The sequence below is a fragment of the Eleutherodactylus coqui genome, chromosome 10 (genome assembly GCF_035609145.1).
Source record: "Eleutherodactylus coqui strain aEleCoq1 chromosome 10, aEleCoq1.hap1, whole genome shotgun sequence".
Taxonomy (NCBI): domain Eukaryota; kingdom Metazoa; phylum Chordata; class Amphibia; order Anura; family Eleutherodactylidae; genus Eleutherodactylus; species Eleutherodactylus coqui.
This window is the reverse complement of record NC_089846.1, coordinates 123,713,343-123,785,431: the sequence shown is the minus strand read 5'-3', so window position 1 is coordinate 123,785,431 and position 72,089 is coordinate 123,713,343.

The window sequence follows — 72,089 nt, the reverse complement described above, 5'->3', positions numbered from 1 at the left end:
GACACCCACCATCACTTTCTTTTGCAGTGGTGTAATGAACAATAAAACTGGAATGCTATGGAGAGGAACCAGGTTGTCTTCAGCGATGAATTCCAGGTTTGTTTGGTCACTAAGGATGGCATTGTTCATGTCTGGAGACCTAGAAATGAGCACCTCAATCCTGCCTTTGCTGTGGGGTTCACACTTCCCCTATTGCTGGTGTGTGGGGGCAGATGTAGTGGCCTGGAGTAGGAACTACATGATGTAATGTGGTTATGCTGTTGTGTGTATATTTGTTTTTACATTTATGTGATTATGATGATAAGGATTATGGCAATTGGAGAAATAAAGGTTAATTAGAATGTACCTGACAATCACCATGTTCCCAGGGAAACAGAAACAAAAACACAGTTACATCTAATAATCAATTGATGGAGACAGCAGGGGTGAGGGTCCTGCTCCAACGAGCTTACACACTACAAATAATGGGGTGATACAGAAGGTAAAGGGTCTGGAGCTGTGCACAGTATGGCGAGGTGGAGAGGGAGGGATGCTATACACATAGATAATGGTCAAATTGAGCCGTATAGTGGCCAAGTTGGTATGACCGTAGGGGGTGCTTTGTATATCTATCTATCTATACAAAGAGAAATCTAGAAAGATTATATATGTAAAGAAAAATAGAGAGCTGATATAGAATTTATTTAAGTAAAGAGAAAAGCACTCCAATCTTCAAACTCCAAAAATGATGTACAGCATGCCAACAGCCTACATGAAAATTGTAAACAAAAGTGAAGTTATATTGTTTTACCCATTAACTTGACTCTTGGAGCTTCCTTGTCACCCAAGACCACCTGCACAATACTGAGTACTACACCGCCCCGCAGGGGAAGGGACTATAACCCCCAACAAACCCTTTTTCCCTTAAAAAATTTGTCACAGACTCAGGCCTTGCTATGGACTGGCATGATCACAATCAATAACATCATTCCTGCTCGACTACGAGTAGTGGTAGTTTTCACCAACTGTCAGTCGCTGCCATTTTGGTGAAAAGCCACTGTGAACGAACGTCTGGCTCTAAGACTACTGATTGCATCATCCACAAAACAACCACCACCACAACCCTCTCATTCTGGCTATGGCACGCCGCTACACAACAGTCGGTCATCCCTAGTAGTGCTACAAAGGACAATGAGAGCTCATTGATATGTTCAGGACATTCTGCAGCCACATGTGTTGCCTCTCATAGCAGGGCTTCCAAGAAGCACCTTCCAGCATGATAATGCTCAGCCGCACACAGTAAGGTTGTCCTGGGAATGCCACCTCAACATTGCAACACTTCCATGGCCTGCCAGCTCAGTAGATTTATCACCAATAGAACATGTACGGGATCATCTGGGATGCCAACTTCAATAGCCTATGAGTTTGACAGGGTTAAGCTCGCTCATTTTGACTAATCATAGATCCTCTTCTGCCCATTTTCAATAGAGGTATCAGATTAGGACATTAACTTTGTGGTAAGAAAATTCAATCTCTTGTCGGTCAATCAGCGAAACACATAATTAATAGTTTTATATCGTTATGCCTTCAAATCTGTGCTAAATATGCACTTTAAGGGTTCAATTCTCTGATTTGTCCTGCCTTAATATTCTCACTTGTAATGCTCAGCTTGTCATTGAAAAGGTAGAGTGGAACAAAAGTATGGAAAAGGTAAAGGCACGATGCCTGACTTTATTTGAAACTAAGACTTATAGTAAATGCTGTGACTGTTATTGTACATAGTCTATTGTATAGGCACTGATATATTTGCTTTTATTTGAGCACAGTATGTGTTACTGGGAATTGAAGGGGATTTATTTACCTACGGCATAGCTGCATTATCGTCAATTCTGTGACTATTGTGGTATAAGCAGGTTATAGTTTATTTAAGCATATGCTGCTGACAGTAATATATATGCACTATTGTTGGAAACATTATACATCCTAAATATTATAAATACAATGACATTAGGATTGCAGGTATTATGTTTGTATTAGAGAGGTATAAGTATGGAGCTGTCAAGGTTAGAAAAAAATGGTCATATTATCACACATCTACAGTATATTTCTATACTCTTTTATGTAGGGGAGGCTAGGATGGTGGCAGAGCATCTGCCCCAGATGCCACTTGCCCCTCTACTTTAATGAGGGTATTAAAGTGACCCTCTGCTTTTTCGACTCTTTGCTGTACACAGTGCATTAACATAGATCTGTATTCTAAGGGCAAAAACACATGGCCGTATGCGCAACTTTGCTCGCTGCTATGGAGTGCAGTTGTGCATGAACAAGTTGTTTTTTTTTCTTGGGCTGTTCAAACTCCATGCCATAGTGCACAATTTTGATAAAACATTTAATCAAAATTTACTTAAATTGGTGGTACATGACCTGCAGCTAATGGTGGAAAATGTATAATTTTGCTCTGCTTGCAGCACTCATGGGCAGCAGACACCTATCAGATAAACCCTCGCAGTCACAGCTCTACTCCCTGAACCCACCAACTCACGTGTAAGATAGGAGAGGGGAAGAAATAAGAAGAGCCCAGCCAAATTGACAAGGTTCTTCCTGGCCAGCAGGGGTACCTAAGAAAACAAAAAAAATTTAAGACACGAAGGGTAGAGGCACGTGAGTGCTTGCAAATGGGCCAAGGCACGTGAGTGGTTGCGAACTGGCGGAGGCATGTAAGTGGTTGCGAACAGGCGGAGGCATGTAAGTGGTTGCGAATAGGCAAAGGTACATGAGGATTGGGATCTAGTTAATTTTTGTTACTTCTCTAAGTAAATTTATAGATCCCCACCAGAATGTGCTCCATGCTTGACAATGCCATCCAGTGTGCTATTTGTGCAATGTATGTGGTCCTTGAGCAGCCAATCGAGGTTGGACACTGAGGTGCAAGATGCATTCACGTCGCACATTTGGAAGACTAGATCCTGGATCTAAATGAGCGACTGGCAACATTGAGATTCATTGACAATATGGAAAGGAGCTTGCTGCTCACTGAGCAGGCAATTGCTGGGGTAGATGTGGGAGTGGAGGGTAGTTTGTGAGTGCAGGACAACCTGCCTAGCCTAGCCCTATGCTCCCTTTCCCCTTCCTACTGGAGTAGTCATCTCCCTGGCATTCAGATGGCATGTCGTGCTGCAGTGGTGCTGACCCTGTAATGGCATTCCCCTCAGCTGCCATCTTTGCATACTGGTTGGGGTGTGCCAGTTCAGTACTGGCTTCCATGGTTCTCTTCCCTATAGTCCTAGCCTGCCAGAGTTCTCATCACTAAACAGTCCGTCAATTTTTTCTGGGGCTGTGCAGAGCATCTCACATCTCCCATTTGCTGTGTGCGGTCAATTAGCCAGAGTTCTCATCGCTAAACAGTCCGCTAATTTTTACTGGAGCAGTGCAGAGTATCTGACATCTACCATTCGCTGTGTTGGATGAAGTAGCTGCAGTTATCAGCACTATCCACTGGGTTAATAGTTTTCTGCCCCTGTGCAGAGCATCCCACAATACCCTTTCCTTGTGTGTGGTGAAGTAGCCGCAGTTATCAGCACTATCCACTGGGTTAATAGTTTTCTGCCCCTGTGCAGAGCATTTCCCGATACCCTTTCCTTGTGTGCGATGAAGTAGCCGCAGTTATCAGCACTATCCACTGGGTTAATAGTTTTCTGACACTCCATATAGCCTCTCTTATCTACAGGTCTCTGTGATCGGTAAATTACCCCTAGGTATCAGCGCAAGACAGTGGTTTAATTTTTTTCTGTCACAGCATAGAGCCTCCGCTATCTACAAGTCTCCAAGTGCCGGTGAAGTAGCCCCAGTTCTTAGCGCTATACAGTGGGTTAATTTATTTGGGCCCTGCTCTCTCTTTCATCCGACATGATGAGGAGTAGGGGTAAGGGTCGAGGACGCAGACGCGGGCGTCCAAGTGAGGGTGTGGGCACAAGCCGAGATCCTGGGCGGGGTGAATCACAGCTGGCTGCTGAGGAATTAGGAGAACGCCGCGTCTCTCTGCTCCCCAGCTTCATATCACAATTTGCTTGTCCGCATGGCAGACCTTTACTACAAGCACAGCAGTGCGAGCAGGTCCTGTCGTGCATCGCGGATAACGTGTCAAGCAATGTATCGAACCCCCAGTCTTCCATGCAGTCCACTACTACCAGGCTAGGGACTGCACTTCTGAATCCTCTGATGGCTCCTCCTTCCTCCCAGCCTCATCACTGCAGGGAAATGTCATACTCTGAGCAGGCAGACTCTCAGAAACTGTTCTCGGGTCCCTGCCTTGAGTGGGAAAAAACGGTTCCTCACCCACCTGAGGAGTTTGTCGTGACCGATGCTCAACATTTGGAAATTTTTCAGAGTCCGGGTAATGAGGCTAGGGACTTCCGACAACTGTCTCAAGAGATTTTTGTGGATGAGGATGATGAGGTAGTAGTAAGGGCAGTAAGTGAGAGGGAGGAGCACACAGAGGATTCGGAGGAAATACTGCTGGACGATGAGGTGACTGACCCCACCTGGCTTGCTAAGCCTACTGAAGACAGGGCTTCAGAGGGGGAGGCAAGTGCAGCAGCAGGACAGGTTGGAAGAGGCAGTGGGGTAGCCAGGGGGAGAGGCAGGGCCAGAGCCAATAATCCCCCAACTGTTTCCCACAGCACCCCCTCGCGACAAGTCTCCGTGCAGAGGGCTAGGTGTTCAAAGGTGTGGATGTTTTTAGTGAGAGCGCGGATGACCGACGAATAGTGGTGTGCAACGTGTGCCTCACCGAGATCAGCCGGGGAGCCACCACTACCAGCCTCACCACCACCAGCATGCACATGCATATGATTGCCAAGCACCTCACAAGGTGGGACGAAGGCCATTTATTACCTCCAGGTTACACCACTGCCTCTTCCCCTGTGCCACTGTTACCATGCAGCAGTTGCTGGTCCTCATGGGGGGACGGCATGCGGGGCCCCGCGGTTGGGGTGCGTCCCCCGGCTTGTTGTCCGGTTGTCGGGGGCCTGGCCAGAAGCCCAGAAAGTTGGATTGATTTTGTCCTTACTTCGGGGTCCCCCCCAGATATGGGCCTACTGCTTACCCGAGAGTTCAGCTTGCCTGCAGTCAGTTGATTTGTTTTTTCGGGAACTTGGAGGTATTTTTGATGAGCTGGATGGTGTGGGGTTGGCGATATCTCATCTCATGTCTCTATGTCAGGGGCAGCAGTGGGTAGAGGACTGTTGTTCTAGTTTAGACAGTATGCAGGTGAAACCTCTTGGAACGATAGCGCCCTTAAAGACGTGTTTTTGTTGGGTCTTTCTGATGCTGTCAAATATCTACTTATTTCTTATCCCGCCCCCGTGACACTCAATGATGCGATGGAATTGGTATTCAAAGCTGACAGGAGGCTGAGATCTAGAAAAGAGGAACATCAGGCCTGTAAAGCTAGGGAATCCAGCAGACCCGCTCCCACTTCTCCCATGCCAACTTCTGGTGCCGAGCCTGTGGAAGTGGACCAGCTAAGTCCTGAAGAACGGCGATGGTTCCTGATGACTCATCATCTCTGCCTCTATTGTGGGAAAGCTGGACATCATGTAGCGACCTGTCCTATGAAGCATCTGCAACATCAGTCTGAATCAGTGGAAAACTTTAGATCCTAGGCGATTTTTGGGAGGATCTCCTAGGATCACAGGTACTCCCTAAGTTGTTGGTGCCTTGTCAGATTGGCTTCCGGAATTTCACTCGGTCCGGTCAAGCTTTTATTGATTCAGGTGCGGCCGCCAATTTGATTAAGTTTTGTCAGACCTCTGATGACTGAATTCTCAGCGTTAAAGGTTCCCATACGCTTCACTATTATTGATTCTACCCCTCTGTCTGCAGGTGTTGTACAATGGAGGACTCCCATTTTATAGTTCACTGTGGGTGTTCTCCATTCTGATAATCTGTCGTCCTTGGTAATGGGAAGGATGTCCGTTGATGTAGTGCTTGGCTTGCCCTGGTTGGCACTGCACAATCCCCGATTTGATTGGTCCACTCTGGAATTGACACATTGGGGGTTGTCCTGTCATAGTCACTTAGCTACTATATCCATGTGTTCAGCAGATACCATATTTATCCTGGGGTATTTGTCTGATTTTCATGATGTATTTTCCAAGAATCTGTCTGAGACTCCCCATAGGGAGTGGGACTGTGGTATTGATTTGATCCCTGACAGTCCCATCCCTAAGGAAGCCATTTTCAATTTGTCTGGGCGTGAGCATGAAGCCCTTAAGTCCTACATCTCAGAGTCTCTGGCAAAAAGTCATATCAGGCCATCCAGGTCCCCTGCTAGGGCAGGTCTCTTCTTCGTAGAGAAGAAGGATAGGACATTGAGGCCTTGTGCGGACTATCCGGCTTTGAATAAAATTACAGTGAAATAACAGTGCTCCTTTTCCCTGATTCCTGACTTATTAAATCAGGTGGTAGGGGCTCACTGGTTTTCAAAATTGGACTTAAGGGGGACTTACAATTTAATTCACATCCGAGAGGGAGATGAGTGGAAGACCGCGTTCAACATCCCGTTAGGACATTTTGAAAGTCTAGTCATGCCTTTCGGACTTTGTAATGCCCCCGCTGTGTTCCGGGGATTTATGAACACGGTCTGTCACGACTTCCTGGGGGTATTTTTGGTCATATATCTCAACAACATTCTGGTGTACTCTCCAGACTGGGATTCACATGTGCGGCACCTGAGGCTGGTCCTGACCCATTTGCATGAGTACCAACTTTTTGTCAAGTTGGAGAAATGCATTTTTGGTACTAAACAAGTGTCTTTCCTTGGTTATGTGATTTCTCCCATGGAGATTCAAATGGAGTCTGATAAAGTAGCAGCAATCTCCCAATGGGTCAGACCAGATAACCTGAAAGCTCTCCAGCGGTTTTTAGGTTTCGCAAATTTTTACCATAAATTCATTAAGAATTATTCTGTTATTGCTCAACCCGTGACTGATCTTACCAAGAAGTGGGCCTACTTGGTAAGATGGTCGCCAGAGGCCCTAGAGGCTTTCATCTTCTACTGGCGTTCAGGCGTTTACTGCTGCTCCGATGCTTGTAGAGCCTGTCGCACAGCGACCGTTCTTTATTGAGGTCGATGTGTCTACTGGCAATGTCATCCAGTGTGCTACTTGTGCAATGTATGCGGTCCTTGATCAGCCGATCGAGGGTGCATACTGTTGCGCAAGATGCATGCACGTTGCACATTTAGAAGCCCAAATCCCGGATCTAAATGGGCAACTGGCAACACTGAGAGCCATTGACATCATGGAAAGGAGTTTGCTGCTCACTGAGCAGACACTCGCTGGGGTAGAGGCGGGGGCGGATGGTAGTACGGAAGAGCAGGGGGAGCAGGCAAGAAGCTGGGTGACAGAAAGAAGGAGGGATAGAGGGAAGAGAACCAGGGAGGCTAGTCCTGAACTGGCACAACCCAACAAGTTTGCACGATTGGCAGATGACGGGGAGCGTAGGGCAGGCTAGACAGGTCCTAGTGGTGGGTGACTCTATTAGGGGGAAAGATAGGGCAATCTGCCATAAAGACCGGGATCGTCGAACGGTGTGTTGTCTTCCTGGGGCTCGAGTTCGACACATCGCGGATCGGATTGACATATTACTGGGAGGGGCTGGTGAGGATCCAGCAGTCATGGTGCACGTTGGCACCAATGAACAAATTAGAGGTCACTGGAGGGCCCTCAAAAATGATTTCAGGGACCTAGGGTCCAAGCTTAGGGCGAGGACCTCCAGGGTGGTTTTCTCAGAAATACTGCCTGTACCTAAAGCCACACTAGAAAGGCAGCAGGATCTTAAGGAGGTAAACAAGTGGCTCCAGAGTTGGTGTAAGAAGGAGGGATTTGGGTTCCTGGAGAACTGGGCTGACTTTGCTGTCGGCCGCAGGCTCTACCGTAGGGACGGGCTGCATCTTAATGGGGAGGGTGCAGCTGTGCTGGGGGAAAAGATGGCTAGAAGGCTGGAGGAGTGTTTAAACTAGGGACTGGGGGGAGGGCAAAATGATAAATAGTGGCGTAGCCAGTGAAGCTAGCGACCTGGGCCAAAGAAATGGGAATGGGGGTCAAGCAGGGGGGCGGGGGGTTAGTACAGTTAGAAATGTGAGGTCAGCCAATAGTACGAGTAGCAACAAAACAAATTTAAAAAAACAAAAATAACGATATCAATTGTATGACCACAAATGCACGAAGTCTGATTGGTAAAGTGGGTGAGCTTGAAGCAAGAATGACTGATGAGAGTTATGGTATAGTTGGAATAACGGAAACATGGCTTGATGATAAGTGCGATTGGGCAGCGAATTTACAGGGGTACAATCTCTTCAGAAGAGACCGAAGGGACCAGAAAGGGGGAGGGGTATGTCTGTACGTCAAATCGAACTTAAATCCGAGACTACGGGAGGACATAGGGGTAGGAGAGGAACAGGTGGAATCTCTGTGGGTAGAAACACAGGGAAGAAAAAGTAACAAAATCCTGATAAGGGTCTTCTATAGACCACCAAAAGCAACAGAAGAAACTGAAAACTTAATATTAAGGCAGATAGAAGAAGTGTCAAAGCGCAACGAAGTAATTATAATGGGGGACTTTAATTATCCAGATATAATATGGGAAAATGAGACCTGCAAATCTCACAAGGGTGATAAGTTCTTGAGAGTAATTAAAGATAATTACCTGAACCAACTGGTGCAGGAACCAACAAGAGGGAGGGCCATTCTGGACTTAGTACTAACTAACAAACCGGACCGAATAAAGGGGGTACAGGTTGAGGGGCACTTGGGGAACAGTGACCACAATATAATCAACTTCCAGCTGTCATTCAATAAGAAGCCTTATCAGGGAGTGACAAACAAACTAAACTTTAGTAAAGAAAAATTTGATCAGCTTAGATCTACTATCGGTAACATTAATTGGGACAACATCCTCAAAAATGCCAGTACGGAGGACAAATGGGAAAAGTTCAAAAGGATCCTAATCACCTCATGTGAGCAGTTCATTCCCTTTAAAAATAAAAGAATCTCAACTAAAAGGAAACCAATGTGGCTCGACAAGATGGTAAGAGGGGCAATAAACGATAAAAAGAAAGCGTTCAAACTACTAAAGCAACAAGGCAGCGAAGAAGCGCTAAAATCGTACAGGGAAAAAAACAAAATTTGCAAAGATACGATCAAAATTGCTAAGGAGGAGGCGGAAAGACTGATCGCCAAAGAGAGCAAAAACAACCCAAAACTATTTTTCAACTATATTAACAGCAAAATAATTTGCAGGGAGAGCACTGGCCCTTAACAAATAATGCAGGAGGAATCATCGAAGATGATGGAGGGAAGGCAAATCTATTAAATAGTTTCTTTTCAAGCGTATTCACAAGCGAAAAGGAAATGCCACACGAGATACAGGGGAATAAAATAAACCCCTCACAAAATATGTCATACCTAATGCAGGAGGAAGTGCGGAACAGGTTAAAGAAGATTAAAATCGATAAATCGCCAAGCCCAGATGGAATACACCCAAGGATACTAAGGGAACTAAGCGATGAAATAGCTAGGCCGCTATACCTAATATTTCTAGACACTATCAAGACCAGTGTTGTACCATTGGATTGGCGCATTGCCAACGTGGTTCCAATTTATAAAAAGGGGACCAAAAGTGAGCCTGGTAACTACAGGCTGGTAAGTCTCACCTCAGTAACGGGAAACATTTTCGAGGGGATTCTGAGAGACGCCATCGATGAGCACCTCAAGGAGAATAAGGGAATAACTCCTCACCAGCATGGATTCATGAAGGGTCGCTCATGTCAGACAAATCTGATCAGTTTCTACGATGAAGTAAGCTCTAGGCTGGACCTGGGAGAGTCTATTGATCTTGTATATCTGGACTTCTCTAAAGCGTTTGACACCGTGCCACATAATAGGCTAATTTACAAAATGAGACAGCTCGGATTGGGTGAAAACGTGTGTAATTGAGTTAAAAATTGGCTCAATGATAGAAAGCAGAGAGTGGTAATAAATGGTTCATATTCTGTTTGGGCCACAGTCACTAGTGGGGTGCCACAGGGTTCAGTATTGGGCCCCATTCTGTTCAATATATTTATCAACGACCTGATAGAGGGGCTGCACAGTAAAATATCAATATTTGCAGATGACACAAAATTATACAATATAATTAATGCAATGGAGGACAATGTGCGGCTACAAACGGACCTAGATAAGCTGGGGGCTTGGGCAGAAAAATGGCAAATGAAGTTCAATGTTGATAAATGTAAGGTTATGCACATGGGCAGCAAGAATGGATGTTACCAATATTCACTTAATGGGGTACCGCTAGGGAAAAGTGAAATGGAAAAAGACCTGGGGGTACTAGTGGATTGTAGACTAAACTGGAGCAACCAATGCCAGTCAGCTGCTGCAAAGGCAAATAAAGTTTTGGGATGCATTAAAAGAGGTATAGGGGCGAAGGACGAGAACATTATCCTTCCATTATATAAGGCACTTGTCAGGCCTCACATGCAATACTGCATACAGTTCTGGTCACCGGTGCTCAGGAAAGATGTTACAATATTGGAGGGGGTTCAAAGAAGGGCAACTAAACTAATGCATGGAATGACGGGACTGGAATACCCAGAGAGGCTATCCAAACTGGGATTATTTACTCTAGAAAAAAGAAGGTTAAGAGGCGACTAAATAACCATGTATAAATACATGAGGGGACAATACAAGGATCTCTCCCAGGATCTGTTTACACCCAGGACTGCAACAGTAACAAGAGGACATCCGCTACGTTTAGAGGAAAGCAGGTTTCATCACCAACATAGAAAGGGTTCTTTACTGTTAGAGCAGTTAGACTGTGGAACTCTCTGCCTGAGGACGTAGTGATGGCAAAATCCTTAGAGGAGTTTAAAAGGGGACTTGATGTCTTTCTGGAGAGGAAGGATATTATAGGCTATAAATCTAAGGTTATTTGTAGAGATGAGCGAACGTACTCGTCCGAGCTTGATACTCGTTCGAGTATTAGCGTGTTCGAGATGCTCGTTACTCGTAACGAGTACCACGCGATGTTCGAGTTACTTTCACTTTCCTCTCTGAGACGTTAGCGCGCTTTTCTGGCCAATTGAAAGACAGGGAAGGCATTACAACTTACCCCTGCGACGTTCAAGCCCTATACCACCCCCCTGCAGTGAGTGGCTGGGGAGATCAGGTGTCACCCAAGTATAAAAATCGGCCCCTCCCGCGGCTCGCCTCAGATGCGTTGTGACTTAGCTGAGGGAAAGTGCTATCGTGTTGGAGCTGCTATAGGGAGAGTGTTAAGAGTTATTGTAGGCTTCAAGAACCCCAACGGTCCTTCTTAGGGTCACATCTAACCTTGTGCAGTAGTGTGGAGGCTGCTTTTAGCAGTGTTGCACTTTTTTTTTTTTTTGGTATATCGGCCGTGCAGAGCATTGCGCCCTGCAGTAATACTCCAGGGACAGAATTGTGTAGGCAGGGCCAGAAGACATATTAGATTGAATATACGCAGTGGTCCTTTTGAAAAAAAGATTTTTTAAAAATCTATTTGGCCCGCCTGTCACTCTGCTCAGTGTTCTGGGTCCGTGTCTGCTGGGGGTACTATTTCTCAAAATAAATACGCAGGCAGCTAAGTGTTACAGCAGGCTTGCGCCAAATTATTTCCTGGCTCTGAAATCACCGTTCTGTTGCACATTAATAACAGTGCAGCACTGCAGTTCCGTCACACAGTCCAGGGACAGGATTGTGTAGGCAGGGCCAGAAGACATATTAGATTGAATATACGCAGTGGTCCTTTTGAAAAAAAGATTTAAAAAAAATCTATTTGGCCTGCCTGTCACTGTGCACAGTGTTCTGGGTCCGTGTCTGCTGGGGGTACTATTTCTCAAAATAAATACGCAGGCAGCTAAGTGTTACAGCAGGCTTGCGCCAAATTATTTCCTGGCTCTGAAATCACCGTTCTGTTGCACTTTATAACAGTGCAGCACTGCAGTTCCGTCACACAGTCCAGGGACAGAATTGTGTAGGCAGGGCCAGAAGACATATTAGATTGAATATACGCAGTGGTCCTTTAGAAAAAAATATTTGGAAAAAATCTATTTGGCCTGCCTGTCACTCTGCTCAGTGTTCTGGGTCCGTGTCTGCTGGGGGTACTATTTCTCAAAATAAATACGCAGGCAGCTAAGTGTTACAGCAGGCTTGCGCCAAATTATTTCCGGTCATTCCGTAAGCAAACTCAGCCTCCAACCACAGGCCAATAAGTGGCACATTTAATTACAGTGTTGTGTTTCTGCATTTCTGGTAATACAGCATGCTGAGGGGTAGGAGTAGGCCTAGAGGACGTGGGCGCCGCCGAGGACGCGGAGGCCCTAGTCCGGGTGTGGGCACAGGGATTAGGAGAGAGGCACGTTTCTGGCGTCCCCACATTCATAGCACATTTAATGGGTCCACGCGGTAGACCTTTATTAGAAAATGAGCAGTGTGAGCACGTCCTGTCGTGGATGGCAGAAAGTGCTTCCAGCAACCTATCGTCCACCCAGAGTTCTGCGCCGTCCACTGCTGCAACTCAGAATCCTCTGGCTGCTGCTCCTCCTTCCTGCCAGCCTCCTCACTCCATGGAAATGAGACATTCTGAGGAGCGGGCAGACTCCCAGGAACTGTTCTCAGGCCCCTGCTCAGATTGGGCAGCAGTGGTTCCTCTCCCACCAGAGGAGTTTATCGTCACTGATGCCCAACCATTGGAAAGTTCCCGGGGTCTGGGGGATGAGGCTGGGGACTTCCGGCAACTGTCTCAAGACCTTTCAGTGGGTGAGGAGGCCGATGACGATGAGACACAGTTGTCTATAAGTGAGGTAGTAGTAAGGGCATTAAGTCCGAGGGAGGAGCGCACAGAGGATTCTGAGGAAGAGCAGCAGGACGATGAGGTGACTGACCCCACCTGGTTTGCTACGCCTACTGAGGACAGGTCTTCAGAGGGGGAGGCAAGGGCAGCAGAAGGGCAGGTTGCAAGAGGCACTGCGGTGTCCAGGGGTAGAGGCAGGGCCAGACCGAAAAATCCACCAACTGTTTCCCAAAGCGCCCCCTCGCGCCATGCCACCCTGCAGAGGCCGAGGTGCTCAAAGGTCTGGCAGTTTTTCACTGAGAGTGCAGACGACCGATGAACAGTGGTGTGCAACCTTTGTCACGCCAAGATCAGCCGGGGAGCCACCACCACCAGCCTCACCACCACCAGCATGCGCAGACATATGATGGCCAAGCACCCCACAAGGTGGGACGAAGGCCGTTCACCGCCTCCGGTTTGCACCGCTGCCTCTCCCCCTGTGCCCCCACCTGCCACTGAGATCCAACCCCGCTCTGAGGACACAGGCACTACCATCTCCTGGCCTGCAACCACACCCTCACCTCCGCTGTCCTCGGCCCCATCCACCAATGTCTCTCAGCGCAACCTCCAGCCGTCGCTAGCGCAAGTACGCCACCACGCACCCGCACGCTCAAGCGTTAAACGTGCACGTAGCCAAATTTATCAGCCTGGAGATGCTGCCGTATAGGGTTGTGGAAACGGAGTCCTTCAAAAGTATGATGGCCGCGGCGGCCCCGCGATACTCAGTTCCCAGTCGCCACTATTTTTCCCGATGTGCCGTCCCAGCCCTGCACGACCACGTCTCCCGCAACATTGTACGTGCCCTCACCAACGCGGTTACTGCCAAGGTCCACTTAACAACGGACACGTGGACAAGCACAGGCGGGCAGGGCCACTATATCTCCCTGACGGCACATTGGGTGAATTTAGTGGAGGCTGGGACAGAGTCAGAGCCTGGAACCGCTCACGTCCTTCCCACCCCCAGAATTGCGGGCCCCAGCTCGGTGGTGGTATCTGCGGCGGTATATGCTTCCTCCACTAAAGCACCCTCCTCCTCCTCCCTCTCCTCCAACGCAACCTCTGTCTCGCAATCAAGATGTGTCAGCAGCAGCACGACGCCAGCAGTCGGTGTCGCGCGTCGTGTTAGCACAGCGGTGGGCAAGCGTCAGCAGGCCGCGCTGAAACTACTCAGCTTAGGAGATAGGAGGCACACGGCCCACGAACTGCTGCAGGGTCTGACAGAGCAGACCGACCGCTGGCTTGCGCCGCTGAGCCTCCAACCGGGCATGGTCGTGTGTGACAACGGCCGTAACCTGGTGGCGGCTCTGCAGCTCGGCAGCCTCACGCACGTGCCATGCCTGGCCCATGTCTTTAATTTGGTGGTTCAGCGCTTTCTGAAAAGCTACCCACGCTTGTCAGACCTGCTCGGTAAGGTGCGCCGGCTCTGCGCACATTTCCGCAAGTCCCACACGGACGCTGCCACCCTGTGCACCCTGCAACATCGGTTTAATCTGCCAGTGCACCGACTGCTGTGCGACGTGCCCACACGGTGGAACTCTACGCTCCACATGTTGGCCAGGCTCTATGAGCAGCGTAGAGCTATAGTGGAATACCAACTCCAACATGGGCGGCGAAGTGGGATCTGCCAGGTCCTTCAAAACTTTGAGGAGTCTACCCAGGTGGTGAGCGGCGATGCTGCAATCATTAGCGTCAGCATTCCTCTTTTATGCCTCTTGAGAAGTTCCCTGCAAAGCGTAAAGGCAGACGCTTTGCACTCAGAAACAGAGCCGGGAGAAGACAGTATGTCGCTGGATAGTCAGAGCACCCTCCTGTCTATATCTCAGCGCAGTGAGGAGGAGGAGGAGGAGGAAGATGAGGAGGAGGGGGAAGACACAGCTTGGCCCGCTGGTGAGGGTACACATGCTGCTGGCCTGTCATCCTTTCAGCGTGTATGGCCTGAGGAGGAGGAGGAGGATCCTGAAAGTGATCTTCCTAGTGAGGACAGCCATGTGTTGCGTACAGGTACCCTGGCACACATGGCTGACTTCATGTTAGGATGCCTTTCTCGTGACCCTCGCGTTACACGCATTCTGGCCACTACGGATTACTGGGTGTACACACTGCTTGACCCACGGTGTAAGGAGAACCTTTCCACTCTCATACCCGAAGAGGAAAGGGGTTCGAGAGTGTTGCTATACCACAGGACCCTGGCGGACAAACTGATGGTAAAATTCCCATACGACAGCGCTAGTGGCCGAAGGCGCAGTTCCGAGGGCCAGGTAGCAGGGGAGGCGCGGAGATCAGGCAGCATGTACAGCTCAGGCAGGCCAACACTCTTTAAGGCCCTTGACAGCTTTATGGCTCCCCAGCAAGACTGTGTCACCGCTCCCCAGTCACGGCTGAGTCGGCGGGAGCACTGTAAAAGGATGGTGAGGGAGTACGTAGCCGATCGCACGACCGTCCTCCGTGACGCCTCTGCCCCCTACAACTACTGGGTGTCGAAGCTGGACACGTGGCCTGAACTCGCGCTGTATGCCCTGGAGGTGCTTGCTTGTCCTGCGGCTAGCGTCTTGTCAGAGAGGGTGTTTAGTGCGGCTGGGGGAATCATCACAGATAAGCGTACCCGCCTGTCAACCGACAGTGCCGACAGGCTAACACTCATCAAGATGAACAAAGCCTGGATTTCCCCAGACTTCTCTTCTCCACCAGCGGACAGCAGCGATACCTAAGCAATAGGTAGGCTGCACCCGCGGATGGAAGCATCGTTCTGTATCCCCATCAAAAACGGGGACCTTTTCGCTTCATCAATCTGTGTATAATATTCCTCCTCCTCATCCTGCTCCTCCTCCTGAAACCTGACATAATCACGCCGAACGGGCAATTTTTCTTAGGCCCACAAGGCTCAGTCATATAATTTTTGTAAACAATTTTTATACGTTTCAATGCTCATTAAAGCGTTGAAACTTTCACCTCCACCAATTTTTATTTTAACTGGGCTGCCTCCAGGCCTAGTTACCAATTAAGCCACATTAACCAAAGCGATTAATGGGTTTCACCTGCCCTCTTGGTTGGCCATGGCCAATTTTTCGGATGTACATTAGTACTGTTGATACAGCAATTTTTGTGGGCCCTCGCCTACAGTGTAATCAAATGAATTTTTAGCCCACCTGTATTACAGCTGACGTTACATCCGCTGTGTTGGGCAATGCAATGGGATATTTTTATGTACCGCCGGTGGGTTCCAGGGAGCCACCCATGCTGTGGGTCCACAGGGAGTTGTAAATGCATCTGTTTCCACTTCTAAAGAAGCCCAGTCTGACTGGGGCATGCAGTGTGGGCCAAAGCCCACCTGCATTAAACATGACATTACTACCTCAGCTGTGTTGGGCAATGCAATGGGATATATTTATGTACCGCCGGTGGCTTCCTGGCACCCACCCATGCTGTGGGTCCACAGGGAGTTGTAAATGCATCTGTTTCCACTTCTAAAGAACCCCAGTCTGACTGGGGCATGCAGTGTGGGCCGTAGCCCACCTGCATTAAACATGACATTACTACCTCAGCTGTGTTGGGCAATGCAATGGGATATATTTATGTACCGCCGGTGGCTTCCTGGCACCCACCCATGCTGTGGGTCCACAGGGAGTTGTAAATGCATCTGTTTCCACTTCTAAAGAACCCCAGTCTGACTGGGGCATGCAGTGTGGGCCGAAGCCCACCTGCATTAAACATGACATTACTACCTCAGCTGTGTTGGGCAATGCAATGGGATATATTTATGTACCGCCGGTGGGTTCCAGGGAGCCCGCCATGCTGTGGGTCCACAGGGAGTTGCAAATGCATCTGTTTCCACTTCTAAAGAACCCCAGTCTGACTGGGGCATGCAGTGTGGGCCGAAGCCCACCTGCATTAAACATGACATTACTACCTCAGCTGTGTTGGGCAATGCAATGGGATATATTTATGTACCGCCGGTGGCTTCCTGGTACCCACCCATGCTGTGGGTCCACAGGGAGTTGTAAATGCATCTGTTTCCACTTCTAAAGAACCCCAGTCTGACTGGGGCATGCAGTGTGGGCCGAAGCCCACCTGCATTAAACATGACATTACTACCTCAGCTGTGATGGGCAATGCAATGGGATATTTTTATGTACCGCCGGTGGGTTCCAGGGAGCCACCCATGCTGTGGGTCCACAGGGAGTTGTAAATGCATCTGTTTCCACTTCTAAAGAACCCCAGTCTGACTGGGGCATGCAGTGTGGGCCGAAGCCCACCTGCATTAAACATGACATTACTACCTCAGCTGTGATGGGCAATGCAATGGGATATTTTTATGTACCGCCGGTGGGTTCCAGGGAGCCTCCCATGCTGTGGGTCCACAGGGAGTTGTAAATGCATCTGTTTCCACTTCTAAAGAACCCCAGTCTGACTGGGGCATGCAGTGTGGGCCGAAGCCCACCTGCATTAAACATGACATTACTACCTCAGCTGTGATGGGCAATGCAATGGGATATTTTTATGTACCGCCGGTGGGTTCCAGGGAGCCACCCATGCTGTGGGTCCACAGGGAGTTGTAAATGCATCTGTTTTCACTTCTAAAGAACCCCAGTCTGACTGGGGCATGCAGTGTGGGCCGAAGCCCACCTGCATTAAACATGACATTACTACCCCAACTGTGATGGGCAATGCAATGGGATATTTTTATGTACCACCGGTGGGTTCCAGGGAGCCACCCATGCTGTGGTTGCACACAGAATTCCCATTGCGGAGTTGTACCTGCCTGTGACTATATATAAAAAAACGCGGTCTGACTGGGGCATGCAGACACCTTGACAGAATGAATAGTGTGTGGCACATAGGTTCCCCATCGCTATGCCCACGTGTGCAGCTCCAGATGGAGGTGGCACAGGATTGGATTTCTCATTGCTTCTGTACAGCATTGTGGGCTATCGCCCCGCCCCTTTTAAAGAGGGTCGCTGCCTAGCCGTGCCAACCCTCTGCAGTGTGTGCCTGCTTTTCCTGTGGCAGATGCACTTATAAATAGACATGAGGGTGGCATGGCATGAGGGCAGCTGAAGGCTGGGCAGGGACAGTTTGGTGTGCGCTGTGGACACTGGGTCGTGGGGGGGGGGGATTTGGCAGCATGTAACCCAGGAGTAGTGGCAGCGGAGTGTCATGCAGGCAGTGATTGTGCTTTGTTGGAGGTAGTGTGGTGCTTAGCTAAGGTATGCATTGCTAATGAGGGCTTTTCAGATGTTAAAGTTGTTGGGGGGGGGCCCACTCTTGCTGCTATTGTGGCTTAATAGTGTGACCTGTGAACTTCATATGCAGCCCAACATGTAGCCCCTCGCCTGCCCTATCCGTTGCTGTGTCGTTCCCATCACTTTCTTGAATTGCCCCGATTTTCACAAATGAAAACCTTAGCGAGCATCGGCGATATACAAAAATGCTCGAGTCGCCCATTGACTTCAATGGGGTTCGTTACTCGAAAAGAACCCTCGAGCATCGCAAAAAATTTGTCTCGAGTAACGAGCACCCGAGCATTTTGGTGCTCACTCATCTCTAGTTATTTGTTAATCCGGGTATACAGGCAGGTAGGAACTATTAGGGGTTGATCCAGGGAACAGTCTGATTGCCATTAGGGAGTCGGGAAGGATTTTTTTTCCCCAAAAGGGCTATTGGCTTCTGCTCTTGGGTTTTTTTTGCCTTCCTCTGGATCAACAAAACATGAGGCTAGACAGGCTGGACTAGATGGACATTGTCTTCATTCAGCCTTACAAACTATGTTACTATGTGTCTGAGGTGGGGGCGGGGCTGTATTGTCTCAGGAAGTCAGCAGGAGATCTGGGAATAGCCTATGTACGTTCTTCTCGCGGAAGTTCAGTTTGGCGGAACGTAACTACGACATGAGTAATCGTGAGCTATTGGCGATTAAGTGGTCTCTAGAAGAGTGGCATCACCATCTTGAGGGGCTAGGCTTCCCATTACCATGCATACTGATCATAAAAGCTTGGTATATCTTGCCAATGCTAAGAGACTCACAGCTCGTCAAGCCAGGTGGGCGTTGTTTTTCACCAGGTTAAACTTCGTCGTTACATATATTCCAGAAGAGAAGAACATGAAGGCGGATGCCCTCTCACGGAGTTTCGCTTCGCCAGAAAGTGAGACAGTGACTCCCGAGAATATCTTGGCACCTGGGGTGGTGGTGGCAGCTGTAGAATCTGATCTCGTTCCTCATCTACAAAATTGTCAGCAGGACGCTCCCTCGGGGGTGCCGGAGGGCAGAGGGTTTGTGCCAGAGACCTTGCGTCTCAGAGTCATTGAAGAGTCTCACTCATCTGTTCTCGCGGGCCATCCGGGGGTTCAGGGGACACTACTGGTGCCGAGGCATGTCTCGGGGGTTCCGCAACTTTGTTAAGGGATGCTCAGTCTGTGCACGCAGTAAAAGTCGTCGTCGGCGTCCAGAGGGGTCTCTGAGACCGTTACCGGTGCCCTCTCATCCGTGGTCGCATTTATCGCTAGATTTTATCACCGATCTACCCGAGTCTCAGAAGTTCACCACTATCCTAGTTGTTGTAGACCGTTTCTCAAGAATGGCACATTTCATGGCATTAAAGAAGCTACCTTCTGCGAAAGCGTTTTCCAAGATTTTTGTAAAAGAAATCATTTGTCTACATGGGGTTCCCGAGAACATTGTATCTGATAGCGGTTTCAGATTGTTGCACAATTTTGGCGAGCTTTCTGTAGAAACCTGGGAATGTCACTTTCCTTCTAGTCAGCATTCCACCCGCAAACTAATGGTCAGACTAAGTGGAAGAACCAGGATTTAGCGCAATATTTAAGGTTGTCTGCTAGGGAAAAGGCTCATCAGTGGGCAGAATTCCTGCCCTTGACAGAGTTTGCGCTAAACAGGAGTACTGGTTCTTCAACTGGGGTATCTTCATTCCTTTGTGTATATGGTCAGAGTCCTCGCTTGCTTACAGCTATTGCTACTCCATCTGCCTGTCCTGCAGCTGATGTCGCCACAGATACGCTGCAGGGGGTATGGAATGAAGTACAGAAGAACCTGGAAGCAACGAGGGCTCGTATGCAGCTGCGTAGTGGAAGGAGTCTGTCAGTATCTGAACCTTACAGGGTGGGATAGAAGGTATATTTGTCTTCTAGAAATCTCAAATTGAAGGTTCCGTCTTTGAAACTGGCGCCGTGTTAGGTGGGTCCCTTTGTCATCACGCGTGTAGTGATTTGCCAGCTACATGGAGGGTTCATAGGGTTTTTCATTATAGAAAACTTTTGACCCTTCGGTGAGGCCCACCTCCGGTCCCCCACCACCTACCCTGGTCCGGGGTGAAGTTGAATATGAGATCCAGGAAATCTTGGATTCCCGTCTGCGCCTGGGAACCTTGCAATATTTGGTGGCCTGGAAAGGCTTTGGTCCTGAAGATCATTCCTGGGTGGCTGCACGTGAAGTTCATGCTGCAGTGTTGGTGCAGCATTTCCACCGTCTATTTTCGGATAAGCCTGGACATGATGGCGGGGTTCTGGAGGTCCCCCATCAGAGGGGGGGGGGTAATGTTACTATGCGGTGGTTACTGGTCCTCCCAGGGCAGCGGCGTGCGGGGTCCCGCGGTCGGGCGCATCCCCCCCGGCTTGTTGTCCGGTTGCCGGTGGCGGGGGCCTGGCCAGTGTGGTGCTGCTGGCGCGTGCGCACCTGTGATTGCAGCTGCCATGCACAAGCTCCCTTTCATTATGATCTGTTGGGAGTGGGCTGTCTCCCTCTCTCCGCCCCTGGGCTGAGGCTTTTGCTTAAAGGTCTGGCAGGGACTTGCAGTCACTACCAGTTATTGGTTTCCCTCAGTGTGCTAGCTAGTCTGCCACTGTAGGTCTCCTGCCTCTATTAGCTTGTCTGCTATAGTTGCTATCATCTGTCAGGGTTTTCCATCTGCCTCGGTTCTGATTAGTTTGCTCATGTTGGTTGCTTTTCATCTGCCTTTTCTGTCAGTATTTTACCCTTCCATCAGGTATGCCAGCATATTTTCTCTGTCCCTAGTGAGAGTAGGGACCGCCGCCCAGTTGCCCACCTAGGGTTAGCCAGGAGTAAAGGCATGCAGGCAGAGACAGGGGTTGTGGGTGAGATCCACGGCAACCCGGGCTGGCATATCGAGGGTGGTATACCGTAACAGCCACAACCTGGCACACAGATCCAATCCCCCTCCCAGGACGAAGGTACGAGCACCTCCCGGTCTGCACCCACACCCTCACATCCACGGTCCTCCATGGCCTCTAGCAATGTCTCGAAGCACAGCGTTCAGCTGTTGCTAACACAAGCATTGGAGCGAAAGCGGAAATACGCCGCCACCCACCCAGTTGCACAAGCTTTAAATGTGCACATTGCCAAATTATTCAGCCTGGAGATGCTGCCATACAGGCTTTCAGAAACAGAGGCTTTCAAAAACATGATGGCGGCGGCGGTCCCGCGCTACTCGGTCCCCAGTCGCCACTGTTTTTCCCGATGCGCCGTCCCTGCCCTACACCAGCACGTCTCCTGCAACATAAATCGTGCCCTCACCAACGCGGTTACTGGGAAGGTCCACTTAACGACGGACACGTGGACAAGTACTGGTGGGCAGGGCCATTATATCTCCCTGACGGCACATTGGGTGAATTTGGTGGAGGCTGGGACCGAGTCAGAGCCTGGGACCGCTCACGTACTACCCACACTGAGGATAGTGGGTCCTACCTCGGTGATAGTTTCTCCGGTGTATTATGCCACCTCCTCCAAACTCCCCCTCCTCCTCTTCCGCCACCTCCACCTCTCACTTAAAAAGTGTGAGCACGTCGCCAGTAGTCGGTAGCGTGCGGTGCGGCAGCACAGTGGTGGGGAAGCATCAGCAAGCCATGCTGAAGCTAATCAGCTTAGGTGACAAGAGGCACATGGCTCCCGAGCTGTTACAGTGTCTGACAGAGCAGACTGACCTCTGGCTTTCGCCACTGAGCCTCAAACCGGGCATGGTCGTGTGTGACAACGGCCATAACCTGGTGGTGGCTCTGCAGCTTACCAGCCTCACACACGTGCCATGCTTGGCCCACATCTTCAATCTGGTGGTAGAGTGGTTTCTGAAAAACTACCCCCACTTGTCTGACCTGCTCAGCAAGGTACGCTGCGTGTGCGCACATTTCTGCAAGTCCACCACAGATGCTGCCACCTTCAGGACACTGCAACATTGGTTCCAGCTGCCAGAGCACTGACTGCTGTGCAACGTGCCCATATGTTGGCCAGGCTTTATGAGCAGCGTAGAGCAATTGTGGAATACCAGCTGCAACATGGGCGGCGCAGTGGTAGTCAGCCTCCACAGATCTTCACAGAGGACTGGGCATGGATAGCAGACATCTGTCAGGTCCTTGGAAACTTTGAGGAGTCTACCCAAATGGTGAGCAGTGATGCAGCCATCATTAGTGTTACCATCCCGCTGATTTGCCTGCTGAGAAGTGCACTGCTAAGCATAAAGGCCGACGCTTTGTGGTTAGAACAGGACATGGGGGGTGCCAGTATGTCACTTGATAGCCAAACAACCCTCATGTCTGTATTTCAGTGCATTTTGGAGGGGAAGGAGGAGGAGGAGGGGGAAGAGACTGCTGGCCACACTGCAGTGGGTACCTATGCTGCTTCCCTCTCATCTGTTCAGCGTGTATGGGCTGAGGAGGAGGGGGAGGATCATGAAACTCATCTGAATGGATGACTGAATTTTCTACTGAATGGTTTGAGGAGTTCACCTATACTTTTGCTACAGAAATGTTACTAGGGTCCGCCTATACTCTTGCTACAGGAATGTTACTGGGGTCTGCCTATACTTTTGCTACAGAAATGTTACTGGGGTCCACCTATACTCTTGCTATAAAAATGTTACTGGGGTCCGCCTATACTCTTGCTACAGAAATGTTACTGGGGTCTGCCTATGCTGTGGGTGCACAAAAGGCTTTCCATCGCGGTGTTTTACCTATCTGGCACAAATACATTGACTGACTTGGGCAGAAATGTGGGCCAAGGCCGAGGTCCTTGGCGGGGTGAAACTCTGCCATGTTTGGGCACTTTGATTTCTTCCTGTGTAATACCATCTTTGTGCACCGACAGCATAGGCGAGCCCAAGGAACTCAAAGACTTCCCATTGCGGTGTTGAGCTATCTGACACCTACACAGAATGAATTGTGTGGGGACACATGGATTTTCCATTGCTATGTAACTCGCGGCACCTTGGGTCACACAAGGTGGAGGCTGGGACCGAACCTGACCCTGAGTATTGCTGCATTGTGGAGATGTGTAGAAGTGCTGGGACCTGAGTCCCCTTTATGCCCACATTTGCGGCTCCTTACAATTTTGTTACGGAGGTGGCACGAGATTGGAAGGATGATTGTTAGTCAATTTATCATCAATTCTCAACAGCATTGTGGGCTATCACCCACACTTTCAAAGAGGGTCGCTGCCTGGACCTGCCAACCCTCTGTAGTGTGTGCCTCCGGTTCCTCCTCATCCAGTAAGCACTTATAAATAGACATGAGGGCGGTGTGGCTATGAAGCGAGTGTGTGGCAGGAGGGCAGCTGAGCTCTGCGCAGGGAAAATTTTGTGTGCGCTGTGGACGCAGGGTCGTGCGGGGGGGTTGGACAGCAATGCCAGCATGTAACCCAGGAGAAGAGGCAGCGGTGTCACCCGCAGGCAGTGATTGTCCTTGGTTGCAGGAAGTGTGGTGCTTAGCTAAGATGTGCCAGCGTGTGTGCCTTGCTAATGAGGGTTTGTCCTAAGTAAATTGTTAGGGCAATGACACCAGACTCTTGCCCCCATTTTGGCTTAATAGTGGGACCTAGGAGCTTCAGATGCAGTCATGCATGCTGCTCCTGCCTTTCCCTATCCGTTTCTGTGGTGTTTCCATGACTTTCTGATGTTCTCCAGTGTTTCACAAGTCATCACCTATGCGGAGCATCGGTCCCATACAAAAATGCTCGAGTCGCCCGTTAGCTTCAATGGGGTTCGTTACTCGAAAAGAGCTTTCGAGCATTACGAAAAGTTCGACTCGAGCAATTTTGGTGCTCGCTTATCTCTATTTATCACATATACTGTTGTTAGCCATTTTTCTATTCTACACTTCAGAAAACAAAAGTTGCTAACCGCCACCAATAATATAGCTGTTTAACATCCACACCAGTACAGTACTCACTTGTAAACAAGGTGTCAGTCTCCACTATGTGTCTGAATCCTGTGAACTACAGAAATACATCAGCATCTATTAAATCCCTCCTCGGATATCTTGCATCCTCCTCAAGCTCCATCTTCTTTGTTCCTCTGCATGTGCCTCAAGCATAAAGTGCTGCTGAAGATATCATTTCTACCAAATTCAAAGGAACTATTTGAACTAGTGATGTTCCTTTAATGATCAGCTGCAGATTTATAAAATCCCCCCGATTTACTAGCTGTAAGTGTTTGTAAACAGTCCAATGTATTCTGATGAGATGAAGCTTCAGGCCCAATGTCCACGGGCAGATTTTGATTAGAAAATCCATGCATGTCTCCCGCGAGGGAGCTCCCAGATCTAGAAGCCCACCACAGGGCAATTTAATGCATGTGGCTGTGATTTTTTTCCCCAGCCATTATCTGTTTTTCTGCGGATCCTGCAGGGATGCCTTCTATTGCAGTCGATGGAAGCTATCATATCTGTCATTGTGGCTGTGCTGCGGATCTGCGGGAGAGCAGGAGATTAAGAAAAAAAAGTGAGCAAGGCGCATGCGTGTGGTATGCTGCCAACGTGTCGGTGCATCTGCTGGGCAGAAGAAAGAAGATCCGGCCACGACGGAGACGAGTCCCGTAGCGTCCGGACAGGTGAGTAAATGTAGTTTTTGGCCTCATGGTTGCGAGATTCTGCATGGGGAAACCGTGCATACCCGTAGACATGAGGCCTCACACTGCTCTCCCCATTTTATGTTTGTAAGCCTTGGCAAAATGAAACATAGAAATCATAAGCAGAAGAGAGAGGACACAGCAGTGTGAAGCTGCATTTTATAGGAAAACACTAAACTCTATGGAGTCTCTTAACTATTTTATAAACTTAAGCTTCATGCTTCTCTCTCCTGCTTCCTCCTTGTTAATATAAATATTTTTTTCCTGTTATCTCTCACAAACAGGGCGCAGAGAGAAAAAGTGTGTGAATGAAGCAGCGTCTTATTGAATACACTATAAACTATACAAAAATCAGGGAGAGCACCTTGCACACCGTAGGGAATAGAAGATGAATAAAATATAAATTCTACTCACTCGGTGCTAAGGAGGCCACCCAATCGTAGCCTGCTTGCACCATCAATCCATGAATGCCTTAAGCAATTCTTTTTTAGAGGTCCTCCAATATCCAGATCACTGGAGAGCTGCAGTATAGGAATCCCCCGATTTCATCGAAAACGGGTTAAAAACAAATAGACATCAAAAAACTATCTGGAATGCACGTAGCGTTCCAACGTCCGAGTCATGTGAGAGCGCGGCTTTCCCAAGAACGAACCAGGTGACGGCGTGATGACGCACTCCGCAGTTCTTCAAGATTGTGCCCCAAGGAACGCATGTAGCTAGATGGTTTTTGATGACGACATGGGGTGTGTATACATCATACATAGGAGCTTAATGGCGCTCCACACCGGCCACATCTCAGAGAAGGAGTTGTTACAGATGAACACATGGTATGTAGATAACTATTTATAAGTGATATTTGCTATATGATTTCATGCTTGAGAAAGGCGTTTATTATGCCGAAACGCGTTGCATGTGGACATTATATCTCTGTCTTGTTTTTGTATCTTGAAAGAGGCTTCTCAACCTTTTATGTTTTTATGAAATAAATTCCCTAAACTTTTAATTGAATGATTACCGAGTAATTCTCTTGGAGGAACGAAGTGATTCCACTAGGAGTGCAGAGAAGGATTATTTTCTCTTTTGCTCTATAAACTATACAGTGCGTGTAAGGAGAGATTTACTAATGCAAAACTAAGTTCTATGACACTGAACTCTTTTACTTGTTGCATTTAGAAATCAGAACAGAGCAAGTGAGTATAATGAGATGCCATCTATTTTCCTCTGAAAAGCTAGAGATATTATGATAAATGTCGGCTGTGGTGATGTAAATTTTTTTGGGGGGAGGGGTTGGACCACATTAGAGAAGATAAGGAAGCCAAGGTCATAGCTGAGCTTATATATGGCACATCAACTAAAAAAGGTATACATAAGACATGCACAGGAACATTTTTGTTTCAAGAGTTTTTATTTAAATTTTAAAAACTACAGCTTATCTCACAAAAATCAAGACTTCATGTAGTTCAGTTGCTGGAAAGATGAAAATGTTATAGGTCATAGAATGCGGCGATGCAGATTCAGTTGTTTTTCTTTTAAAACGTTTTTATTATGCAAAAGTAGTAAAAATAAATAAATAAAATGATGTAAACTTGATATCGTAGTAATTGTGCTAATTCAGGTAAGAAAATTGTGATGTTATTTTTACTAAATAGTGGGTGGCATGAAAGCAAAGCCCCAAAACAATAGTGGAATTTATGATTTTTTTCATCTTTCCTTCCAAAATTTTGTTTTTAATAAGTTATACAACATATTTTATGTACCCCAGAGCGGTCTCTTTAAAAACTTCTACTCTTGTCCAAAAAAAAAAAAATCTTCATATCGTATGTCAACAAGTTAATACTCTTGCAATGCAAGAATGAAAATTGTTGGTCTTTAAAGCAAAAAATAGGATTGTCACTAAAGAATTAGTCTTATCTAATACATTTTTGAAAGTTTTGGTTTATTCTTTTTCACATGGTGGCCAATTCGAATAAAGGAGCCTCTTATGTACGTCTTATGGGCATTCCACAAAACATGAGGATGAAGAACCATTAAAAGCTAAATATTCCTTCAGGTCTTTCTTCAGGTTAGCCTTGTGGCATTCCTGTGATAATTAAAAAATGATTCCTTCGCCAGAATAATGTTGATGCTTGATCATAATGTTCTGCTACTTTAGAGATATTGCCGCATGGTCTGATTATGTAATCGCTTCAATAGTTGTTTTTTGAAAAAGAGAAAGTACATTCCAATCTGTTATAAACATGTTTATATATGTATAGCTGTTATGAACTTGGGAATAAAATGAGTAGTCTCTTTTGGAGCTGTACATAGCTCGCTATACATAAAAAGCTCTTCTTTTCACCAAATTTCACTCAAAGAATCAGCATGTCTGCAAGAACCAGAGGTAGTTCTTATGTTCACATCTGATATTGCATTAAAATGCCCACAGATGATCAATGTACCCTGTTTACATTTAGAAAGCATATGCAGAATTCTATGGTAAAGCACCTTTGTTTTTTGTTTGGGGGCTAGTGTGTATATAGCACATTTACACACTGTCTGACCTTAGATAGAGGCTAGTGTGTATATAGCATAATTTATAGAACAGACTACTATGACATATCTACCTTGTGAATCTATAATTTCTTCTATAGGTTGAAAAGAGTTTTAAAATGCAATCCAAACCCCTCTCAACTTAGTAAAATGGTATTGAAATATTATATTCTGTTATTCTGTTGGTAGTTTTTGGACTTTTGGCTTGAGGGCCTTTTACATGCAACGTTTATCACTCAAAATTTGTTCCAATAGCCGAAAATGAGTGATAATCGTTACATTTAAATGTGGGCATCGTGCACTTTTTGTTTGAACAAAGATTTTAAGATGAACTTAAAAACCATTGCTCAGCTACTGAAAGATAAAGCAAACACATTTATCTCTCAATAGACTGCAGGCTGTTCTCTCCATGGCATGTTTACACTAACCAGGAGAGAACAATTGAATCTGCTAGAAGCCATGAGGAGAACAATGGCTATTAACACTTTATGCAAATAGATCTTTCCATCTTTTAGTCCTTTGAAAGATTATCTTTGCATGCAAAAGGACCCTAAAGGTGCATTTACACACACAGATGATCACTCAAAATTCGACAGAAACTGATAGTTTTAAGAGAACATTTTGCATAGGTACTAATGGGCTAATCAGTTCTTTAGTACTTCATTTGCATATATTTAGAGAACAGTGGGTGGTCTGTTCTCTAAATACATCAGTATTCTTCTCTAGTGGGACAGCAGCTGTTAACAGCTGTTAAAGAATGTTATCAGTGCTGCCCGAAGAGAACTCAGCATGCCTTTCCTCTTATCAGGAACAAGGATTTCATGCTGACCCGAAGTCAGTGATGGATGAAAAGTGCATGGTAAGTGCACGATAGGCAAACATTTACACACAACAATTATCACTCAAAAGATGGCTTTTGAACAAATTTTGAGCGATAATCATTGCGTGTAAAAGGGCCTTTAGAGTCCCTTATCAATTATAGGACACAACGATTCGCAAAACGCGCCTATCTTCATTCTGCGCATCGCTGTGTTCTATATATGTGCTCAATGGGGCTGGTGTCAGCAGCGCCGACCCCATTGAGAACATATACTTAAAGATCGTTCTCCTCTGCCACAGCTGTTACAGCTCTTGCAGAGAAGAACGATGTTCGTCCATTGAATTCAATGGAGCCGGTAATATAGCCGGCTCCATTGAAAGCAATATGCTGCCGGCAAGCGCTGGATGAATTTTCGGGGAAGGGCTTAAAATATAAGCCCTTCCTTGAAAAACATCCTGAAAATGTGTAAAAAAAGAAAAAAAAAAGTATACTCACCTTTTCCCTGCAGCCGGAGTTCAGCCGTGTCCGGCCGGCAGTTCTCCTGAACTGCTCTGTGTAGTATTCAGCTGGCGGGGATTTAAAATCTGCTGCTAGGTGCAGCTTTTTCAGCGAATCGTCGTCCCCGGTCACGCGATTTGCGGATGCGCATTTGTTATGCGATCTGCAAATCGCGGGAAAAAACGCCCGTGTGACCGAGGCCTTTGTCTACTGTTTTTATCATATAAGCGGAGTTGTCATAAAATATAAACAGCTGATCAACCCAGGTCCTGCTTTTGGCACCCACAATTATCAGCTGAATTTAGCCGGCAAAGCCACGGCCATCCAAGCATTTCCTCTGCACTGGCCACCATAGTGGAAATGTAGTAATACTGGACAGCCATTCACATAAATTGCCAGCCTGTAAGAAGAGGGCAGCACAAAGTCTTCCTGAGCAGAGGCTGCTATTACTGAGCAATTCTCTGTTCTAGGTCATAGATGGGTGTCATGGGCAGGGTATCCTGCTCTATGATGTGCTTATATGTCAGGGTAGATGAAAAGGGCATGCCATTCCTGCACAACTCCTGTAATAATAACTTATTGTGCATGTATACAAAAGAAACACTGATGTGCCCAGGAGCACTCTGCCTATATGTCACTTTTAAAAGTTACTTTCTCACATCTTGCCCTGAAAACAGGGTACACTTCAGCTTAGTCTTACTAGAAACCTCCTGCTGCTATATATTCTATTCTTTAAATGCATCATTTCTTGCTACTACATTTACTTGAAGTTGCCACATGCTTGACATTTCAGTAGGTTAAATAGATCATTACTCATTTGGAGCACTTTTCCTAAAATGTCTACTGTGCATATGCAGTTTCTAAAGTAAAGTTGTACAAGGTAACAATGAATCTTTCATGCCCAATGACATTCTACTATTATTTGCATATCACCTGTCAAAAGCAAAATGGCTTCAAGTGCACATAATATTGCTTGACCTTCTTTTTGCATGGACTCCCGCTGTGACATTTACTGCTCTAAGGAGATATTTGTGTCTTTTTTTATACTTTTGTATTAGGATGTATGGAATTTTATATTGTTGTCCTTAGTACATTTTGTTATCCTAAATATATGTATCATTATATAGAATTGGAAGTTTACATAATTCTTTTTTTTTTTTACTTTTAAAAGTGTTTTGCGAATGCTAAAGAAAACGTAGATACTGAACTATGGGTAATGGACGGTGTTTCAAGTGTATTATTTATTTGCATATTTTAAATGCATAAAGTAGATCTGCTTTGCCAGACCCATAATAGTTTAAATTTCTTCAATATAATTTTGATATTTTGCATCAAAACAAATATATATATATATATATATATATATATATATATATATATATATATATATATATATGATTTACAATATAGAGCCTGTATTAGCGCACATTATGTGTGTAATATGCACTAAAATAGGACTTGCTGCTTTTTTCACGTATGTAAGGGCAGTGTCACATCATTGTATTGCAAAATATGCTCTCTCTTGCACAACGAGCGTACTTTGCAGGCAAGATTGTGCACAATACTGTGTGTATTTGCACAGGCACCATGGGTAGTGGAATCGAACCCGCCATGATTTAAATGGCTATTAGCTAAACAAGGTTGCAGTAGGCACGTACATATGTGTGCAATTGCGCACCTCCCATAAACCTCTATGTGCTTCTTTGGTGAACAAATACGCACAAAATAGAGAAGGCCCTATTTTTTGCATCCGTGAGACCCATTGTGCGTAAAAAAAAGAAATGAGAATGAACCTATTAAGATCAATGGCTTCATTCTACGCATTTTGTAAGCAGGATTTTTCCATTCGCAAAAATGTGCAAAAATATGCTTGTATGTAGCCGCTCTAAGATGCCCGTAAGAAAAACGCAGATGTGAGTGGCCCAGTAGTAATCAATGGGCCTTAAGCACTGCATATTACGTACGTGAAAATTACACCCATGAGAGTGACCCCTTACTGCATCCGATGTAAGATACTCATAAGGTGAATTCTATGTAAGAAAAAGAAGCAAGTTGATAGTGTACTATCAATGCAAATGATACTTTTCTTTTACTAAAGCATGATATAATTTAAATCCATTCCATATAAATTGGCAAGTTTTGAGGCTAAAATGTCTTTATTTAGCTCTTAATTAAATGAATATAGCCAAATGCAGTCAAATCTGGAACCAACATTGGTTTATATATACTTCTAGTTTAAATGCAAATATACTGTATGTAACTAAGCAGGAGCTCCACAATAAGTTTTGGTCATATGATGGTAAAATGTTTCTCTTTTGGGTGATTCGTGGGCGAGGTGGAAATTGTTGCAATTCTCAAAAGATGCTTGTTTGGTATTTTAAGAGTAAAACACTGATCACCTGTCATTAAAGGTTTTTTTTCTAGATGTAATGGAGATGTGCAGATACTAGGCAACATGCCACTTGTAGTATTCTCTGTGCTAAAATAAGAAGAAAAGCAGTACTTACCTGTTTCCTGTCTCCACGATCCAGTGTTGATGCCCCACTGTGGTCTTAGTGTTGTGGTGAGAGATAATGCCATCAGATGTCAGGTGACTGATGAATCCAATCAGAGGCTGCATCATCACTGCTTCTTCTCCTAGCATCAGCACTCAAATCCCGAGCACCATGATGCAAGGAGTTTGGGAACATGATGCTGCAGTCTCTGATTGGCTGTAGAGATCACCTGACTACTGGTGATATCAGCAGAAGCCAACACCAGGACTGTGGTGAGACTGTAACATTAAATCATGGCAGCAGGGAACAGCTAAGCACTGCTGCTCTTCTTATTTTAGCATAGGGTGCATGTTGTTCAGAACCAGACAATCTCTTTAAAAAAATATGGGGCTGTGCAACTGTGTAAAATAAAAAACAGAAGACCTCTGCAGCGCGAGCACGCCGGAGCCAGACAGAAGAGGGCAGACAGCGCAAGCGCGTCTAATCCAGGGAGAAGGCAGCTTTAGTCGGCGCCATGGAGACGGGGACGCCAGCACCGGAGGGGTAAGTGTATAACTTCTGTATGGCCAATATTTAATGCACGATGTACATTACAAAGTGCATTAATATGGCCATACAGAAGTGCTTAACACCACTTGCTTTCACGGGACAACCCCTTTAAGTCCTGGAAAACATCCTTAAGATGTCTGTACATAGTACATATCATGTACCTACAGTAGTAAAGCAACTCAGTCCCATTCAAATAACAGAATTAGCGTCCAAATTTTACGTACGTAATCTAATTCTCTCACTTCCTGATGTCATAGAAACTTGAAATTTGGCACAAGCATTGATTCTCTCACTTCCTGATGTCATTTTATATAAAGGAAACGTCGCATGGTTACCTCCGCATGGTGTTTCCTGGGTAACGCAAAGAACCATGCAAAATGGTGAACATATTTTTTTCCTTGGTATCTCTAAAGTAACCACGACTTCATAAGATTTTCCGTGTGAACACCAAATAAACACCAGTACCAAATTAACTCGGGTGAAGCCAGGTATATCAGCTAGTGAAAAATAAAATTCAGTGTTGGTGATACATTTTCCACCCATTCCATGCCTCTAAATACTTCTGGTAAGAATTAGTCCAAGAGGCTAACCATTTTTCGAGTATACAGTGTTCGGCCATTTGATACTCAAACTCTACAGATGGAGATATAGGGGAATTCCAGTGCCTTGCTATAATTGTTTTGGCCATCATGAAAGCGTAGCCTACAAGATATCTAATGGGCCTGGGAAGTTTGTTTAAATTAATTAACAACAGGACCAGAGTGGGGTCCTTTGGGATGGTAGTTTTAAATATTTTTTGTAATAGATCAAACACCCCTCCCCAGAAACTTGTCAGTTTTGGGCAAGCACAAAATATGCAGGAAAGAGGACAATCTCTCTAGCAGAGGCCACCACCTCTTTTTAAGCAATTTGCAATAAGGAGGGTAGAGAAGTACCATTGCATTTGAATCTTTAATTGTGTTTCTACTATGACCATTCCTTAAGGCCTTAGTCACATGGGCGTTTTTTCACGCGATTTGCGCATCGCATGACGGATGCGCATGCGCAAATCACGTGACCGGCCCCGAAAAATCGGCCCAAAAATCGCCCGAAAATCTGCTCCTAGCCGCGTTTCATTAGAAACGGGCCGGAGCTGTCCAGCGCATTGCATTCAATGGAGCTGGCAATACAGCGGCTCCATTGAATGCAAGCGCTGCGGGCGAGTGTGGGATGAATTGTCGGGAAGGGGTTAAATATATAACCCCTTCCCTGCAATGCATCCTTAAATGTGAAAAAATAAAAAAAAAGGATGTACTCACCTGCTCCCGGCAGCTGGAGATCCCGGCGGCCGGCCTGCAATGGGTGTGAAGGAGGTGTGACTCAGACTTGCCCCTGATTAGCTCAGCGCTGAGCCAATCAGAAGCAAGTCTCAGTCACACCCATTCATGAATTCATGAATGGGTGTGACTGAGATCTGCCTCTGATTGGCTCAGGCTGAGCCAATCAGGGGCCAGTCTGAGTCACACCCCTTCACACCCACTGCAGGCCGGCCGCTGGGATCTCCAGCTGCCGGGAGCAGATGAGTACATCCTTTTTTTTAATTTTTTCACATTTAAGGATGCATTGCAGGGAAGGGGTTATATATTTAACCCCATCCCGACAATTCACCCCGCGCACGCCGGCAGCCCATTGCTTTCAATGGAGTCGGCTGTATTGCCGCTCCATTGAATTCAATGGGCAAACATTGTTCTTCTCTGCCACAGCTGTTACAGCTGTGGCAGAGAAGAATGATTTGTCTTCTGTATGTTCTCAATGGGGTTGGCGCTGCTGCCGCCGGCCCCGTTGAGCGCATATAGAGAAGAGAACAGGAATCGCAGATCACAGATAGGTGCGATCTGCGATTTCTGTTCTCTAATTTATCGGACGAGCGCATAAAAAGCGCTCATGTGTCCGATACCATTGCAAAGCAATGGTTTTAAAAAATCGCCGGACGCATGCGCATGCGCAAATCACGGCAATAAACGCCCGTGTGACTAAGGCCTTAGTGAAATGCATCATCACTTTGAATGCACTTTCCCATGTTTCCATTAGGAATTTCACTCCCATTTCGTTTTCCCAATAAATCAAGTGCGATTTTTTTGCCAGATTCTTGTTGCCTCTTAGAACACCATGCAAACGTCTTGTTTCTAAATTACCTAGTTTTAATTCCAATAATTTTTATTCTGCATCTTGGTAATAACATAATAACATGCAAACTACATACATTGTTCATTCACAGCGTATTGGTTTACAATATAACTGACATGTATTTCTTCATACATTTGTTGTACACAAACCATCATTATACATTGTAACCAGCATGTATTTCCACATACATTTATACCTGTTACATTGCATTTTAAACTTATTTGTCTAACTTAACAGTGTGCCTTTACTTATATATTTATTTCTTTATTTATTTTTTATTAAACTTCCGGGGTTAAGGTGGGAGTGAAGGGTATGGGGGGAGGTATGGGACGGGGAAACGGAGGAGATTGGAAGGGAGGGGAAGTACTAGGGGCACGGAGGTGTTATATTAGCTTTCGACCACAACCTTTTTGTCATTCTATTCTTTTCTTAATGGGCCTCCTCTCTGTTCCCCTGGGTATCCTTGTTGTATTTACTCTGGGATTAGTCCTTTTTTTCTGCTGTCTGTCCAAGGTTGCCAGATTTCTTTATACTTGTTCATTTTGTTTTGTTTTATTGCGTATAGTTTTTCTAGTGTATTGTGTTCTTCTAGCAACTTTGTGAGGTTTTGTATTGTTGGTATTTTTGTAGTTTTCCAGTTTTTGACTATCAGGAATTTCACACATAGGAGCATATGGGTTATAAATTTTCTACTCTGAGGTGGGAATTTTTCGACCTCTAGCAGCAGGATCGCTGTTTGGGGTTTTATCTTGATTCTAATACCCCAAATTATTTGAGCGATTGTAGGAATCGCGTCCCATAAAGGTCTGAGGTGTGGGCAGTCCCATATTATATGCCGTAGAGATCCTTTTCCTTCACATCCTCTCCAGCAGTTATCTGGGGCACCCGGAAACATCTGGGCCACCTTTAGAGGGGGATAATACCACCTTGTTATCGTTTTTTGGTGAACCTCCAGCAATTTAGCGCTTAAGGTGCACTTAAATGCCCAGTTGCATGTTTTTTCCCAGTAATCTATTTCATATGAGGTTTTTAGGTCTTTTTCCCAGTTGAGTATGTGTACTTTTTTTTGTTTGTTTGGGTCCCCTTTCGCTTCCCCATTGTGGATTTCATACCATTGTTTGAGTTTATTATATGGTAGGTTCTGAGCGTAAAGTAGATTATGGAGACTTAGGGGTAGCGTCAGTGTGAGGTTTTTTTTTTCGATAAATAACTTTTTATTTGTCTATATTGGAATGCGTCTGCTTGAGTGAGCTGTGTTTTTTTGCACAGTTCGTCGAAGGGCATAATTTTGCCATCTCTCTGGATGTCTGATATTAATTTTATTCCTTTTTGTCTCCAGTTTCTCAGCGAGATGTTAGGGATTAAAATTTCCATAACTTCTATCGGGATTGGTATTTGCCTTTTCGGGATGTGTGGTTTTGTAACTTCAAGGGAGGCACGCCATATTCCTATTGATGCTTTAATAGAGGGGTGTTCTGGGATTTTTATGTTTGGCTCTATTGCCGCCGCGAGTAGCAGTGTGCTAAGTTTCCCCCCCCCCCCATATGTTTCTCTATCTCTGGCCAGCTGATGCTCTGGGGTGTAGTCCAGGCTCTCAGTTGTTGTGTAATTGTGGCTCTGTAGTATGCTGTGAGGTTGGGGACTCCCATCCCTCCTTTTCCCCTAGAGGTGTAGAGTATTGATGCTGCTATTCTTGGTCTCTTTTTTTTCCAAATGAAGGTCAGCATTTGCCTTTGTAGGGTGTTTAGGAGATTTTGGGGGATGGGCAGTGTCATTGTCCTGAAAATATATAAGATCTTCAGTAAAACGATCATTTTATAGAGCACAACTCTACCAAGCCATGTGGGTTCTGCTTTTTCATAGTTATCTAATTCTTTTTGGATAGAGGTGATCAATGGGCCCAAGTTGGTTGTTGGCATTTTGCTTAACGGGGTCGCAAGTTTAAGCCCCAGGTATGGGACTTCCTCAGTGTCCCATGAGTATGGGAACTCTGCCTGTATTGTTTGTTTTGTGCTTTTGTTTATGTTTATTCCCAGTATTTGGGATTTGTGTGGATTGATTTTATAATATGATACTTGTCCGAAATTTCTGATATTTTTTGTGATGGCTCTAAGGGAGGTAATTGTGTGGGTCATAATTAGTGCCACATCGTCGGCAAAGAGGCCAATCTTGTGTTGGCGCATCGGGAGGGGGATACCTCTTATCTCTAAGTCCGTTCTTATTTTTTCAGCAAAGGGCTCCATTGTTAAGACGAACAATAATGGAGACAGGGGACACCCCTGTCGCGTGCCGTTAGTTATGGTGAAGCTGTTGGATAGGGATCCATTCGTCAACACTTTCGCTGATGGGGATGAGTATAACGCTTGTATGGCTCTAAGTATATTCCCCTGAAATCCAAATTTTTCAAGTGTTGCAAATGCGTAGCCCCAATGTATTCTATCGAACGCCTTCTCTGCATCCAAAGTTAGGAGCAGAGAAGGCGTACGCATCCCCTCCGCCACCGCCAAGAGATCCACAATTCTTCTCGTGCCATCTGATGCCTGTCGGCCCAGGGTGAAGCCGACTTGGTCGCTGTGTACCAGGTGGGGAATAAGTTTCATTATTCTCTGGGCCAGGATTTTTGCGTACAATTTTGTGTCGCTGTTAAGTAGGGATATTGGCCTGTAATTAGCCGGGAGGGAGTGGTCCTTATCCGGTTTTGGGATTGTGACCACTGTCGCTTGTAACATTTCTGTGGGGAGTCTCCCTGTGTCCATGGCAGCGTTAAATGTCCTAGCAAAGTATATTGACAATTCTTTTCCAAAGAGTTGGTAGTACTCATTGGAGTATCCATCGGGTCCCGGGGCTTTTTCTTTTTTTAGGGTTTTGATTGTTTGGAGTATTTCCTGGGTGGAGATCGGGGTATTAAGTTTTTCTAGGTGTTCTGTATTAAGTGTTGGGAGGCTGATATCCTCTAGGTAATTTTTTATTTTTCCTATTTCAGGTTGTGTGGTTTTGCTATCTTCTTTTAAGTTATAAAGTTTTGCGTAAAATTTTGCAAATTCCTCTGCTATACCTTGTGGGCTGTTAATTCTTTGTTTTGTGTCTGAATTTATTATATAAGGGATTCTAGCTTTTATTCGTTTTTGTTTAACTTTGCGGGCCATGTATTTGCTAAGTTTGTTGTTGTCTGTATAGTAAGTAGTTTGAAGTGTTCTGAGATGTCTTTCGTGATCTAACATTAAGTGGTCCCTGATTTCCTGTCTAGTTCTTAGAAGTTTTCGATGTTTTTCTTCTGTTGGGGTTTGTTGGATAGAACTTTCTAATTCCCTTGCTTGGGTGAGTAGTTCCTCTAGTTTTTTCTTTTTTTCTCTTTTATGGCGAGAGCCTTGCTGAATCATCAGTCCCCTTATTACTGATTTGTGCGCGGTCCAGAGTGTATGTGGAGTCACCTCTTGTGTGTCATGTATTGCAAAATATTCTTGTATTGCATTGCGGATCTGAGTATTGTAGGGGTCAGCTTTCATTAAGTAGCTGTTGTTTCGCCAGATTTTTTGGAGATGTTCTTGTTTGGATAATCTCAGGTTCAGGAACACTGGCGCATGATCTGACCATGACGCAGTGCCTACCATGGCTGCCCTTGCTCTCGGGAGGAGAAAAAAGTCCGCCAAGAACATATCTATTCTAGTGAATATTTTATGTCTTGTAGAGTAAAACGTGTACTCTCTCGAATTTGCATTTAGACATCTATATACATCGTATAATTCTTCCCTTAGGATCCATGGAGATAGTGTGGGGGCATTTGCTCTCGCTTTACTGTTGGTATCTAATGTTTTATCGATGATTATGTTAAAGTCGCCACACAATAAAAGCTGACCCCTTTGACATTTCTTGACTTTGCGCATAATTTTGTTTAGAAAATTTATTTGGGAGGAATTTGGTGCATATATATTAACCAGCGTCATTGGGCATCCATTAATATCACATGTTAGTATAATATATCTCCCTTTTTCATCTATCACTGATTCATGCAGTTTGAAATCTATCGAGTCCCCTATTACTATAAGGACCCCTGCCTTCTTTTTTTCTATGTTGGACATAAATATTTCTGGATACTTGGGGTGTGTAAATTTAGGATGTTTTCCTTTTACAAAATGAGTCTCCTGTGGGCAGAGAATATCTGCCCGAGCTTCTATTGCGTCTTTCCACAGTGAGGCTCTCTTGTAAGGGGAATTAAGACCCTTAACATTAAGGGACATTAGTTTTGTGTCCATTGTGGATTTTTTTTACCGTGCTTCAGCAGAGTAGACTTGTGCATCCTTCCTTTCTTCTTGTGGTTGGATGAGGCGTGGGATTCTTTTCTGAGTTTGTCATCTTCTGTTTGTTGTGGTAGTAGTTGGGTCAAATTCTGTTTTGAGACGCTCCTCCGTTTCCTGGGGTGCTGGTAAAGAGGGAAAGGAAAACCTGAACAAGGGGAAAAAAAACTTGTGAAAGTTAGAGCATCGGCTGCCCCTCCTGGACGCAACATTGTCCGCTGTTTCTTGTGGGGGTAAACAGTCCAGCCATTCTTTGATCTCGGCTAACGTCGGGTTGTCATGAAGAGAGTCTGTAGATTATCAAGAACATTTCAACATGTCAAGACACAGTTCTCAAAAGTTATCTCATCTTCTGTTTCAAGAGAGGAAGTGGTCCCTGACATATTCAGCGGTTGGGCACCCTTTCCCATTCTGTATTTAGATGAGTTGGTGCGGTCAGGTTCTGTGGCGTGATGCCCCATCTGCTCAGTAGTTGCTGACCTTCTTCTGGTCTTTGTATGATGTGGGTTTTCCCGTCTCTTATTATAATCAGTTTGGGCGGGAAGCCCCATTTGTATAAGATCTTGTTTTCTCGTAGTGTTTGTGTGGTACTTCTAAATTTTCTTCTGTTTTGCAGGGTAACTTGGGAGAGGTCTGTGAACATTTTTATCTGTTCATATGGCGCAGGGAGATTTGCATTCTTCCTCACTGCGTAAAGTAGAGCTTCTTTTACATGGAAGAAATGAATTATTATGATTGTGTCTCTGGGCAGGTGGTCAGGGATCACTTTCGGGCGGGGGAGTCTGTGCGCCCTGTCTATGATTCTTTCCTCTTCTGAGGTGTTTGGAAGGATGTGTTTTATTAACTTCTGGATATATCCTTTCAGTTCGGACTGGGGAACTGCTTCAGCTATTCCTCTTATTTTTAAATTGTTCCGCCGGTTCCTGTCCTCAATGTCTGCTACTTTGCTTTTTAATGCCTCAATTTCTTCTTCTACGCTGTAGTGCGCATCTATGAGGTCGTTGTGTGAAGAGGTGAACTCGGCAAGTTTATTTTCAATGTGGTCTACTCTTGTACCCAGGTCAGATATTGAGGAGTTAAGGGCTGCTGTTACAGATAGTAAGTCCTTTTGCAGGGACCCCCTCAGTGCTACTATCATTTGTTTTATAAATATTTCAGATGCTGCTTGTTCTGTGCAGCTCATTCTCTGAATAGGGTCTTCAGTGTCTCCAGGGTCTGGGGCTAATTCACTGTTATGTGTGGGCTGGGGCTCTTGCTCTGGGGAATGCAGGGTGCTGTGAGCGTCTGGCTCTGCTGCCCCTTGCTGTTTCTGCTTTGGGGGCGCGGGAAGTCTCTTCCCTGTGGGTGCCTCAGGCGCCATCTTGGCATGTCCTGCCTGCCTTTCTGCAGCTCTAGCGAGGGGACTTGGTGGTGAGGGAGTGATGGAGGGTCTCCTACCTTTTCCCCTTTGCAGCCCGGTCTCTTCATTCGCTGCTCCGGCGGGGGTCCGCTGCTTCTGCATGCCGGCGTCTCCTTCCTCTCCCGCTGTATCGCTCGAGCGGGTCGTGAAGAAGGCGGTGAGCCGCTGCGGCCCCGTTTTTGTCTTCCTCCGTGCTGCCATCTGTGTCAGACCTTTTGCTTTTACTTTTAGCTCCTCGTCTCTCTTCTTTTGTAGCTTGGTGTCGCTTTTAATAGCCGGGACCTGCGGAGATCTGAAAAGTGCGGCTGCTCCGGTCTCCATCTAGGCCACGCCCCCAAATTACCTAGCTTTGATTGCGTGATTAACCTGAGTATGATTTTAGAGGGGAATGTTATAAATAGGGAAGTTGTTTAAGAAGCATTTGATCCTAAGTAGAGATGAGCGAGCATACTCACTAAGGACAATTACTCGAGCGAGCATTGTCCTTAGCGAGTACCTGGCCGCTCGGAAGAAAAGATTCGGGTGCTGGGAGCGGCGGGGGAGAGCAGGGGGGACAGTGGGGAGATCTCTCTCTCCCTCTCTCTCCCCCGCTCCTCCTGCTCACTCCAGCAACTCACCGCTCCCCCGCGCTGGCATCCGAATCTTTTCTTCCGAGCGGGCAGGTATTCGTTAAGTACAATACTCGCTCGAGTAATTGTCCTTAGCGAGTATGCTCGCTCATCTCTAATCCTAAGGTATTTAAACTTATCACAGATAGGGATGTGGAATTCTGTCTGCAACAAACCAAAGGATTTCATCCCTCCTGAGTCTATGAAGTCTTTGATCCTCCTTAACTCCAACCACCTCCAGTTTGACACTCTTAGGTTGGGTAGTAGGTGACACAGGATCTCTATAGGTAATGCAGGTTTATAGAATCTGTCGTTTGCCGCAAGTTTATGGGCAAGAGATTGCCAAGCTTTGACTGTGCTATTATGGGAGGAGAAAGTCCCTGTGTTAGTAATTTCATCTCTGGGAAATCTGGCACAACTGATATAGTTGATGCATATAATAGGGATTCAAGTGAATCTCCTACTAAAGATCCCTCTTCCATGGCCTTCCAACAGGGGTTTATCCCTCTATTTAACCAGAATTTTATTTGATTCAGTACAATGGATTTATAATAAACTTCTATATTGGGGACATCCACACCTCCATTTTTCTGATGGAGAGCAAGAATCAATGGCACTAGTCTAGGTTTCTTCCCTCCCCAGATGAAGTTCGACGCCTGACTTTATAATTTGATTTTCATTTTGTATGTCATTATCTTGCCGTACCAGGATAAGCATATTTGTAAATAACAAATGTGAGGGAAAGTTTTTTCTTCTATGTCTATTCAAGGGGAGGTTAAGGTCACTTCCAGATATGGAAGACGCTTTTCCTGTCAAGTGAAGGGGAATTCTGAATAGATTATGTTCTTAAGATCTTTAGGTATTTTTAGGCCTAATAAGATACATTACAAAACTAGTCAAGTATCATCTTAGCGGCCCTCAATGACTCAAGGGGACTGGTTACTGTTAGAATTATGTCATCAGCAAATAGTCTGATTTAATGCTGCCTAGATCCCATTGCCTAGATCCCATAATTACTATATTTGATCTATTTGGTATTTCGTGGTAAATTGCGATTTTGCACGATCATGATTTTAACATTACAAGTCCCATTGACCCCTGCAGAAAAAAAATGCTGCGAATTTCGCAGTGAAAAAGAAGACTGTAGTGGGTAATCACCCTGATAGCCAACATAGCTTCCTTAATGTAGGACTCTGAAGCCGGTTTATCTGAAGGAGGAAGACTAACAATGCCGACTCTGTGGTCATTTTCAGGGACAGTATTGCTAGATGGATCTCTGACTGACAGCTGTGGTCTTTGTTTCTCTGGACTGTCAGAGGGGGAGCTAGCACCATGCTGCTGGGGAGTCGGCTCAGGTCCCATATCTCCTGCCCAACGGGATTCACTGTTTCTCTGGTTTTCCTGGATAATTCCCCTTCTGGTTGTTATGCAGCTCCTTCATTGGGGAGCCGGAAGTGGGCACGTTGCTGTCAGCCCTAGCTGGAGGAGACCCACACGTGGAGAAAAACTCTCCCAGCTGCCAGGGAATCGCTCTGCTGGTCTTCCTTCTTGTCATCTCTTTGGTCCTGGTTGCATGTTGAGGTGGGTGCCTCAGTTAAATCACCCATGCTGCGATGGAAGTTGCTAACGGAGTGCTTGCTCTGAGCGGAGCTCACACTTCTGCTGCCGTCCTGCTCGCCTCCAGGCCATGCCCCCCAAATAAACAACCTTTTAACAGTAACAAGTATGGTAAAATGGTATAATGAAACAGCTCCTGAGTTCTCTTATGGTTTGACAACTTTCAGAATAAAACTGCATAATACACTATGCTCATTATTGGACACCTTCAGCATAGATACAATTTATAGAGTAGAAGAATACCCAGGAGGATGCAGAGGGTACTATGCAGTTCATCTGGATAGCTGAACCATGGTCCATTATTGCTCTAATCCACTCGTTTTGTCATATGCTCTCATAAGTGAATGCCAACAAATCACTGATATATTTTAAACATGAACAGTGAATAACTATACAAGGTCGAATCAACCTTAGTGACAGGTTCTGTATAACCAGACAGTGGAAAACTTGAAAACTTAATAGTTTGACATTTTACTGTAAATCTCCTTAACTTAGCTTCATACAGTAGGTACTGTTATAAATGGATTTAATTGTTGTGCCATATATAAATGTCTACGTACGTACTGATTTAGCAATGATAAGAAATATCTTTTTGACCTTAGATAGCAAATTTATCTTATCATTACACTGTCATAGATTCACTGATCCATAGACAGACTGTCAACAAATGGTTAAAGTGTTAAACTATTGTAATACTTATTCTTTGGTCTAAAATGTTGATTGGGAATCATTTGTCATTGGATACTTTTTCTAAAATATGACTATGCAAATCTGAAATAATGTCACTACAGACTAATAGGTGCTTCCAGATCTTAAAAAAAGGCTAATGTCTTGACTGCAGTCCAAGTCCTTATTTCAATGCAAATGGCATTTCAGCTTTTCTATAAGGATAACATCTTCTAGTATTAACTAGAGGAATGATATAACACCTCAGAGACATCCTACCTAGACTATTTCTTGAGAAAGAGTAAGATGTTCAGCAGAATTTAATGCAAAATTTTCAGACATAATTGATAGGTAAGTGTCTATAGGTTGTTAGCTGAGCAGCATAAGAATGAAGTACTGGATGGTACTGTATCTCATTACATTTATCAGCCCATAGACATGCAGCATATTACAGTAAAGCATGCACTGAACGGGATAGAGGAGACATGCAGTACAGAGCTGAGGAAACATTTTAGTATATATGTACACGGCATATACAGAACTGTCTAAAAGTTTATTCTGCAACAGGACAACGACCCTAAGCATACAGCCAATGTCTTTAAGAAATATATTCAATGTAAAATTGAACAGGGAGTCCTGTAAGTGATCATATTACCCCCCCCCCCCCCCAAAAAAAAAGATGTTTGAAAATAAGGCCCTGCCAAGTTCCTTCAAATATTGTGTGCAAGTACGCCTACTAGAATTTAGTCTGTTTTGAAGGCAAAAGGTGGTTACACCAAATATTGATTTGATTTAAGAAAATATATCTTTTTTGTTAATTTACTTTGCATTTTGTTAACTACCCAAAAAAACTATTATTCTTGAAAGCATTCTTACAGAGTGTACTTTGTGGGGGCGTGGCCTGACTGCAGACCGAGCTGGCAGCTTCACACTGAGCTCCGCTTGGCTATAGCCTTTGAAGCAACAAAAAGCAAGTGTCCCAGTAGTGAAGTAGAGGTCCCTTTAATGAATACCTCTCCTACAAAGAACCATGACTAAAAGGATACTCTTCAGAGCCCAGTCATAATGAGTATCAAACTTCTTTACAGCACGCGGTGTCGGTGGAGGACCACACGCTCCCTCCTCCTGCAGGCTCAGTAATGAACAAAGAAGCAGTGCCTAATTCCCCTTCCTTCTTAAAAGGAGATGCAAGTGCCGTTGACAGCGTAGGGCCAGCACACAGGCACAAATCGGAGAAGTCTGTCCAGGAGGGGGTGAGTCACTTCAGCAAAGCAGCATATCACAGTCCCGCTGCCCTTAACAAAAAGGCACCAGAGCACAAGCAGCAGCTCACTGCTTCACCCTCCCTTTCTGCAAGCCCCGAAAAGCAGAGACTCAGGCTTTCACTCCAGCCTCTCTTACAATGCTGCTCAGACCTCACACATAACAGCCCAACTCAGATGAGGATCTCATCCTAAATGTTCTTGCTTCAAATCAGCCAGCATCAGAAGAATTCAGTAAAAACATGATTCTGGCACTCAGAGGGTCCTTACAGGGCGATATCAGATGCATGTCCACAACATGCCATTCCTCTCTACAGGACTTAGGCTAACAGGCAGACCACATAGAGAATAAGATGGAGGAACTAACTGCATCTCAAAACAGTTTTATAGATGTGCATTACGCTTTAGAAGAAGAAGTAGTATCTATTAAAAGCAAGATGGCAGACCTTGAGGACAGAAACAGGTGCAATGACATAAAGTTGAGAGGCATTCCTGAAAGCATAAGCCAAGCTGATTTAAAGGAATTCTTGTCAAAATTTATGTCTGTATTGCTACCAAACCCCCCACACCAAGAGCTCATTATAGATAGGATTCATAGGCTAGCTAAGCCCAGTTTCCTCCCGGAGAAGGCCACATGGGACGTTATCGCAATAATCCATTTTTTTCATGTAAAAGAGGCCCTGATGTATGCTTACCATAAAGTGGACTCCCTACCTGCACCATACTCCAATATCCACCTTTATGCAGATCTATACTCCATTCAAGTTGGTGAAGAGCTTTCTAATGTTAGTAGTCAATGTTGGAGAAAATGTGGGCAAGAGGGGACAATTTTTCACATTTTCTGCGAATGCCCCTTAATACAACCTATTTTGGGAAGGGTTTTTCAAATCTTACATGATGTACCAAGCCTTAAGATACCCCAAAGACCAAGAACATCTTTGTTACTGCTAGAATGTAATCTTATGCCACTAAAATATAGGAAATGGACATGTCCACTTGTGTATTAGGAATATATCTCGTTTACTAGTGGCTAAATTATCCATTGTCAGAAAATGGAAGTCAAAAAGTCTTCCTAGTTCCAAAGAAATGCTTGACACAATTGCAGATCACTACATATATGGAAAAACAAATGCTAACGCTAATGGAAGACAAAATAAGCTTAAATCCATGTGGGGTCTGTGGCTGTGCTTTTTGTCAAAATAATGTTTTCTTAGTTTCTTTGTTGTTACATTATCTGCTGCAAGAAATGTATTATTCAATTACATGAATTCTATCATTTATACATAGAGAATACAGCAATATTTCTATATGAGCTCAAAATGTGAATAATGAACAACTGATATGCTGTTGATTGTACGTGTACTGTGTACTCAAACGTTCATGTGTAAACTGTACAATTTATGAAAAATCCCAATAAGGCTTCATTCCCATGAACGTATATCGACTCGGTTTCCACGCCGAGCCGATATACGTTATCCTCGTGTGCAGGGGGGGAGGATGGAAGAGCCAGGAGCAGGAACTGAGCTCCCGCCCCCCTCTCTGCCTCCTCTCCGCCCCTCTGCACTATTTGCAATGGGGAGAGGTGCGGTGGGGGCGGGGCTAATTCTCGGAACTTAGCACCGCCCCACCTCCTTTCATTGCAAATAGTGCAGAGGGGTGGAGAGGAGGCAGAGAGGGGGCGGGAGCTCAGTTCCTGCTCCTGGCTCTTCTATCCTCCCCCCCTGCACACGAGGACAACGTATATCGGCTCGGCGTGAAAACCGAGCCGATATACGTTCGTGTGAATGCAGCCTAAAAACTATTTTAAAGACGAAGTGAACTTCGCAACATTTTTTCTACACCTGCCTAAAACTTTTACACAGTACTGAATTTCACATGGCTTTTAGGAATAAAAAAATTATATGTTTCTGAAAAGGACTGCTGAAAATTATAGATACCACTTCCATTAACCCCTTAAGGACTGCTCCCTTTTTTATTGTCATTATATATGCTGCTTTATTAGCTTGCACTTGCATTTTAATTGATATTCTAGGTATGACCTCTTGTGGGTAATATACCGATGTATTTGTCTTGGGATTTGTCACCCGTAGCTGAGTGTTTTTCCTATGGTGGCTTTTTAAGATACTATTTTTAATGTGTTAAAAATAAAATACTGTTTTAATATGAGATTGTTGTGCACATTTTGGTTGTTGCTGGTCTATGTCATTTGTGCGGCCAGTTACATTGGTTTAACACTTAACCTTATTGTTACTATATTTTTCTGATATAGCGGTTTTGTGTCCCACTATATTTTCTATAGGTCTAACGTTCTAATGATTATTTCCTAATACTTAATGCCTTTATTTCATGCTCATTGGTCTGTAAAATAATTAATCAACATTTTTAACAATATGATTTGAGTTGGTAGTTTATCCCAAGAGATGTTGCAAGTTACCATTGTCATGCTTCCTAAGCCTGGACTGCTTCCCAATTGTCCATCAAACTTTAGGCTGTTAGCAGAGAAACATTGACAGGTAGATCGGCATTCAGCAATATGTCAAATATGCAGCATGAGATATGACGAGACACAGGGTAACTCTGTCTTCCAGGTTCTGAAAGATAGCCCCTAGCCATTTATTTTTATAGTGCATTGAAACTCAGCACATCTTGCAACAGCCGATCAACTGATTAGTGACAGAGTGACAAGGAAACAGGAAAAGAGAAATGTAGAAGTAATGGAGGGATGTTAGGAGATAACAAAAGGAAAGCAAACAACTTAAACAAACACCTAAACCCTAATCGGATGCACTCTCTAAACTAGATAGAAGGTGAGTTCCGATTATTTGAGGATTATTACACTTACATACCCTCTTGTCTCCCTCAGAGCTAATACTCAGAACCTTGTGAAGTTCTGCCATGTCTCCTATTATAAGATTAATTCTAATAAGTCCCAGGTGCTAGGTTCAAACATCAACCTTTTTAGAAACAAGTGTGGTAAATTTACAGCATTTGGTCCCAGGCTTAAATCCCAGCCAATAGGAAAATTATGGCTGAGGAATTAACCCTTTGCAATCCAATTTTGGATTCAGGGGTTCCTAGGTGGCTTTCTCTTTCTGCCATTATACAATGGCGCGATCTGCTGGCTGGAGCCAGTACTGTGGTATGGAACGTGCTGGAGAGGCCCCCGAAAACAGAGCGTCCAGTAATATACAGTAAGAATACCCTGCCGGACGTCTTCCAAAATCGGAGCTGTACAGCCTTCAATCAGAATGTCTTCAGACGTCAGACAGTGGATTGGAAAGGGTTAAAGCTTAGGCACACTCACTTGGGTAGTTGTGCGTTACTGTGCAGCTATGCCCGAGCTATCAGAGACTTGCTTAGATTCAGCATAGATGTAGAGAGTTGGTATAGTTTCTAGCTTCTCACATAATGCTGTGCTGATTTATTATTGGAATTGTTTAAAAGTGAAAGCAAAAATCTCTACGTCAACATGGTGCCTGATAAGCATCAAACTGGTGGCTGATCTGCATAGAAGTGACTGCAATATAAATAGGAGACCTCCAGAGTGTGACAATCAGGCGAGGGAGACAGGGATGGAAAAATGTGTTTTCACCAGAATGACCCTTTAAAGCACTAATTTGAATTATTTCTAACCACTGTTTGTACAAGCAGCAATTCTTGGTCAGACAAAAGAGACTCTCAGCTTTCACTCCTGTGGGACCCATGGCTTTATCGTTTTCATGTTTGAAGGACTTGTTATGTCTGCAATTTCATGTTCTTTATATGAGTGTTTTTGTTGGTGAAGGTTGATTTACAGAAAGCTCTGCAGAACCTAGGACCTATTTGGTGTGTTAGCGCACTCTCTTATCAATATTACCTATTATGCTGTGGGGTTTTTTTCCATTTGTCCATAAAAATGTTTATTTTACTATTTGAAGCTGCTGACTTCAACTCAGAATATGTTTGTATATTGTGAATATATCTTGAACTTGAGCTGAAATAACATTGTATGTATCTTTTTACTATTCAAAACAATAAAATGCAATAAAAACTAAAGAAAAAAAAGTATCAGAGTTGGGTTCCAGCAAGTGAATCCCTCACTTGATCAGTTATCCATCAATTTGGTTGGAAAGAAAAAAAAAGCAGCACTCCATAAAACAGACCTGCAGTATTGAACGTAAAAAAAAAATGAATGATGGTACCTGGAAATAGGATTAAGCAGGTCAAGAACTCTGTCCCAAAAAGTAGCAGCCTCTGTGGACAGATGAATGTAGTCTTCATATCAAGTAAAGAAGAAGAAACAAGGTAATGACATTATGAAGAGAAGAAATAAAAGATAAAAGACACACTGAAACAGGCAGGAGAATGATGCGTGGGCAACATGTTTCAGCGCTGTGCCTGTGCATTCATCTGGCCTTTTCTGGTCTTCTGAAGTCAACACTTCACAGGTCTCTCCATACATCATCAAGGTCGCTCATGAGTATCAAAATAGAGAGCTGACTTTCTGACCAATTATTTTGATATAAAACATAAAGTGTCTAATAAAGGAGGGGCCAGTCATGCAGACAGGAACTGCACTGCAGAAGCAGGGACTAGTGTCATATAAAGAGAATGAGAAAGTGTCTCCCTAGCTATCCAATATCAATCAGCTGCCATTCAGGACACTAAAAAAGTTGAGCTGACATCCTTCCCCCCTTGAATCTACTGTGATGATGGATATATAGATATTGATAAAGTGTCCCCCAACTATCTATAGCCATGTGCCGCTCATGTTACTGGGAAAGCTGGATAAATTACAATGTTCTAATTCCCCCTTCCTGTAATTGGCAAGCCTTTGATATACAAGAGAACAAGAAATCCTTTATCCCAATGTCAATACAACTGGCTTTTTGAAAGGTAGATACTAATTTGCATTCCCTGGTCTGCTGTATGTTGCCTTTAGAGAGATAATTGCATTACCTCACCTTAGTGGTGATATAAATATAATATTCTCTTCCAGCCTCCAGACCCCAAAAATCTGCTTAGCTGAGCTAGAAGGAGGAAGTCTCATTGTTGAGTCATTTGTCTGTTAATGAAGTCTTAGGAAGTTCACTTAACTAGGGTTGAATTTCCCAGACGATTGGGCACTGTCCGAGGGAAATTTGTCATGAACGATTCTGGGGCGTATGAAGATCCTATCCCGATATGAATCATATTTTCAGAATCGGTCAGCCCAACCAAACAAAATGAATTTACACGCAGTGAGATCCAAGGCCTAGAACACCCAGAACCTCATATCTGGGGAAATATAGATCTGAACATATAAGTGTGTAGACTCTATGCATAGATACAATCATTACTAAGATTATGCCAGGCCAATATTCACGATCGGACACCGTCTCGCTGAGATATGACTGGAACTAATAAATTATGATTTTTCAGAGTTCCTACAAATCCAACCCTCCCTTCTCTGTACAACCTTAGAGGGGGGCGGAGAGAAGGTGTGTACTAAGGGACTGTTTAAAATATGGGACTCCACAGGTCCAAATTGTTGATTCATGGAGCATACTCCGGTATTTGGGCTATGCCTCAGTTTCTAGGAACTCGGCAACCCAGATCCTTTGGGCCGTGTATCCTAAAATCTGGTAACTTTCTTTTATTTTTGATTATTTTTAAATACTGCTGAGTGTGTATTACTGTATTTCCTATTCTCCTATGTAACAATCTTTTTTTGTATATCTTTGTACATTTTATATATTGCACTGCTAGACCTTTTTTAGAATAAATCTGCAATTAATCAGTTCCAGCCTTGTCAGTTTTAAAAACGAACCATACACTATGAAACAAACCTACGACCCCTTCCAACAGCTTATGATTGAGGGGTCCTGGGCAGTGATCCTCAGTTATCAAATATCGATGATCTATCCTAAGGATCCTTCTTCAACATTTTAGTCCTGGAAAACGTCTTTAATCTGTCAATACATTTTAGATGCCGATTGATAGCTTTCTTTCCAGACCCAACCCCCCATATAACCATTCTGAATGAAGAAAAGGGTGTAAGCCACTATCAGACTCCACTGGCAGTAGCTTTTCCTTTCAAGAACAAAAGGGTCAAGGATGTTGAAATCCAATTGCACAATCTTTATTTCTTGCAAGATCGGTATTGACTGTGAATCGCGAGGACCACATGCACATTAGATAGTCGGTTCAGTCCACATTACTCTATTGTGTATGGCTGTATGGCCAGCTTTATTTTTCTGATTTGCTGGATGGTAAAAAAAGAGATTGTTGTCATCCAGTCATTTTTCATTTACTTCTTAAATAAATAATTCATTTTAAAATGGCAGGCAGAATTTAACCCTAAAAAACAATAAGAGATCCATACCAAAATATTAATTCTAGTAAAAAAATAGAGTTAAGTGAAGCATTCAGTATGTGTAGCAATGATAAACTGATTGATTTCTCATTATTCTTTAATATTCTTACCCAGGCATAAAAACAAACTAAATTAGCTGGTACATTCAGAGATTGTTCAGTGGGGAATATTTTATTGAAATCAAGGTTTTCAGAGATATGCAAGTTCTTTACATGCCATAGGCCACCATCCGTCCAACTCAAAGTTGTGAATTATACATTACATTGCAGAATTGACTATATGAATTTATACTTTTCCCTTATAATTACCCAGCACAATTAAGAGGGAACTAGAATATGTCTTCCAAACCTATTAGACATGCGATATCAAAGTTCATTGCTTACAATGCAAAGACAATGATATCCACTTCATGTGGTGAAAACTCACATATGCTGAATGAGGATTCTATCCTATGTGGCAGATTCAATTGGAAATGAAATTATATTAATAGCTAAAAAAAATTCTTCACATTCGATTCATTTGGAATGTTACTTATTGTAGTATCTCTCCTTTCACTAAGATGAAGGATGAGCTGCCTTTATGCTTTTATCATGGTAACCAGGGCAACAGCAGATCGTCACGACAATTCAGGAAGTCAAATTAAATGAGCCCTTAAAATAATAATGCATTATGGGCAGTAAGTCCTACCATAATAATATGAATCATTACAACAGAACACATCAACAATGACATAAAGTGTACATGTGGAGTATTGCTCATTCAGTGCAACTTTTACCATTAGTATCTTCAAAGATTGCATCTGGTTTCCCCTAACCTAATGGCAAAATTAGGCATTAAAACTTTGATTTTTATTTTATCCATATACTGTATATAGTTGATACATTTATTTTTAAGGAATGAGCTTACACGTTTTCTCCAATTTCTATTTGCAGGACATTGGTTAAAAGCGATTTGCCCACATTATAAATATAAACAGTAAAAATCCAACATTGGTTTTTTTATCACAAAAAAAGGAACAGTTGACCCTATTTTCTTACATCATTGTTTCGCATGCAGGTCTAAGTAAACACTATGCCCACCTATGATAGTCAATGTATTAGGAGATGCAATATATTTGCCTCATTTGGCAGCAAATTTGAACTGGAGTAGGTTTTTGCTATTGGGTGGCTTCAGATAAGACAACTGTCAGGCATAAGCACCCAACGGTTGTCCTAATTACTTATTGCTTCTCAGCTTTCACACAGGAGCAACAGATGTTCAGTAAATGGAGGCTGAACATGCCTGAAAAACTCTTCTGGCCTCCCATCTTCATTCACTGTGAACGATGATGAAGCACTGCCTGGTTACATTGAGCGAGAACTTGCTCACTAGTCACTTCCATTCATTGAGCTGTAACAAAACACTTAGCTATTGCCGAGCCATTTCTTGCTCACTACTTTGCCAGGTCTCGTATTTACATAGAACATTAGCACTAAAAATTGCTTGTTTGAGCAATTTTTCAGCCAGTAGTTGCCCCATGTAAAGCCACCTTAATTTATTGCAGCTTCAGACAAAGCTCTGCCCCTGTGATTCTTCAGGCACGAGCTATAGTAAATGTGATAGGCCACGCATGGCTATGCACCAGATGAAAACACACCTGATAGGTTAAATGCAGCCCATCCCCAAAAGCTGGGACCCATCTACTTTTTGAAAAAGGGGTGAAGTGTTGTGTAATAATTGAAAAACAACAGTATTGCTTATTAAAATTATAAAATTTTAATTTTTAAAGCACCAGAACTCTGTCATCCAGGATTTTATAAACAGAATCCAATACGTCTTCACCTAAGAGGCCCCTTCAGCCTGTTTGCCCCATAGCAGCTGTTATATCTATAATTATATCTATGACTATAATGCAGTTGTTACCCAAATGGTTACAATTAGGGATGAGCGAGTATACTCGCTAAGGCACTACTCGCTCGAGTAATGTGCCTTAGCCGAGTATCTCCCTGCTCGTCCCTAAAGATTCGGGGACCGCCGCAGCTGACAGGTGAATTGCGGCGGGGAGCAGGGGAGAGCGGGCGGGAAAGAGGGAGAGAGAGATCTCCCCTCTGTTCCTCCCCGCTCTGCCCTGCAGCTCCCCGCTTCGCGCCGGTCCCCAAATCTTTAGGGACGAGCAGGGAGATACTCGGCTAAGGCACATTACTCGAGCGAGTAGTGCCCTAGAGAGTATACTCGCTCATCCCTAGTTACAATACTTCTTCTAGAAGGGTTTTTTGCTTTAGACAACTCTTTTCTTATTCTGATTAGGTCATGGATATTTTACTCAAAAATAATCTACATAGTAAATATAGACAATAGAATGCCACACATGCCAGCTGCTATGACTATGATTACACCAAATACTACAATACCGCTATGGCCAATAAGTTAAAGGGGTTGGCCACTTTGTTTTGGCCATTTTCTAAGCTGTGGGAGGCAGGAAAATGGATAACTTATGAATATACAATTTATCTATATATTTAAAGATGAAAGCCCTCACTGACTCACTCACTAACTCACTGACTCACTGACCCACTGACTCACTGACTCGCCACTAATTCTCTCACTTCACGATGTCGTAGAAACATGAAATTTAGTACCAGCATAGATTATATCCAAAATAGGAAAAGTAAAGAGGTCCCAACTCGATTATTTAATTCTAAGTGCAAAAGAATTAGCGTCCAAATTTTATGTATGGAATCGCATTCTGTCACTTCCTGATGTCATAGAAACATGAAATTTGGTACGAGCATTGATTTTGTCATAAATAGGAAAAGCTAATAGGACCCAACTCAATTATTCAATTTTAGCGCAAAAGAATTAGCATCAAAATTTTACATGCGTAATCTAATTCTCTCACTTCCCGCTGTCATAGAAACATGAAATTTGGCACAAGGATTGATTATGTCATAAATAGGAAAAGCTAATGGGTCCTAACTCGATTATTTAATTGTAAGCGCAAAATAATTAGCGTCAAAATTTTATGTACATGATCTAATTCTCTCACTTCCCGATGTCATAGAAACATGAAATTTAGCACGAGCATTGATTATGTCATAAATAGGAGAAGGTAATGGGTCCCAACTCGATTATTCAATTTTAAGCACAAAAGAACTAGCGTCCAAATTTTACGTACATGATCTAATTCTCTCACTTGCCTGTGCCATAAAAACTTGAAATTTGGCACGAGCATTGATTATGTCATAAATAGGAAAAGCTAATGGGCCCCAACTCGATTATTCAATTCTAAGCTCAAAAGAATTAGCGTCCACATTTTATGTATGTAATCTAATTCTCTCACTTCCCGATGTCATAGAAACTTGAAATTTGGCACGAGCATTGATTATGTCAAAAATAGGAAAAGCTAATGGGCCCCAACTCGATTATTCAATTCTAAGCTCAAAAGAATTAGCGTCCACATTTTATGTATGTAATCTAATTCTCTCACTTCCCGATGTCATAGAAACATGAAATTTGGCACAAGCATTGATTATGTCATAAATAGGAAAAGCTAATGGGCCCCAACTCGATTATTCAATTCTAAGCTCAAAAGAATTAGCGTCCAAATTTTACGTACGTAATCTAATTCTCCAACTTCCTGATGTCATAGAAACATGAAATTTGGCACGAGCATTGATTATGTCATAAATAGGAAAAGCTAATAGGCCCCAACTCGATTTTTCAATTCTAGCGCAAAAGAACTAGCATCCAAATTTTATGTACGGAATCTAATTCTCTCACTTGAAATTTGGCACGGGCATTGATTGTGTCATAAATAGGAAAAGTTAATGGGTCCCAATTGGATTATTCAATTCTAAGCACAAAACAATTAGCTTCCAAATTTTACGTACGTCATCTAATTCTCTCACTTCCTGATATCATTTTGTATAAAGGAAACGTTGCATGGTTACCTCCACATGGTGTTTCCTGGGTAATGCAAAGAACCATGCAAAATGGTGAACATATGTTTTTCCTCAGTATCTCTAACGTAACCACGACTTCATAAGATTTTCCGTGTGTACACCAGATAAACACCAGTACCAAATTAACTCGGGTGAAGCCGGGCATTTCAGCTAATATTATATATACACTATTAATTTTGTGTGAAACAAGTTATTTTGGGCTCTGTTTATTGTCTGGAGTACTTTGGATTTCTTAGTTCAAATAGTGAAGAAAAAAAGTCTATTTGCTTTAGACAACCCCTTCTATTTCTTCCAACTAGTACACAAGTAGTTAAAAAAGCTCACACCTTGTTTCATCATAGTTGAAATTGCAGAAGGCACTTATCGAAAAAGACCCTTCTGCTATCCTGTAGGTGTCATCAGTAGAATGTTTCATCTATTTACGGCATCCAGTGCAATGTCTGTTCTGTTGTGTGAAATGTTTGCCATGACTTTACGTTAGGAAATTGATGTTTATGAGAGGTGTGCATATTATAGTGCATCTGTACATACAAAATACAGTATGAATCAAAATGTAAAAATGTTTTCTTAAAGATATGTCCATAGTTGAAAATCTAGAAATAGCAACATTGTATTTTGTCTCATAAACTAGAGCATGATCAGCCTGCTTGCCAGCAACAAATTATTACAAGTTCATAAACATGAACCAGCTGTCTTGTACACCTAAATTACCTAACATATTGCAGTTACATTGTTTGCATATGGACCTATTCTAGAACTACAGATATATGTTCTTGTATAATTACAATATGAATAACCTGCATATGAAAACCTTTGTTTTAAATCTACAGCACCAGTTACATATTTGTTTTCTAGCAGACAAGGTCACAGTAAGGTTTTGAAATACTATAAGAGGAAATCACTTGTGACAATGGACTAGCCCTGAACATTCACCTTCATGTCTTCACTGTTGTTTTTCATAGAATGCTCTGTGGTACTGACTTTTCTAGAACACACGTGAGACCTTGCCTATAGTTTAGTTTCCAGCATGATTGTCGAGACAAAACTCACTTTTGTAACCAGTGTACTTAGATGGATACTTTTGTTTACAATTTACTGTTAAATAAACAATTCAATAACCTTTTTTCCCATTTTTGTTTGCATTGGACATTTCTAATGTTTTTAAAATATGTTGAACTTAAAAAAGAGTGTCAAACAAAATCACTGGAGCAGAGGAATCAAAATTCTGTTCTAAATTATTCACTAATATGATCCCTAAAACTTAACTTTAATAATATTAATCAACTAAAATGTGTACGGGCTCAGGACAAACATATGAGAAAAATAATGAACAAATACCACCCTAATCCTACTTCTGCAGCCAGTAGTTGCTAGGAAAATTCAAAGGCTTAGTGGTAGGATTAATAAGACAGAGCTGTGTTAATAGCACATGCTCTGTCCACTGGAATAAATTTCACCCCTCCTGTAATAGGAGAAAAGATAGGAAAAGAGTGAAAGAAAAACCTGTAGATAAGCAGTGTACTTAGTACAGGTAACTGGTCTATTTATTCCTGCCGTCTTACTGATGTTTTGACCCAAACTTTGCCCTTTTGTTCCTTAGAGGGTGCCAGATTTTCAATAGAGTATAGTCACTCTAATACCATCAGGGAGCATAGAGGTCTACATTAGAGGACTACATTATTTTTCTTATATGTTTGTCCTGAGCCCCTAGATGTTATAGTTGATTATTATTAAAAGTTACGTTTTAAGGATCATATTAGTGAAACATTTTTAAAAAGTATGTCAAGTGCCTCAGGTACTGCAGTTGGCACACTTTAATGTATTGTTATGCCAAGGTAGTCATGTGGGCACTGACACTGTGCCTACCTGATCACCTGCAAGAGGACAGCTGTAATATACATTGAATGGACACTTTATTAGAGACTCCCATATAGTACTGTGTTGGACCTACTTTGGCCTTCAGAACCACTACAATTTTTGTGCGGCATAGACTTCACTAGGTTTCGAAATTGTTCTGTGGAAGTATTGGCTCATACAGACAGGATAGCTTCTTGCAGTAGCCCAAAATTAGATAGAGGCGCTGTAGCATGCTCTGAACAGCTGACAGAAAGAGTCCATCAGTCCATGCTCTTTGTGCTAAATTCTGGCCCTTCAATCAACATGATGCAACTTTCATGTACATCCAACTGAGGTGGATGTATATGAAAGATTGCAATCTAATCCAACTTCCAATTTCCAAACCCAACTGAGAATACTATTTAATGATGGCCTGTTTCAGGGAATCATTGACACTATCTTGTTGAAGTTTCTTGATGTACAATATCCTGTTGTTCCCGCACTATACATCCTTTCTAAAATTCACAAGGACCTACAGAGTATGCCAGGCAGACCTATTGTGTCCGGGCAGCATTCTCTGTTTTGTAATATAGCACAATTTTTGGACAGACTCCTACGGAGATTTGCGGAGGATGCAAAATCCTAAATTAGGGACACCTCAGATTTCCTTAACAAGATTGCACCTATAGAATTGATGAAGAACACTATCCTTGTTTCATTTAATGTGACTGCTGTGTATATCTGCATTGGACACAACAAGGGTATAGAGACTGTCAGGGGTTACCTTGACTCCTCTGATATGCCCATGGAGTGTGTTGGCTTTGCCCTGTCCCTGCTGGAGTACATCCTCATGAACAATTATTTTGTGTTCGGAGGGGGTGTACTTGCGGCAGCGGCAGGGCACTGCCATGGGTTCCAACATGGTGCCCACATAAGCCAATATTTTTGTGTGAAACCTTAAGGAGAAATTTGTGTATGTGTCGCCCTATAGGCCTCTTTTGAGGTACTGGGGTCAATACATAGATTACATATTCGTTTTGTGGGATGGGACCCTATTAGAAATTCCATGGATTTCTTAATTCCATTCATCCAGAACTTAAATTTACTGTGTCTCACTCAGCCTCTGAAATGCAGTTTCTGGATGTGCTGGTAAAGAAAAAAGGTTTAACATTATAAATGGATCTATTTGTCAAGGATACAGACAGGAATCACCTTTTGTTATTTGACAGCAATCACCCAATGGCTATGAAAAAATCTCTGCCTTGGAGTCAGCTGTTGTACATTAAACGTATAGCACATGATGATACTGTAGATCAGAGATCTGAGTTGTGTGATACATTTCTGGACAGAGGATATCTGGAACACACACCGAGGATGGCTTCAGATAGAGCCAGAACATTGTTGCAAAAAGCTCTTCTGATTTCGAAGAAAAAAATGATAAAATATGAACAAGTTGCCATTTGTATCTGCCTTCAGTGACACCAGTGTGGGGGGTCAAACTCAGACCGTTGAGCTGATGCTGTCTGCTTCCAAATTGGTCTTTAGAGGTGAGTACTCAGATGACACAAATGGACAGCCACATGCAAGATGGGATTGCCATGAGTGAAGTGAAAGTTTATTCAAAGAGTTTACAGTTATAGAAGATTTTTGCTGACGTAGTTATTTGATTACTGCGCATGCCCCAGGCATGCCCAAGGCTACATAACATCTGCAGATTTTAATTGACAATACACATCTTTCAAAGAAGTCTCCTACATGAGCAATACATCAATGTCCGGTGACAACTGTATCAAAACAAAATGTTCCTGGACGCTTCTTACTAGAAGGGAGTGAGCTTTCTCAAGGGAAAGAAGGCATGGGAGAGAGAAAGCTGATAAGACATATGTGAACATATTCAAGGTCATTATTATAATTGGGATCTAACATCTTTCTAGGTAAAAGGTGAAATTTAATACAGATACATGTATTAAAGCAAAACAAGCAAAGAGATACAAAATGGAGTCGCTGTAGTCTATTATTAAAGCGTCGGCCCTTACACGTATAAACTTAAACCTTTAGCAGAAGAAGACGCAAATTATAAACACATAAGTATTCTGTGAAATACACTTATCAATTTAAAGGCATGAACCTGAATTAACCCCTCACATTCCCCCGTTTTGGACATGGAGTCAAGACAAGTATGACTCCTAGTCCATAAACATGTGATTCATATCGGCGAAGAGAAAGCTTTTTCAGTACATTTAGAAATACATGAAATTATAACCTTAATTGGTCTATAAATGCATAATAAAATCATCACAACTTGTAATATACTTTATAGAATCCCCATAAACCAACCTTCAAACCAGAAAACCAATTGGCAGGGTTCAAAGAACTAAATGTGTTACCCCACCAGCTATCTCTGGTTTCTGAGTTTTCATTTGTCCATGCAAACAGTTCTTTTGACGGAACAGGAACAGCCAAGAAAGGAAAACCAGTGGCACCAGGTGTGTGCACAAGTCCAACAGTACTTGGTGGTGTCTAACAAGGTGGTTCTGGGCATTGTCCCTTTGCACCCTCTCACAAGGGCGAAGCATGGAGTGAGGAGTCCAAAAGTCCATCAATAAACAAAATGTCCTTCATTTTTCCTTCTCATGGGGGGGCAAAAGTAGGGCGTGAAAAGTCCATTAGTCCCAAAACAAACAACAATTCCTTCAACCTTTACCAAAGTAGGTGCGATCAGCAGGACTCGATAGGGCCCCTCGAGTCTGGGCTCTAGATATTTCCGGACACGCCTCTTTACGACCACCCAATTTCCAGGTAGTAGGGAATGAGATCCCTCTAGGTTGTCTGGACCTGGAATGGGAGAAAAAGACTAGATTCTGGGTTACCATTAGTTGGTCACACAGGTGCTTTACATATCCGGCTACTATGTCATAGCCCTGCTGTAGGACCTGTGGATGATATAGCCCCAATCTTGGCATAGAGCCAAACAACACTTCTTTTAACTCAAGCGTACCATTTAGTCTTTTAACTTTGTCTAAACTCTGCAGGTGTGAAGTGTGTACCTTTGTTTGAGTCAATCACTTCCGGTGCCCCATCTCTGCAGGTTACCTCATTCATCAGCTCCTGTGCGATTACCTGCTTATTTACTTTGGTAACAGGGTAGGTCTCCGACCTGAAAAGACATCAACAACAACAACAAGCACGTATTCATACTTCCCAACAAGTGGGAGCTGAGTGTAGTCAATTTGCAATCCCTGAAATGGGTAGAGTGGTCTAGGCAAGTGTTATGTGGCAAATTTACTTCTGCCCTGTTGCTGACAGCAAAGATCATGCAAAATTGGACAAGTGATGATGCAGCAACTACAGAAAACCCAGGAGCCACCCGTCCTTGTTCAAGCGTCGACATCATTGCTGCTTTGAACGGGGTGCTGGATGAGGCAAGCATCGCCACCATGCTGAAGGAGGTGCTAGAAGGCCTGGAGTACCTGCATAAGAACGGCCAGATCCTCAGGGATGTTAAGGCTGGGAACATCCTCCTGGGTGAAGACGGCTCCGTGCAGATCGCAGATTTTGGCGTCAGTGCGTTTCTAGCCACAGGAGGCAACATCATCAGGAATAAAGTCAGAAAGACCCTCGTGGGCACGCCATGCCGGACAGCACCGGAGGCGACGGAGCAGACCAGAGGACACGACCTCAAGGCGGACTTCTGGACCCCCGGTAGGTGTGTCTTTCCGTGCATTCGCTGGGCCATCATGGGGCACAGGGACCGTGGTGGGCAAGTTCTGTTGACTGTTCGCCATTCACCGTCCCATTTCTGCTGCTCCCATATTTAGTCCATTTGTCTTTTTTCTTCATTGCTGGCTTGTAACTGTAAAGTCTTTAGCATATCAAAGTCCAAAGTTTATATCAAAGTCCAAAGTTTAGTCAAAGTCCAAAGTTATTGTTAAATTCTTCTTTTCTTCTTTTCTTCCATGGCTTAAGGGCCGCTGCCTTTGCTGTGTAGTCTGTGATGGCGTTGCCTCTTGTTTCTCTGCTGTAGGAATTGGTATGAGCTTTCCACTTTGTCACCGCTGCACCTTTCTTAATTGGCTGTCCTGCTGAGGTAACAAGCTGTCTGGCCTTCCATGTTAGGCCGTAGTCATGAGCTATGCCAAATGCATACCGGGAGTCAGTGTAAATGTTTGCTGTCTTACCTTCTACCACTCCACACGCCTCAGTGAGGGCCTGTAACTCCGCTTCCTGTCCTGGGACATGTGGAGGCATTCTGCTTTTAGGACATCTTGTTGCGTGACCACTGCATATCCAGTGTGGAGTCGTCAATCACCCTGGTACCATCTACAAAAACAACTCAGAATATGCATTATTAACAAGGGCTTTCAGTTAACATAAAGAAGAGACAGTGTCTGCAATTGCATCTTCCTGGACATGTGCCAGGGGGTACTGACGGACCAAGGGGGCTAAGAGCTTGTTCCTCTGCGTACGTAAGAGTGAGGACGGGTAGAGGTGTCGCTTGGTCTGCTGCCATCCGACATAAGGTCGGGTGACTTTCAGACCCGGGGTGTATACGAGCCTCACCGGACAGGTGAAGTTTGATACAACATCCCAAGGGTCCCATCACACAATTCTCAATATGCTTTCAGGACCTTCGAGCATAAGGAAGCGCGTGAGGCATCACAACCCTTTATACATTACCTCAAGCGGTTCAGTTTCTGCCAGCTGAATTGGCACTTCTGAAACCCCTTGCACCGATTACTGCTAGACAATCAGGCTGGTATTCTATTTCAAATAGATCATAACCTTGTTGTAAGAAGGAAAAGAAAAAAAATTTAAAAATTTTAAAAATAGCTGACCTGCAATACCTAGATCACCTATATCTTCTCTCCCCCCCCCCCCCTTTTGAACTAGGGTACTTAATTGGAAGGGTAACACTTGGGTTGCACTTGCGTGTATATGCTCCGGGTGTCATGGGGGGGGGGGTGAGGACCACTCGGGGGAGTTGGTTCAAGACCAACTCCGAAGATTTGTTAACCATTGCCTGTACTGCTACCACCGCACAAACACATGAGGGAGCTCCTCGAGCCACTGGATACAGCTTCATGGAGTAGCATCCAGGTGGCCGTGGTTGTCCCCTGTGCTTTTGTGTCAATACTGTCGTCCCCTGGCCAGAAAATTCCGTACAGAAAAGAATAAATGATCAGTGGTGAGAGAGGAAAGAATGATTAAAAGGCAATTATAGAGTAGTTGTATAAGAGCGAAAACAAAGTGGACCCATGGGCGGCAGTATGAAAACAAGGCCCAGAAAGGTGCGGAGTTTGGCAGCAGGTATAAGTACAGGTATGGGCGTCCGTACGTTTCTTCTATAGAGCATTCTCAGAAACAGTATAATTGTGACTTGTTGGCAGGCTTCCAAATTATCAGCACACAGCACCTACATCACACATTAACTCTCATCCGTTCATGCAGTCAAGTCTCATCCAAATATTAGTAAGAGTTCACACAGGACGTAACGCGTATGATGCAACTGTCCTCATCTTGCAAACAAATGCATTCAATCACTCCCACCCCTCCCTGGAATCAGTCAAACTTTAACTGTCTGTAATACTAGAGATGTACAACAGATTCCACAACACTAATATTTCCCATAAAAGGAACACACATTTAGCAATTATGCACACGTCCAACCAGTTACAGAACTGACATTTACACAACGAACAGCAAAAACAGTAAGATTCACTGGATTCATTACGGGTTTTATTCTATTCAAGCAAGCAGGGTTACTCGTCCAGTGTTCTCGGCTCTAATCTTTGGCCTTGAGAAGCACGCATTCCTTCTCTGTAAATCTCACTATACCCCCCTTTCGGAGACAAGGGGGGGGGGGGGCGACTTGCAGCTGCGGCTTTTCACAAGAAGTACACATTAACCCTCTATCTCTCTTATATTCTTCCATTTTCAAAACCATACAATTCACACAATACATTCAACGTCTGACTTTCTTCTCTGACTTTGAATTTTCATCTCTCTCTGGAACAGAACAATAACTAAGATTTTTGGAAAACAGCCAGAATATCCAGGCTCCAAACCACAGCAATCATTAGCAACAACAAGAGAAAACTAAGGTTTCAGACTATCAAACCCAGACGGCAGAGGAATAGTTAAACACATAAAAGAAAGGACAAAGAAGAACGTATAGATTACATAACATGAAGACATACAGACAATATTGGTTATTTGACACATAATTATCCACAGATTCTGCATGAACTTGCTTTATGTCCCAAAGGAACATAAACTATAAAAGAATTCCCTTTTTCTGATAATTACCGTATCTACACGTGCCTTACTCCATCTATCTAACATACGTTACCCAACTTTGGCTCATCTCTGAATCTTTTTTTGAGACTTGTGGGTCTCAGATTCCCAAAATTCTAACTTGCTTTTCTCAACAACTTGCTAGATCCTCTCCTCACGGCTAACTTGCTTTGTCTGTCCTTTGTTATTTCTCTAGCTGTTTCCATATAGGCATACTCCTTGCCTTAAACATTTCTACTATTTCACATGAATTTTTGAGACAGGATTTGTAGCCTCAGTGTCTATAAGGAAGGGCACTTCCTCACTTCTTATGGAAGCAGGCTCAAAAGTCTGTGTGCCTCTATCCTCTGTTTCCACGGTAGGGATACTGGGGCGGGATCGCGGGGGCTTATGAAAGCAATCCCTGGCCAGGTGGCCTATCTTGCCGCAATTATAACACTTGCGTGTTCCTCTATGGGGTCTGTCCCGGAGCTGGACCTTCCCCTCCTGGTTGCTATAGTATTTAACCACCACTGCGGGGCGCTCCTCATCCATAGCAAACCCTACTGCCTTTTTATACAAGTCTCTGGGCTTGGCTTGTCGCCAGTCAGGGGTACATGCTTTTATTTTATCTGCCAATGATGGGCCAATGCCTTGCATGAACGCTTCACACATCATTGGGTAGTACACTTCATCTGCACAGAGGGTGAGACCCATGTCTCTAGCCTTCGTTTCTAGTCTGCCAAAATAGCATTCAACGGTTTCATTCTTTTCCCGTCTACACATAGTTAAAGCTGTTTGTTTTTGTAAAGGGTTTTGTTGTCCGCACCTGGGACAATGCCAATAAGGTTTATCTCTTTGGGGCTCTTGTGGCGGAGTTGCAGCGGTACGAATTTCAGAGCTGTTTGCAGTTGGTAAGATCGGGTGCATTCTGGCTGGATCAGGCACCGGGGGTGCATACACAAGTATGCCCTCATTCCTCGGTTCACAATCCCACCGTTCTACGTTTACCTTTCTACTATATTTGATTATGGCCTCTATTCCTTTATCTAGACCGACGTCTTTGATAGCTTTCATGTGTTTTGTTCCGTACTGCCGCCAGAACTCATAGTTAAAAGTTCCTGCTCTTTTAAGCCCTATCAGCTTGTAGACTTTACGGGCTTGCTTATAAATATCCTCCCCCTCTCTCTCCCTAATTATCTCAATAGGGGTCAAGAAAGTCTTAGACTGTCCGGACCCCATACTAATAATTGGACTTGCCGTTTTTGATTTACCACAATCACGGAGTAGTGAGGATGTACAAAACGCGCTCTGGGTAAATCTGGCGGTCGCAATGACCTTTTAGTCCCTTCTGCCAGGTCGCGGCTGGCAGGACACGAATGTTTACTATGGACTTGATGTCCGCTGTTTCTACCTCAGTCCTTCGGGTAGATCAGGACAGTCCCTTCTGCCAGGTACGCAGCTGGCAGGACACGTATGTTCACTTATTAGAAGACCTTTTTATGGAGAGAGAGGAGACCACGGCTCACCTATCTTATAACAAATTACAGCTAGGAAAATGAGTGCGGCAGTCAAAGTACAACAAAAAGCTATCAGTTCAATGCTTGCAGCAGACAGCATGGCAATATACACATGTGGGTTCTTCCGTCTAGCACGGTTACCAAGAACACTGTAAATAACAGGCAGAAGTATCCTATAAACATGCAGCAACAAACCGTTCTGTCGACACGTGACTTTTGAAGACAGGGGAGCTCAGATCTAGGGCGGTAAGTCAAAGGCTTACCTTACACCGGTGTTTTGTAGATCTGGGGTCCCGTGGCCTCTGGTCCAGGTGGTCGGCAGGCAGGGTCGTCAGATATCGGCTGCAGGTAAGGAGTTAAATTCTGGCCCTCGTTGGTTCGCCAAGTAATGTGGGGGTCAAACTCAGACCGTTGAGCTGATGCTGTCTGCTTCCAAATTGGTCTTTAGAGGTGAGTACTCAGACGACACAAATGGACAGCCACATGCAAGATGGGATTGCCATGAGTGAAGTGAAAGTTTATTCAAAGAGTTTACAGTTATAGAAGATTTTTGCTGACATAGTTATTTGATTACTGCGCATGCCCCAGGCATGCCCAAGGCTACATAACATCTGCAGATTTTAATTGAAAATACACATCTTTCAAAGAAGTCACCTACATGAGCAATACATCAATGTCCGGTGACAACTGTATCAAAACAAAATGTTCCTGGCCGCTTCTTACTAGAAGGGAGTGAGCTTTCTCAAGGGAAAGAAGGCATGGGAGAGAGAAAGCTGATAAGACATATGTGAACATATTCAAGGTCATTATTATAATTGGGATCTAACATCTTTCTAGGTAAAAGGTGAAATTTAATACAGATACATGTATTGAAGCAAAACAAGCAAAGAGATACAAAATGGAGTCGCTGTAGTCTATTATTAAAGCGTCGGCCCTTACACGTATAAACTTAAACCTTTAGCAGAAGAAGACGCAAATTATAAACACATAAGTATTCTGTGAAATACACTTATCAATTTAAAGGCATGAACCTGAATTAACCCCTCACACCAGTCATACTACATCGGGCATTATTAGAAAACATTGGCCACTATTGAGAACAGGGTGTCCAGATGACCTGGAGTTTACCAACACTCCATTGATGGCATACAGGAGGGAAAGTAACATTGGTGATAAGGTAGTGCATTTACACTTTACCAATGTAAAATCTCAAATAATCAACACTGAGGCCAGAGAGAAAAGGCAACTATCCATGTTTAGGCTGCTCCTTTTGTGGGAACCTAGTTAAAGGGGACCAGTTCTTCCATTCACAGTGTGGGGAACAGGTATTAAATTAAAGAAAGATACACATGTGCTTCATAATTCGTGATCTACCTCATTACCTGTCCATGCGGCTTGTGTTACGTCGAAGAGATGACCAGGGAGGTGAGATCACGAATGGTGAAGCACAAAAGTACAATTAGGACTAAAAACATGAAGTAGCCGGTCTCAAGACACTTTGTAGAACATAGACATACCATCAGTCAGTTCAAATACACAGTAATTAATCATGTCCCTGTATTGTCGAGAGGAGGATATGGGTGTCTACGTTTGAAAAAATTTGAATTAAAATGGATATATGAGTTGGACACAATGGCCCCCAAACGGTTACATTTGGAGTATTCCTATTTGCCACACCTTTGATTATCTTTTGATGTCTGTGCAAGAATAGATTAGATTATGTTTTAATAGTATATGGGATATATATGTATTATACTTATGTTTTATGTGTGTATCATTGTTATATTTACATATCTTTATTTACGTTTACAGATATTTATGATCGGCAGTTCAATTATCAATGTTTTCTGTTTTCTCTTTTTGAATCCTTGTACATTTGGTCTCACCCCCCCCAGCCCTTAATTCTCAGTCTACCATGAGATCGTGGGTGAAAATTATTAGCTATTATATCTCCCATACACTGCACACATAGGAGAGCAGCATAACTTCTTTATTTCTCTGTAGCACACCCTCATAAATAATGGAATCACGGAGGATATTATACAGTAATATTGAGCAGTGTAGACGTGGATCCAGCATTGAGGTGTGATAACATGCTCATTCTTAGATACAGTCATGTTCATGTGAGTCAATTTTCCTTCATCTCCTTCCTCGTCCCACTGCACTCTCCATAGAATTCTATGAGCAGCATGAGACAGCAGCAAATAAAGACCCCCTCTACTTCCTGTAATCCATATCAGTGTCTATTACTAGAGATTACCTTTATTCATTAAAAAAAACTTGCATTTTTTTTCTATTTTTTCAATTTAATTTTTTTTGTATTTTGCTGTTTATTTTTAAGACTGCACTGGATTATCTCTAGTAAACTGAGCATATGCATAATAATATGCATAGACAGCTGTTAGTGCATACAGTTTCCAAAGTATGCTCTAGAAGGCATTATGGCAGGACAGTTATGGAATTCTTTTAAAAGACACAAGCTGTCTGTGCTAAAGGTTAATCACAGTGGTGTTACAAATGGAGCATCCTTTATTTGGTAATTGTTAACATCATAATTACTCTTGTCCACAGGGGTTAAACAAGCCTAGACAGTTGATTTCTCCAGTCTTGACTATCAGTGCAGGAGTGCTGTTGTGAATTCCAGCTACTGATTGCCCAAGGACAACCTCTGCATTTGAATAATGTATTAATAAATCCATTTGGCTTTTTTATATTTGCTAACTTGTTAATAATCCCTTAAATCTAAATTTAACTAAAATTGGTGTTCTTAGTATAGACATTGATGTTCACTACAATATGTTTTAACGAGGTGGTTGGACAGTCGTGACCTCAGCTATTGTGAAAACAAAGTGATAGTGGTGAAGGCAAAAAACTGAGTTCTTTCATCTCCCCCTGGCTGCAGCTCTTTAGAGGATGAATATAGTCAGCTATTGAATATCCTGAGTTGGCTTGACTTATATGGTATATTTTAGTGATATGCCATCAACTCCTGTCCTGAAGCTACATTTGAATGTGTTTTTTTTTTTTTTTTGAGGGAGCAGGGTGGCTATATGTATGATCAAAATGATATCTACCACAATGGTTGATACCAAACTTCTTGGAAACTTTTAAACCCTTGTTGGCTTTTCAAATAGCCTGTGGTGCTCTTCTTCTTGCTGTAGCCTCCTCTATGACCTTTAGGGCTCTTTCACATGAAGTTACCTGTGGAAACAAAAATTGTGTCTAACTGCTCAAAAATAGCGTGAATGGGTAATTTCCCGTAATTGAGCCACGAGCTTAATTAGTGGTGAAATTGCCCAATGATCGGGAGCTGTGTGTTGCCTGTTATCCAGCTCCCATAGGAGTCTATGGAAATTCTTGTGCATCGCTCACAGAAGATAGATCAGGTCCTATCTTTTCACGCAGCAGTGAATTTCAGTTGCTTTATTTCTTTCATGCATGTCCTATTATTTTAGGTACTGTTTTTTTACGCACCTAAAATTCTTTCGTCTGAACATTTCCATAGGTATCCATTGTTCTATCAGATGCAAAATGGCATGCGTTTCATGCTTGTGCGAAAGAGCCCTTAATGTCAGGTTCATCTGTCACAAAGCCTCAGTCCCTGCAGCGCTATCTCATTTAATTGCATAGGATTGAATGCAATACTAGACATAACCACTACAAAATGTATTGTGCTGTTCCGAGTGTGTAATGAAGAGGTTGCAGTGGCCTTTTCAAACAGCTGATGGGTAGGGATGCTAGGAGTCAGGGCTGTCACCGATCTAATATTGATGAGGCATCGTAAGGATAGGTCATTAATATTTAAGTCCCCAGCTACCTCTTTAATGGCAAATTGGACAACTTATAAAGCAATATATTGGCAGGAGATGCAATGGTAATTCAATGAAACACAGAAAATAGAAAAACAGAATGAGACATTAGTGTGCTTGCTTTTTTTTCCTGCAAGCTGCTGGCTAAAACATCAGGAGAATCTTTTAATAATTAACTAGTCAATAACGACATTGATATGTAAAGAGTTGTAATTCTCCTTTATCCACCTGCCAATGAAATTCATGTGTAATTCTGCTTTATATATTGCCATACAAATCCTGTTACTTACAAAGCAAAGTTATGGCTCTATAAATACTCGAGAAAGTTTAAATTTGCAGCCTTTGTTTTATTAGATAGTTACTAACATAGAATAATAGGTATTGCAGATCTGAAACAAAGTGATAACCTTTTGTGACTTTAACTAGGGAAGTATTCTGATAAAAAATTCATTACTATAATAGAAACAATATGTCATCTTGATTACACATCAAGTAAAAGTTTGTGTTAAGGTAAGTATTTCTACGTGTTAAATACTATTGTAGACACAAAAATCAAACATTGTAAAATTGTAGGAGCTAAATTTACTAGAAGGAAAAAAACTAAAAAATAAGTAAAATGCAAAAGTTTCATACAAAGTGGAGATGGCAACTCAAATGGATAAAACAAGTATTGTTACATTAACTTCATGCACCATGTTTTCTGGACTCCAAGATGCATGGGACCATAAAGTTCAGATAGCTTTTAGGCGGAAGAAAGTACACAAAAAATATTTCAAATCAAATGTTGTGCTACATGGAAAGATCTGTAGCCGACGTACTGCATTACAGTAAGGCCCGCAATGTCCCATACCAGAGTATATATGCATATTGGGGAGCAGGTGGGAGAATAGTATAGAATCTATATTGATAGGATATCATCTGTTCTCTCCAATTTAGTTTTGGTTATTAATAATAGAGAACAACTCTATTTTGTCAGGACAATTTGTACTGTAACGGCTGTTTCCTATTGTCAGGGAACTGGGGTCTGGAATACTGGAAGTCCCTGAAACTGCCCGCAACCCCTGTTCCTGTCTACTTGCCCCCCTGGGCTAAGCCACAGGGCGAAAACTGGGCGACAGTCCCTAAACTCACTAGGGAAGCGGGCCACGGGGACAGACAACAAACAGACACTGGAACAAACAAAAACAGAGGCAAGTCACACTATCCCGGTCGGCAACAGGAGGGTACACAGTACAAAAGGTCAGGAGAAGGCAAAGTCAGGGTCAGGCAAATGGTCAAAAACTGGGAGACAGGCAATATCCAAAAACGCCAGTGCAGAAGGAGACCAAATTAAAACTGGCAAATGCTGGAAGGCACTGAGGAGTGTAAATGCTGTCAGAGCTCCTGCCCCAGCAGCTGATTGGGGTGGGGAGCCTGACAGCAGCAGAATCCACTCACCGAGGCACTGGGGAACCTGCTCCCAGCCTTGCAGGACAAGCGGAGACCAAAGATGCGCGCCTGGTCATCATGATGACGAGGACACAGCATGTGGCAGCACCTGCTGCTTCCATAGCAACCCGGCAGCGAGGAGGAATGCAGAAGCCAGGGGAGGTTACCGCAACCGGGGCTCCCCTGAGCTGCACAGCTGCAGCCTGGGTGACAGGGCCAGCGGTGTGGGACGCAAGTCGCCGGTCCTGACACCTATTATTAAGGAAACAGGGTTGCAATAAGAGAAGGGCGTGGGGCAGAATAACAAAAGCTGTGGGTTTTACTAAACGTAGATTTTGCACCTAAAAAATGAATGCAATTTTGCCAATGGAGTTTTAATGCGATTTTAACTGCATCCAAACTGTTCCATGGGAATGCACAGAAATCTCTGTCTCTCTGCGTATTACATTTCAAGCCCCTGGAACCACGTGGTCCTGGAGATGACAGAGCTGGAACTGCTGGCTAAGGTCATCCACTGGAAACCAGAGTAGAACACAGAAAAAACATTATCAGATTTTCTGTGCAGGGAGTGCCCTCCTATTTCTTCCTCCCCTTGCCATAAGAAAAAGCTTCTTATGCTTTCACTTCAAACTCATTAAAATGTTCAAAAAATGTTTTCCTATCATGTAGTATACAACTAAAATACAAGATGTCAACACTGTAAATTTCATACTTGGATGGAGGAAAAGTACAAGAGCTTATACAGGATAATTCTTAAGGAAATATGTTTAAGAAGATCTAAACGAGCCAGGCTTCTTCTAAAAATGCCAGGGTTGCAGGGATTAGAGTCTAAAGGCTAATCTATGTTGGGTATAAATTCCAGGACAACAGTCTCTGACGGTGTCACCCTGACCTCTCATCTGCAGTCAAATTGTATTACATCATATGGGGCACAGCTACATAACAGAGAGTGAAAAGACCTCACTGTCAGGCAGAGGTTGTAGCAGGATGCATTGTTACTTGAATGTCTGCTTCAACAGTTTTTTCACTTCCACTCTGAAAGCATTTCTGATGTGAGATAAATATCTTTCTTTGTGATTTTCTAAAGGATTACATATAGTAATAGCACAATATACATTTCAGGTAAATCAGGACAATGATTTTTTTAATGTTTTTTGAAATTATCTTATTATCTTATTTTTAAGTAAAGGACCAGAAAAGAAATGGAGTTTCAACTTTTTTGCCAGTGTTTATACAGTAATTTACTTCACATTGCCGACAACCTCCCCAGCTTCCTCTTAGTCCAAAATTTGGTTACACCTATTGAATCAGATCAATCGCTAGGCATTATCCTCCAGACTATTTTCTCTCATTCCATTAGTGAACAACCTGCAATTTGGGAAAGGCCTGGGAATGCCCTTCTGTTTAATATACCCATATTTTCATGCCCAAGGGTGAGATGCCATGGAGCAATCCAGACTATGTCCCTTGTCTGATCTTTCCTTTTCTCCAGGTTGGTTCCTATGCTGAAACTCAAACATTTTATTTCCACACTGACTCCCTCGTCTGCTGTATTGCGCTCTGTTACTTGAGTCTAACAAGACTTTCTCCAATCTTCAGCCCCTTTACACTTCTTTATAGGTGTTTAGACATTAGGTTTGAACTGTCCTGCTCAGTGTGTGTGTTATTTTTCCCTTGACTTGCGTTCCTGCCTCTTAGCATCTAGGGTCAGCCAGCCCCCTAGGTTCGAGCTTGAGCAGGATTCCTTTTTGGGTTTTAGTTGTCTTGCTAAAGTAGGGACTCGCAAATCAATAAGGACTCTTGACGTGGGTTTGTGAACTTACATTTTATGGCCAAAATACAACCAATACCTATTTTCTAACATATTAGATATTTACATCTGTCTGGATTTTGTAGTACATTAGTAAGTATTTTGGCAACTGTTACCTGAGGTGTTCAGCCAATCAAAATCAGCTCTTTCTGCAGGCCGGGATTTTAAATCGCCGCCTGCTGATAGATCAGGACTACAGAACTGGGCATAGCGCGGAGAAGGCACAGCTGAGCCCCGGCAGCTGAAGGGAAGTGAGTATCCTTTTTTTTTTATTTTTCACACTGTTTTTCATGGTTTTTCAGGGAAGGGCTTATATTTAAAGCCCTTCCCTGAAATCCATTGACGGGTGCCGTCAGCAGGATCCTCTACTGCAGAGTTCGGGTGATGAGGCTGGGGACTTCCGGCAACTGTCTTAAGAGCTTTTTGTGGAGGAGGATGATGAGACACAGTTGTCTGTCAGTGAGGTAGTAGTAATGGCAGTAAGTCCAAGGGAGGAGCACACAGAGGATTCGGAGGAAGAGCTGCTGGACGATGAGGTGACTGACCCCACCTGGCTTGCTAAGCCTACTGAAGACAGGGCTTAAGAGGGGGAGGCAAGTGCAGCAGCAGGACAAGTTGGAATAGGCAGTGGGGTGGCCACAGGGAGAGGCAGGGCCAGAGCAAAGAATCCCCAACTGTTTCCCACACCACCCCCTTGCGGCAAGCCTCCGTGCAGAGGGCTAGGTGTTCAAAGGTGTGTATGTTTTTTAGTGAGAGCACGGACGACCGACGAACAGTGGTGTGCAACCTGTGCCGCAACAAGATCAGCCAGGGAGTCACTACTACCAGCTTCATCACCACCAGCATGCGCAGGCATATGATGGCCAAGCACCCCACAAGGTGGGACAAAGGCCATTCACCGCCTCCGGGTCACACCGCTGCCTCTTCCCCTGTGTCACAACCTGCCACACAGATCCAAGCCCCCTCCCAGGATGCAGGCACGAGCGCCTCCCAGCCTGCACCCACACCCTCTCCTCCACGGTCCTCCACTCCATCCAGCAATGTCTCTTAGCGCAGTGTTCAGCTGTCGCTAACACAACCATTGGAACGAAAGTGGAAATATGCCGCCACCCATCCGCATGCACAAGTTTTAAACATGCACATTGCCAAATTAAAAGACTGCTGGCCACACTGCAGAGGGTACCCATGCTGCTTGCCTCTCATCTGTTCAGTGTTTATGGGCTGAAGAGGAGGAGGATCCTGAAAGTCATCCTCCTACTGAAGACAGCGATGTGTTGCATACTGGGACCCTGGCACACATGGCTGACTTCATGTTAGGCTGCCTTTCCCGTGACCCTTGCGTTAGACACATTCTGGCCAACATAGACCCACAGTATATGGAGAACCTTTCCACTCTCATTCCCAAAGAGGAAAGGGGTACAAGAATGATGCAATACTACAGGGCCCTGGTGGAAAAAGTGATGCTAAAGTTCCCAT